Source organism: Bombina bombina, chromosome 4 (genome assembly GCF_027579735.1).
Source record: "Bombina bombina isolate aBomBom1 chromosome 4, aBomBom1.pri, whole genome shotgun sequence".
NCBI lineage: Eukaryota > Metazoa > Chordata > Amphibia > Anura > Bombinatoridae > Bombina > Bombina bombina.
Window position 1 is genome coordinate 712,840,268 of NC_069502.1, and position 72,089 is coordinate 712,912,356.

Here is a 72,089-nt window from a genome sequence, read left to right on the forward strand (position 1 = left end):
TTTTATTTGACTTTGATTAGCTAAACATTTATGCAGCACAGTAACATCTGTAAGTACTTTGACTAGTTGCTATACATATTTATGACTTGTTGCAGCTTTGCAAGATTAGATAATTATATACTATTACCCTGGTCATTACATAGATCTGATGGAATAGCAGGAAACTAAACCGGACAGTCAGACAAGTCATTTGAGATTTATGCATTACATCTACTATTTGACTTCAGCATGTGTTTTTACATATTATTCAACTGAAACTATTTGCTTATGTCTTTATTAAATGCATTGTGATCATAAGTTCCAATATTTAACCCTTTCAGTGTCTTTGGTTTAAGAAATGTTCCTACTGCTGGAGACCAAATAGATTATTATACTTCTGCTATGTATCCATTTAGGACTTCATTCTTGAGAATAGTTTTACATGTATACAGGAACAGTATATATATTTTGCAGGGCCAATTCAACTTGCACATTATGCCTTTTTATATTGTATATTTGTATTTTATTAAAATATTATAGACGAAATTGGAAAAAAATATATAGGTGCTCTTTTTTATTTTTGAGGAAATTTCTTGCTCCAGATTTTCAAACAAACAGTGGTAGACTGACACTTAAAAGATAAATATGAATGTCCCATGCATAGATAACAAACATATCTGCTCTTATCTCCATGACTAGCACAGACTAAATACCTGACAAATGGGTAGGAGAGTGCCTGCAGGTGAGTGTGTAAGTTTGGAGAGTGCTAGTTGGGTGTGCATAAAAATGGCATAATAGTATTAGAATGCCTGTAGTGTGTGTATGGTTGGGAAAAGTGCTTGTGAACGAGAAAGGGTGAAATAAAACTACAGGGTGTGTGTAACATGTAGAGATGAGACAAACCCAATACTAAGATTCAAGTGTACTTTAGTACCAGAACAAAGCGCAATTAAAATTATTCACAAAAGGTTTGTAAAAAGCAGGCATCTCTCAAAAGTCCAAAAGGAGAATCTCCCCGGGTGATTTGCCATTTGAACTCAAGATATCTACCTTTTGGATTTTGATAAGATGTCTGCTTTTTTTACACACTTTTGTGAGTAATTTTAATTGTGCTTTGTTTTGGTACTAAAATAAATCACACTTGAATTGTAGAGCCGGGTTTTTCCCCTTTTTTTCTTTAGATTATCTTTGGAATTGGAGTCACATATCTTATTCGGCAGCCACATTCTTTGAACTTTACTGATGGGTCTTAATACATTACTATTATTATTACTTTCATGACTTTTATATTTGCTTATCAAACTTTTACACATTTGTAACTTTGGTCCAAAACACCACTGTACATTTTTAGAATACATTTTAGATTAGAGTAAGGATGGTAGAATTCCTAGAGGTGTGCGTAATGGTGGAAGGGTGCCTTGGTGTGTATAATAGAGAGCCTCACCTGGAAATGCACAAGACTCACAATTTCACAGATCAGCCATACCAGAAAGGGGGAAACAACAGCAGAATTCTCCTTCTAATTGAACAGGGTTGCATTCCAGTGCAGTAAAAGTGCAAAAAGAGTGAAGTGTTGTAAAGAAAGCTTTGGGTTTCCTTGTTTGTTAGCTGGATTCACTTATGAAGGACATGTTGTGCAAGTCAACATCAGGGTTAAGCTTATTTGTCTCTAGGTTTGTAAGTAGATTGGAACCAAATGTCTAAGACATAGCCAAGTAACAAAGGTGGGGTCGGGATCCAGAAGTACAATCTGTAGATGAGTCTTGAAGCACAAAGTGCAGTTAGAAGAATAGTCTGAAATACAATTTTATTGGTCATCAGCCAGGTAATCAGTCTGAAACAAGTAACATAGCAGACGGACAGGTAAAAGGCAGAATCTAGAAGGAGACTGAGGTCATCGAAGGGTCAGAAGCATGAAAGCAATGATCATCATTAGCGAATTACCAAGTGTCAAATAGAACTTTCACAGGGCTTCCAGCAGGGTCACTTACAATTATAGGGTCACAGTAAGCATTGTCCTCAGTGTATAACTCACAGCCTGTGCTATGTTTAGTGCTACCAAAAATGCACATTGCACTTTCTTTAGCACACCCTTGTGAGACACCCGTTAATTTCCACAGTTCTCTCAAGCACCAAACTGTCCCTAGCGCACCTTAATCCTCATACTGCTTTCATTACTATTAGCACAGGCTGAAGCACAGACCTTCGCACCTGACAAGTGCAGTGGTGTTCCTTAGCATATCTATGTATACTTTTTACCAAAGAATACCAATAGAACAAAGTAATTCTGATAACATAAGTAAATCAATCTGAATGTTTTTAATCATTTATTATTTTGGACAAAATATAGAAACTCAACTATACATTTCATTATCTGTTACATTTTACAACAGTTATACTATGATTGCAGTAAAGTTCTAGATAAGTCTAGTAATACAACAAGTTGTTTATATGCAAAAAAAGGTAATATTTCTCTGTATTTTGCCTACGTTGCAATATATGCTTGGTGAAATAATGGATGATGTTAATTACTTCTGCTTGTTTAGTACACGTAGATCAATTCTATCGTTTACAATCTGCACAGGCACCAGATCTGAAGTGATGGCGCATGCAGATCTTCCTGTCTCAGGTAGATCACTTATAAATATATACATGTTAATGATCTGTGAATTATATATATATTGAAACCAGTATGTATTATTGCTGATACTTTGATTTTAATAGTGTTTATCCTAAGTTTTATTAGATAAACTGGGTGTTTATTCCTTACATATTATATGCATTTTTTTCAAAGTTAAATTTCAATAAACAGCAGTTCTAAAATGGCCCAATATAACATTAGATTTTAGAACACACTTTAAAAAAGTATTTTCAATAGTAGCTATCATTCTCCATTAATACAGTTATGCCAACCAGAGACATGACTCTAATGGGACATTTAAGAATCAATGTAGCATTGTCATAATGATAACATTATTACTTTTATCTACAAGAAGTAGTATTGAAATTAGTATGTAGTAAGTATCATGTTAGTAGGAGATTAGGGACGCAATTCTAAAAACTTTGCTGGTTCAGACATAAAAATAAACCTTGCCAATACTCGCAGGGGCTCCCCTTAGAGAATTCTATTAAAAAAAAGGCTGTCCCTGTGAGTTGCAAGATGTCTTTCATAGAAAGTAATGGAAAGTGAAGCTTTACTTGGGAGAGAAATGTTAGCAGGGTGCAGAGGGAGAACATTAAAAATGAAGGGCTAGATTACTAGTGGAGTGCTATATATCGCTTTCATGAAAGCAATATTAGCGCTCCACTGTGTAATACTAGCATACGCTAATGTGCGCTGGTATTACAAGTTTTCGAGCTTGCGTTCGCATTGCTGGGAAGCATAGAGGCTTCTATGGAAGCCTTGTTCTGATGCCGTCAAAAACGGCATCAGAACAATGCACAGCGAAGGGGGTAAGTAGCGCAGCGATGGCAGCAAACAAATATATATGTAAATGATTATATACATATATATTTATGTGTTAATATGTGTATATATACACATATTAACACATACATATATATATATATATATATATATATATATATATATATATATATATATATATATATATATATATATATATATATAATCATATACATATATATTTACTGGGAACACACAGTTCCCATTGACCGCAATGTAAAGGCACTTTTCAGTGCTGTTTTTTTTTTTATAACACCCCCCCAGCCTCTAACTTTATCCCCAAAATACTGCCTAGTAATACTGCTGCTATCTTTATTTTTTAATACAATACACTAGGCTGTATTCTGGGGGCATTTGGGGCACATTTATAAAAATTAACCAGAGAGCTGATTTTTATAAGCGCTTATAATGGCTGGTTAATTTTTGCGCCCCCCTCAAACAGGCAAATTTACCAGTTTGCATGTGAGCAATAATTTATCTTGTAATCTAGCCCTAAATCTGCAGCGAATACAAATCTGATTACTCTACTTTTATTGTATAGCATTTTACAATCCCCTCTACTTTCACATACATGTGTTTTTCTATTAGGGTAATAAGTGTTTTGCGTATTTTTACACAATCTTACCACCTTTTAGTTTGCAAGAACAGTAAGATCTGCAGGGGAAATACCCAGACCTGGAAGAGCAAACAGGCCTCAAGTGATTTCTTACAGTTCATCTGTTTGTTATTAAAAAATTTCTAAAATTTGTAGTAGGAAAAGATCTAAGAGCATTTTCATCTCCCAATACAACCAGTATATAAATTAATTGATTACTAATAATTACTTTTTTTCTACTTTTTAAATAGATTGTTGACTACTTTACAATTGATATGCGGTATTAACAGAAATACACTCAATATTTTATATTTATTTCTCAAATTTGTTCTCAATTCATAAAGGGCTAGTAAACACCAAAAATGTTAAAATAGATAATCCCTTTATTTACCATTCCCCAGTTTTGCATAACCAACACTGTTATAGAAATATATTTTTTACCTCTGTAATTACCTTGTCTCTAAGCTTCTGCAGACTGCCTCCTTATCTCAGATCTTTTGACAGACTTGCACTTCAGCCAATAAGTGCTGACTCTTAAATACCTCCATGTCCATGAGCAGAATGTTATCTATAGGAAACACATGAACTAATGTCCTCTAGCTGTGAAAAACTGTCAAATGCATTCAGATAAGAGGCAGCCTTCAAAGGCTTAGAAATTAGGATATGAGCCTACCTAGTTTTAGCTTTTAACTAAGAATACCAACAGAACAAAGCAAATTTGATGATCAAAGTAAATGAGAAAATTGTTTAAAATGGCATGAAAGTTTAATTTGGACTTTACTATCCCTTTAAGTAATGTTTAGGGATTTGTGACCAAATTAATTAAAGATAGAACTTAATTTGTATTTGTATTGCTTATAAGACCTATTGTCAGCATATTTAGCTTTTTGAAACTCTAAGGAAGATTTATGGAATATTGTGTTTTATTAGTATAGGGTATAGAAATAGGCCTAGATTACAAGTGGTTTGCTAATTTTTTATCTCTCATAAGCACTGACTGCACTTAACATAATAAAATTAGTGCTGTTTGGTTAGCACTCGTGTTCCAAATTGAATGTAAAAAATTAGCGTACGAGCAAAAGACTAACTTCAGGACTTGCATATTGCAACCCCGCTAACTCCTTCTCCCTATAGACTTCTATACAACGCAGTAAAGAACTTTTCATTTTCCACACGCACGCTAACATGAAACTGCACTATACCAGCTGCGCTAAAGCCACAGATACCTTAGGAATACTTTAAATTTCTATGTTTTTCATTTAGAATAAAATCTTCTTTTTATTTTTAAATATATATTTCTATATTATATTATATTAAAATAAAATAATATTATATTAAAATAAAATAATATATTAAAATTAAATTATATTATATTAAAATAAAATAAAATAATATTATATTATAATAAAATAAACTAAAATAATATATTATATTAAAATAAAATAAAATAATACTATATTAAAATAAAATTATATTATATTAAAATAAAATAAAATAATATTATATTATAATAAAATAAACTAAAATAATATATTATATTAAAATAAAATAATACTGTATATCTGTATATATTTTTGTAAAATACATATCTTTAGGAATATATACACGTATACTGTACACTGTCTATTCACCAATCAGTTGCTGTCTAGGCCATGGGATACACATTGTGGACATATATAAGATGCCAATATCAGAAGGCAGAAGCAGTACATATTAAAACTAAACTAGAATGACCTTTCAATTAATCACTGCCATTAAAGGGACAGTATACTGTAAAATAGTTTTTCCCTTAATGTGTTTACAATTGTTTTTTTACCAACTGCAGAGTAAAAAATGTATGAAAATTAGCTTTTTAATGTTTATTTGTGTATATTAAAGCTCTGATTTTGTGTTTTGAAACCACAGCCTAATAAAATAGGTTGAGCTTGTAGGTATAATCAGATCTCATTACTGTATCACATTGTGCACATATACCTGCTTCTTTATCTTATATCTGTCCTTAAAACAATCACCAATACTTTGAGAGAACAATGGAAAATCAACATTTTATTACCTTATCTCTGCTTTATCACACTGGGAGTGTAATTTCTTCTGCTGGCTGTGTTTACAAAGCTTCAAAGGAATTTGTGTAGGTATAGGGGCGTGGTACACTTAAGGGATGTGATTCAATTTTTTCAGATTTTTAAATAATATTAAATATTTTCCAATTATTGCTTTATGATATAGATATTACTAGGTCCATATAACCAATGTTTGCAGGTGTAAAGAAAACAAAATTAATAAAAATATAGTGGTGTGTGGAGAAGGTATTTGAACCATATAAAAGTGGTGCCTTTTGTGATACTGATTTTTCTTTTCAATGTGTAAGTAGAAAAAATAGTATAATTAACAGTACGTGTATAATTTTATTTTATTGTTTATAGCAGCATTTAGCCTTATAAAGAAACTCGGTGATTTAAAGGGGTAGTGTTTCTAGTCCATTAGAGTGCGCTAATTGTGTAAATCTTCTATATTTTAAAGATTTTTTGTGAAAACAAGTTTGGTGATAATAGTGTTAATTTCCTATAAAAAACTTTTTGTGTAAGTGTAGGTGTAGTGTTAGGTGACTGATTTGTTGATAGGATTATGTCAAGAAACAGTAGACAAAAATAATAAATGACTTTAACTGGTAAAATTAAATCAACACGAAATTTATTTAAAAAATTATTATTAAAAATTTCTTATATTTGGTAATTACCACTAGATGTCAAAATTTCTCTGGGACGTCTCCCAGATGCAATATGAATATTCAGATGACCATATAAAAAAGCTCAATATGTGTCAAAATTGCTATATAAAAAATTGTTAAACACAAAGTCAAAATTAAAAAAGGGTCCGTTTTAAAAAAAAACTTGAAATAGGGTTCCAAATATCTATTTGTATTATTTGATGAATTCAAAACAGGTTGTTATATCATTTCCTTCTTATACTTTACTCAACACCGCTCTTAGTGCTATGCATGCGGCAAGAAAAACAGAGAAGTAACTATGTATGTCCAAAAGCAAGGCCAAACTTTTAGCTGTTACAAACACTCTTGCTTGGAGCTTTTTCAATGTATAATCCAAGACAGTTAAGCTTTCATGTACCGCTCTTAGTGCTGTGCATGCGGTAACTCCAGCGCCTTATTATATCCTTCAAAAAGGTTAGGATTATTTTACATTCACCTTTCCAATGTGGTTATCAACTTTGTTTTACTCACAGTTCTTAGTGTTATGGCAGACCGCACTGTTCTGGCCGCTTACTGCTTCTCCATGTTGTTCTTTCACTCCGTTGTCCGTTCTCGGCGTCTGACGTCACACTCCTTCGTGGGAGGTCGCCTTGCAGTGGCAGTGGGATCGCTATTATGTATACTGTCACTTTGTATTGAGAATTACAACTGCACTTAGTGCTATGCACGCAGTTAATAGAAAAGGTCCTTTATAGTTCCCCAATTGGTGGTGGAATAGAAATATAAAAATAATAACCCGGGTTATTTTTAATGATCGATATGTCAAATGAGATATGAATGTAAGTTCATAGATAAAAGAAAGGTCACACAGCTCAACGCGTTTCGCTCTTACCAGAGCTTTATCAGGATCCTGATAAAGCTCTGGTAAGAGCGAAACGCGTCGAGCTGTGTGACCTTTCTTTTATCTATGAACTTACATTCATATCTCATTTGACATATCGATCATTAAAAATAACCCGGGTTATTATTTTTATATTTCTATTCCACCACCAATTGGGGAACTATAAAGGACCTTTTCTATTAACTGCGTGCATAGCACTAAGTGCAGTTGTAATTCTCAATACAAAGTGACAGTATACATAATAGCGATCCCACTGCCACGGCAAGACGACCTCCCACGAAGGAGTGTGACGTCAGACGCCGAGAACGGACAACGGAGTGAAAGAACAACATGGAGAAGCAGTAAGCGGCCAGAACAGTGCGGTCTGCCATAACACTAAGAACTGTGAGTAAAACAAAGTTGATAACCACATTGGAAAGGTGAATGTAAAATAATCCTAACCTTTTTGAAGGATATAATAAGGCGCTGGAGTTACCGCATGCACAGCACTAAGAGCGGTACATGAAAGCTTAACTGTCTTGGATTATACATTGAAAAATCTCCAAGCAAGAGTGTTTGTAACAGCTAAAAGTTTGGCCTTGCTTTTGGACATACATAGTTACTTCTCTGTTTTTCTTGCCGCATGCATAGCACTAAGAGCGGTGTTGAGTAAAGTATAAGAAGGAAATGATATAACAACCTGTTTTGAATTAATCAAATAATACAAATAGATATTTGGAACCCTATTTCAAGTTTTTTTTTAAAACGGACCCTTTTTTAATTTTGACTTTGTGTTTAACAATTTTTTATATAGAAATTTTGACACATATTGAGCTTTTTTATATGGTCATCTGAATATTCATATTGCATCTGGGAGACGTCCCAGAGAAATTTTGACATCTAGTGGTAATTACCAAATATAAGAAATTTTTAATAATAATTTTTTAAATAAATTTCGTGTTGATTTAATTTTACCAGTTAAAGTCATTTATTATTTTTGTCTACTGTTTCTTGACATAATCCTATCAACAAATCAGTCACCTAACACTACACCTACACTTACACAAAAAGTTTTTTATAGGAAATTAACACTATTATCACCAAACTTGTTTTCACAAAAAATCTTTAAAATATAGAAGATTTACACAATTAGCACACTCTAATGGACTAGAAACACTACCCCTTTAAATCACCGAGTTTCTTTATAAGGCTAAATGCTGCTATAAACAATAAAATAAAATTATACACGTACTGTTAATTATACTATTTTTTCTACTTACACATTGAAAAGAAAAATCAGTATCACAAAAGGCACCACTTTTATATGGTTCAAATACCTTCTCCACACACCACTATATTTTTATTAATTTTGTTTTCTTTACACCTGCAAACATTGGTTATATGGACCTAGTAATATCTATATCATAAAGCAATAATTGGAAAATATTTAATATTATTTAAAAATCCGAAAAAATTGAATCACATCCCTTAAGTGTACCACGCCCCTATACCTACACAAATTCCTTTGAATATTTTACATATATATAAGTTGGAAGGAGCTTATATAGATAGGGAGTTTGGGATTCTACAGTTCCAGCGCTCTATTCATTCTAAACTAAAAAAAGTGTTTACAAAGCTTATCTATAGCTGGTACGCGCGGCCACAAACTTTCAGAATAGGTGGGGATACCACATGCTAAATTAACGATTTCAAATGCCAATATAAGGGTAAAGGAGCTACTTGTAAACAATTAAATACACTCCAGCAGGTAAAGTGGATCATTGGGAACAAATTAAAGGGGAGAAAATTTTTGAGTAAACTGTCCCTTTAATTGTGAAAGGGGTCTCTTGAAACAGTTGATTAAGCACAATAATAACTGCTACCTTAATAACAGTAGCATACATTCCCGTCAAGATAGGGTAATTTACTAAAACAGTAATTATTAAATTTGTTTCTAGCTAGCTGTTGAGTTAGCTACTACTATAACTGTTTAATAATTTCTATTTTTCTGATAGATGGGTTAAAAGCTAAGGAGGACGCCTTTGAGAGCATAGCTAACTAACTCTAAGATGTGTGTGACTACATGAGTGGAATCATAAGCTAATCCTACATTTTTTGCTAACTATCTCTACATCTAATTGACTTTTAGAGACCAGACACGCTACACCAAGTCCACTAGCCCAATCTTTATTAAGTTTTAACCTTTGGGTGCTATAGATTAGAGGCTGCTAATTATTGAAATTTGGTAGTGACTTTTCCCACTTTTCACTAGCCCTCTATACCACTCATTTTTACTTGTGTGATTATCAGTGGGGGAATGCTGGCTTAATTAGGATCACCTGAAGTACTATTCAGAGGTTATTAGACCCTAAATTTAATATCCTTATCAGCATCTCCTATTAGTAACGTCTGTTTAAGCATATTTGTTAATAAAGTGTAATTTTATTTCATTTGCTATTTGATAAATTCAGTGTATAATTCTACACTTGACTTAAATGTCACAAACCCCCTTTTGGTTCTCTAACCTTACTATATAAACACAATCTTAAAAGGAAACAAATCTTGTTTATCAAGTAAAATTTAAAAATGACTGAAATTACAGATCCAACATTTCATCATTCTACCCAGTAGATATTGTCACTTTTATTTCTGACATAATATTAAATAGATACCTCCCCTTATAGATTTTTTTTTAATTGAAGTTTGTTAATAAATAACCAGACCTCTTTACCTGCAGCCTATGGGTTATATGCCCTCCTTAGATTAGACCTATTGCATATACTTGTTATACATTATATGCCAAAATCAGACACCAGGTCAGACCAAATCAGTTTAGTCTCCAGTTTAGTTTTTTTTGTAACATGAATTTTACTGAAGACAGATAAAGTGTCATACTTATTTGAGACAGTACAATGCCCTGCAGTATATCAAAACCTTATTGTTACAGTCCAATGCTTTCTAAATAGCAAAATAGCAAAATGTTTCTAATGGGGTTTTCTTTCCCAGAAAGAAAAAAGATGTTTTTTTGACCTATTGCAAAAATTGTTGGAACTAATTATGTTCTTATATATCTTGCTTTTTCTTTAAACTTGGAGCATTTAGTAAAGTGGCATTGCCGCAATGTATTTTTTCCAAACTTATGCACATAAAAATAAAGTGCAGCTGGGTATCATATTGCACAATCACCAGGTTCTCTGAGAATAATGACACAAATCAATAACACTGTCTGGAAAAAGCTTAGAATAAAATATTACAAGTGGGTACAAACATCACCCAGAAGGAGTTTTTGTCCCTGATTAAATATGGCTGCCTCAGCTATCTTCAATGCAATGACAGATGATGAGTGCGAGTTTTGGCTTCTGTTGCATATTCTGCTGTAGGTTACTCGGGTTGCACTAAGACACATGTTGATCTGCTGAGGAATGCAGCACTGTCTGTTACATTGTGCTGCCCTCTTAAGGCTTTTTTATGCTGAGTAAAGTGTGAAAACACAAATGGTTTGAATTTCAGATTCCTATGGGAAGCAGCCAGATATCATTAGCTTAAAAATATATTTTTAGATTAAATATAATTGCTGAATTACCTATACAAATGATTCAGGTAATAGTTTTCTAATATAATTGTGTTGTGTTATTTTTCTGACATATGAAGCAGGCTTATTCCTCAATGTCATTTTCCTATTGTCATCCAAACATTTGTTTTTAGTGTGGTATTATCAGTTTTTAAATAACTGTTCCAATAACATGATTACAATCTATAGTGTAAGGCATCCCTTCATTCTAAAATGTTTTATTTTTCTACCATTCAATATCTCTGCACAATTTTAAATTTTTTAATTATAAGGATTACATATTTCATAATAAAAATTAACAATAGAACTATATACTCACTGTACATTTTGTTTAAATGCTAGCAACACTATGCACATAAGATAGAATATAATCACAAAGTAAAACTATTTTTGTTATAATGTAAATGACTCATGCAAACGAAAGAAAAGCAATTCATCATTTAAAAACTATTTTATTTGCATGAAAAATGATTAAGTAGGCAGATATTAAAATGTATCCTTAAAGGGACAGTAAAATCAGTATGAAACTTTTGTGATTCAGATAAAGCATGCAATTTTAAACATCTTCCCAATTTACTTTAAAGGGACAGTCAACACCAAAATTGTTATTGTTTAAAAAGATAAAGCCTTTACTACCCATTCCCCAGCTTTGCACAACCAACATTGTTATATTAATATACTATAACATTTAAACCTATAAATGTCTGCCTGTTTCTAAGCCACTAAATACAGCCTCTTATGGCATGCTTTTTTATTAGCTCTTCACAACAGGAGAGTGCTAGTTCATGTGAGCCATATAGATAACATTGATAGATAACATTGTGCTCACACCCTTGGGTTTTGGCAGACACTGCACTAACTGGGTAAAATGGAAGTCAATAGATAATAAATAATATGTCATGTGATAAAGGGGGCTGTCAGAAGATCCTTAGATACAAGGTAATCACATAGGTAAAAAGTATATTAATATAACAGTGTTGGTTGTGCAAAACTGGGAGATGGGTAATAAAGGGATTAACTATATTTTGAAACAATACAACATTTTGAGTTGATTGTCCCTTTAGCTAATTTGCTTTGTCCGCTTGGTATAAAAAACATACTAAGGTAAGCTCAAGAGCAGCAATGTACTACTGGGAGCTAGCTACTACTTGGTAGCTGCTCATATAAAGAACATAAATGACAGAGAACTCAAAAAACTATGAGTTGACAATAATATGGAGAAAAAATAACGTGAGTTACTTCCCTTATTGCCATGGCACAGTCTCTCCCAAGAACCATCTACAAAGTGTTTTCAATAGATGAGGCACAGCTCCAAGTTTGGGGATCTGTGATTTGATGTAGCATCACGGAGTACTCCAAAGAAATGGTTCCTTGTAATTAGCACTGTGGAGAAACTTAGGAGAGTGTAGTATGTCAGAAAAGAAAAAAACGTATTTGCGCTAGTGTAGACACACAGCTACAGCATATATCCAACAAGTTTAACTAATGTACAATTAAGACTTAGGATAAAAAATTGAGACTAAGGATAAAAAATTGATGAAAGGTATTATTTAAAAAACATAGACAGGTAGCCCTCAGTTTACGCCGGGGTTAGGTTCCAGAAGGAATGGTTGTAAATCGAAACCGTTGTAAATTGAAACCCAGTTTATAATGTAAGTCAATGGGAAGTGAAGGAGTTAGGTTCCAGGCCCCTCTCAAAACTGACATAAGTAACACCTAATACATTATTTTTAAAGCTTTGAAATGAAGACTTTAAATGCTAAACAGCATTATAAACCTAATAAAATAATCACACAACATAGAATATATAATTAAACTAAGTTAAATAAACAAAAACATTTGCTAAACAGCATTATAAACCTAATAAAATAATCACACAACACAGACTTCACTTGCATTTTTCTGCAAACAGTTCTTTCTATGCATTCCAATCTGGACTGATTTATAGACAGGAAGATCTTGTTCCTTTGAAAGCTGCTCGATAGCTCAGGTCTGGTTAAACTGATTAATTTCAGTTTGCTTGGCTTTGCTGCAACACAAGCAGACAGCTCCACCTACTGGCTATTTTAATCAATGCACTGCTTCTCAATGCTTTTCAATAGCAGTCACATGACTGGAAAAAAAAAGTTGTTATTCTGAAACAGTGCAAATTGAACCATTGTAAACCAGGGGCCACCTATACTGCCTATGAAATTGAATACTATAAATAAAAGCACTATATAAGAATGTTACTAAAATTAATAATTAAAAATATATTGTATAATTTAATGTACTAATGAATTAGTATAACCAAATAAACAAATTCAACAAACAATAATTCATATTAAAAATGGGTATCCCAACCACATAACGTTAGACATAAAACATAAAATATACAACAAATAAGACAAAAAAATCAGACCTTATTGTTAAAATGTGAAAGGAAGAAGCAGAGAAAAGGAAAGTGGAAACCCAATATGTGCACTAATACAAAACAAACAAATAATAAAAACTAAAATGGGACTCGTACAAAAAAGTCACTAGAGAAATATCAACACAGCAGCAAATGAAATGTAATAAAAAACAGAATTTATGCTTACCTGATAAATTACTTTCTCCAACGGTGTGTCCGGTCCATGGCGTCATCCATTACTTGTGGGAAATATTCTCCCCCACAGGGAAAGGCAAGGAGAGCACACAGCAAGAGCTGTCCATATAGCTCCCCCTCTGGCTCCGCCCCCCAGTCATTCGACCGACGGTTAGGAGAAAAAGGAGAAACTATAGGGTGCCGTGGTGACTGTAGTGTATAAAGAAAAAATTTTCAACCTGATTAAAAAACCAGGGCGGGCCGTGGACCGGACACACCGTTGGAGAAAGTAATTTATCAGGTAAGCATAAATTCTGTTTTCTCCAACATTGGTGTGTCCGGTCCACGGCGTCATCCATTACTTGTGGGAACCAATACCAAAGCTTTAGGACACGGATGAAGGGAGGGAGCAAATCAGGTTACCTAAACGGAAGGCACCACGGCTTGCAAAACCTTTCTCCCAAAAATAGCCTCCGAAGAAGCAAAAGTATCAAATTTGTAGAATTTGGCAAAAGTGTGCAGAGAAGACCAAGTTGCTGCCTTACATATCTGGTCAACAGAAGCCTCGTTCTTGTAGGCCCATGTGGAAGCCACAGCCCTAGTAGAGTGAGCTGTGATACGGTCAGGAGGCTGCCGTCCGGCAGTCTCATAAGCCAAGCGGATAATGCTTTTCAGCCAGAAAGAGAGAGAGGTAGCAGTAGCTTTTTGACCTCTCCTCTTACCAGAGTAAACGACAAACAAAGATGAGGTTTGTCTAAAATCTTTTGTTGCTTCTAAATAGAACTTTAAAGCACGAACAACATCTAAATTGTGTAATAAACGTTCCTTCTTTGAAACTGGATTCGGACACAAAGAAGGAACAACTATTTCCTGGTTGATGTTCTTGTTGGAAACAACTTTTGGAAGAAAACCAGGCTTAGTACGCAAAACAACCTTATCTGAATGAAAAACCAGATATGGTGGATTACACTGCAAAGCAGATAATTCAGAAACTCTTCTAGCAGAAGAAATAGCAACCAAAAACAGAACTTTCCAAGATAATAACTTAATATCTATGGAATGTAAAGGTTCAAACGGAACCCCTTGAAGAACTGAAAGAACTAAATTTAGACTCCAAGGAGGAGTCATGGGTCTGTAAACAGGCTTGATTCTAACCAAAGCCTGAACAAAATCTTGTACATCTGGCAAAGCTGCCAGTCGTTTGTGCAACAAGACGGACAATGCAGAAATCTGTCCTTTTAGAGAACTAGCTGACAACCCTTTATCCAAACCTTCTTGGAGAAAGGAGAGAATCTTTGGAATTTTAATCTTACTCCAGGATTCACACCAACAGATATATCTTTTCCATATTTTATGGTAAATCTTTCTAGTCACAGGTTTTCTGGCTTGGACCAGAGTATCTATCACAGAATTTGAAAAGCCACGCTTGGATAAAATCAAGCGTTCAATTTCCAAGCAGTCAGCTGCAGAGAAACTAGATTTGGATGTTCGAATGGACCTTGTACTAGAAGATCCTGTCTCAAAGGTAGCTTCCATGGTGGAGCCGATGACATATTCACCAGAGCTATCAGAATCACTGAGGCCTTCTCCTGTTTGATCCTGGCTATGAGCCTGGGAAGGAGAGGAAACGGTGGAAACACATATGCTAGGTTGAACGACCAAGGCGCCACTAATGCATCCACTAGAGTCGCCTTGGGATCCCTGGATCTGGACCCGTAGCAAGGTATCTTGAAGTTCTGACGGGACACCATTAAATCCATGTCTGGAATGCCCCATAATTGGGTTAACTGAGCAAAGACCTCCGGATGGAGTTCCCACTCCCCCGGATGGAAAGTCTGACGACTCAAATAGTCTGCCTCCCAGTTGTCTACTCCTGGGATGTGAATAGTAGATAGATGGCAGGAGTGATTCTCTGCCCATTGGATTATCTTGGTTACTTCCTTCATCTTTGTTCCCCCCTGATGATTGATGTACGCAACAGTTGTTATGTTGTCCGACTGAAATCTTATGAACCTGGCTTCAGCTAGCTGAGGCCAAGCCAGGAGCGCATTGAATATAGCTCTTAGTTCCAAAATGTTTATCGGGAGAAGTGACTCTTCCCGCGACCATAGGCCCTGAGCTTTCAGGGAGTCCCAGACCGCGCCCCACCCCAAGAGGCTGGCGTCGGTCGTGACGATGACCCACTCCGGTCTGCGGAAACTCATTCCCTGAGACAGGGGATCCTGGGTCAACCACCAGAGAAGTGAGTCCCTGGTTACCTGATCTACTTGAATTTGGGGAGACAAGTCTGTATAGTCCCCATTCCACTGATTGAGCATGCATAGCTGTAATGGTCTTAGATGAATTCGAGCAAAAGGAACCACATCCATTGCTGCGACCATTAGTCCTATTACTTCCATGCATTGAGCTATGGAGGGTTGAGGAATAGAATGAAGAACTCGACAAGCTTTTAGAAGCTTTGCCTTTCTGACTTCTGTGAGAAAGATCTTCATTTCCACAGAATCTATTATTGTTCCCAGAAAAGGAACCCTTGTGGACGGTGACAGTGAACTTTTTTCTATGTTCACCTTCCACCCGTGAGATCTGAGAAAGGCCAACACAATGTCTGTATGAGCCCTCGCTTTGGAAAGGGACGACGCTTGGATTAGGATGTCGTCTAGATAAGGTGCTACAGCGATGCCCCTCGGCCTTAGGACCGCTAGAAGGGACCCTAGCACCTTTGTGAAAATTCTGGGAGCGGTGGCTAAACCGAATGGAAGAGCCACAAACTGGTAATGTTTGTCCAGAAAGGCGAACCTCAGGAACTGATGATGAGATTTGTGGATTGGGATATGCAGATACGCATCCTTTAGATCCACGGTAGTCAAAAATTGACCCTGCTGGATTGTCGGTAAGATTGTCCGAATGGTTTCCATCTTGAAGGATGGAACTCTGAGGAACTTGTTTAATATCTTTAAATCCAGAATTGGCCTGAAAGTTCCCTCTTTTTTGGGAACCACAAACAGGTTTGAGTAAAAACCTAGACCTTGTTCCCCGGAGGGGACTGGGTTTATCACTCCCATCTTTGATAGGTCTCTTACACAATGTAAGAATGCCTGTTTCTTTATCTGGTCTGAAGTTAAGCGAGACAGGTGGAACCTTCCCTTTGGAGGAAGTCCCTTGAATTCTAACAGGTATCCCTTGGAAACTATCTCTAGTGCCCAGGGATCCAGAACATCTCTTGCCCAAGCCTGAGCGAAGAGAGATAGTCTGCCCCCTACCAGATCCGGTCCCGGATCGGGGGCTACCCCTTCATGCTGTCTTGGTAGCAGCAGCAGGTTTCTTGGTTTGTTTACCCTTGTTCCAGCCTTGCATGGGCTTCCAAGCGGGTTTGGGCTGGGCCGCGTTACCTTCTTGTCTAGCGGCAGTGGAGTTATTAGCCGGTCCGTTCCTGAAATTGCGAAAGGAACGAAAATTAGACTTGTTCTTAGCCTTAAAAGGCCTATACTGTGGGAGGGCATGGCCCTTACCCCCAGTGATGTCTGAAATAATTTCCTTCAATTCCGGCCCAAAAAGGGTCTTACCCTTGAAAGGAATATTCAGTAACTTAGTCTTGGACGACACATCTGCCGACCAGGATTTTAGCCAAAGCGCCCTCCGCGCTACTATAGCAAAACCTGAGTTTTTCGCCGCCAATTTCGTTATTTGAAAGGCGGCATCCAATATAAAGGAATTAGCTAACTTTAATGCGTGAATTCTGTCCATGACTTCTTCATAGGAAGTCTCTTTCTGGAGCGATCTTTCTAGTTCTTCGAACCAAAAGGACGCCGCTGAAGTGACAGTAATAACACACGTAGCTGGTTGAAGGATGAACCCTTGCTGAACAAAAATCTTTTTAAGCAATCCTTCCAATTTTTTATCCATAGGATCTTTGAAAGCGCAGCTGTCCTCTATAGGAATAGTTGTGCGCTTCGCTAGTGTTGAAACAGCTCCCTCAACCTTCTGGACCATTTGCCATGCGTCCCTTCTAGGGTCTACTATGGGAAACATTTTCTTAAATATAGGAGGTGGGGCAAAGGGTACACCTGGCTTCTCCCACTCCTTTTCCACTATGTTCGCTACCCTCTTAGGTATTGGAAAAGCGTCGTCGTGCACTAGGACCTCTAAAAATTTGTCCAATTTGCACAACTTCTCTGGTACTACCATGGAATCACAGTCATCCAGAGTAGCTAGAATTATCCACTACTACTGATAATTGTTGCATAGAAATAAGCACTGGCGCGCTAGGTGTCGCCTGCGCGGGCAAAGCTGGTGTAGACACAGAAGGAGAGGATGTAGAGCTATCCCCACTACCTTCATTAGATAAATCATCTTGGGCAACATTATGAAAAATAACAGAGCTGTCCTGATTTTGTTTGGACGCTATGGCGCAATTATCACAAACACTCGAAGGGGGAACCACATTTGTCTCTATACACACAGAACATAGGTTATCTGATGGAACAGACATGTTAAACAGATTTAGGCAGGCAAACAATGCAATAAAAACGATTTTAAACAAAAACGTTACTGTCTCTTTAAATAATAAAATGACACATTTATTTCTGAATCTTCAAAAAACTATGAAGGCAATATCCGATTTGCAAACCAGAGCTAATTGTTGGATTTAACCGTTTTTATACACTACAATCCCTGCTACAGCCTTGTTGCAGCTTTTTACCTTCCTTAGGGGTCACCATTCACAGAAAAAAGCCTTTTCGAGTCACTTTCTGAACCACAGGACCCTCTCACATGAATCTGCATGCATTGCCTTGTAAATCAACTGTGCAGCTGAAGCACCAAAATGAGGCTTCCTCCCTCAGCACACTAGAGTGAAGGGGCCTTCCTGACTAGATTTAGGTGTCTAAAACAAGCCAGATCAATAAAAAACGTTCCCCAGTGTATGTGAGCTTATAAAATATTTCAAATGGTATCATATTGTAATAAAAACCAATCGATTTTGCCCCTAACAGTGTCTACCAGCATAAAAAACAAAAAGGGGAAGCCTGTTATCTTTTTTGCTGAGGTGAAAGAAAAATGGCTTAGCTTTTCCCCTGAGGGGAAATATGACTGTCATCTAGCATTAGCCTGTGTTGTTAGAAGGAGACCAGTCATACCTGAAGCAGATGAGTCTGCAAACTGTTACCCCCAACTGAAGTTCTCTTGTTTCAACAGTCCTGCGTGATAACAGTAATGGATTTTAGTTACTGTCTGCTAAAATCATAGCCCTCTTAAACAGAAATCTTCATCACTTTTCTGTTATAGAGTAAATAGTACAAGCCAGCACTATTTTAAAATAACAAACTCTTGATAGAAGAATAAAAAACTACAACTAACACCACAAACTCCTCGCCATCCCCGTGGTAGATGCTACTTGTTCAGAGCAGCAAGGAGAATGACTGGGGGGCGGAGCCAGAGGGGGAGCTATATGGACAGCTCTTGCTGTGTGCTCTCCTTGCCTTTCCCTGTGGGGGAGAATATTTCCCACAAGTAATGGATGACGCCGTGGACCGGACACACCAATGTTGGAGAAATAGCACTTAAAATATATAGAGCAAATGTAGGTTAACGCTGAAAGCAAATGCCCACAAATAACATAGAAAACTGCAATGCAATTGCAGAACACAGAACTTGAATGAGATTGTAGTATACAAAAGTCCTCCAAAAAATTTTTTTAAAAAATAGCGTCTTAATCTTTAAGGGAGCTTAGATGTTCTGGACATTTCAATCCTCTCTCGAAAGTAAAGTCGCTCCAGAATAAGCAGTTTGCAATATGAGTGCTGTTTGCACAATGCAATATGGATGCTGTGTATACATTGTCCTAGTATAAAACTCTGCTATCCGCTCTCACTGTAGTCCTCTCGCTGAAGTGCACGCCGTCTGTGGGATCGGAAAAATTCAACTGTTTCAGCCTTTTCCGGCTTCTGCTTTTTGGAGCCGGTAGTGGAGTTTCGTGTGTCTGAATGCTCAGACTACAGTGGCCTGCATCCACCAATACATCCACCAATACAGAAGCAACGCGTTTCAAAATAGTCTTTGTCAAGCTTCTCACTTTTCTGGCTCCTTTTAGTAAAACATTTTTTACGGATTTTACTTACCTTATTTGCTAGCATATTTCCACACAATTTTAATTCCAGCACTGTATCCACCCCATTCTTCTTTTAGGAGTGTAGTATGTCAACCACAGGATCAAGTTGTTCAATGATCAGTCATTGTAAAGACACGAAATACAGCATCTTTGTGGAAAATATTGCACAAGCAAGCCTTATTTGCTCCGAAATAAAAATTACGTTTATTTGTTCATTTCAGCGGCTCATTCTGCCTTTTTCGAGAGCGTAAAAATCATAAAAAGCTGTACACTTCCACTACTATGGCGGTTTAAATTCACAAAGTTTGGCGCCATTAACTCTCCGGTGTTTCAAAGAATGCTGGTTAGTAGATTTACAATTTGTATAAAATCTAATAGAACACAAGAAAATCACATATAAAAACATTTATAAAACATTAAAAAACATCCTAAAATAACACAAAATATAACTCAGCACACCAAACAATGGACATTGACTTTGTTCATTAATATCCTCTTTTTTTGGGGATTACAAATTCAATATTGGAATTTCTATGGTTTTCAATTCCATTTTTTCTATCAAGATAACAGCATACTTTTTGATTCCCCTAGGGACGCCTGGGGTGTAATCGTTTTATATGTGTGTGTATGACTGATGTATGTTTGGAATAGCAGGAATTTTGAGTTTAGATCTCTCATTGTTTAGGCATATTAATAAAGTTTAGCCTTTTTTCATTGTTCGGTATGCTGAGTTATATTTTGTATTATTTAATTGAGTATTGATAGCGATACTAGACTCTTGCACCCGTTTGCTTATGATCTATTAAATTATTTATTGATCATATCATCTTTAAAGTAGTGCCGTTACTATATATATATATCTTTGAATCCTAAAATAACAGTATCAGTAAATGCATCTTAATAAACTTTCTTTTTAAAGCTTTTTAAACTTTCACTAAGTTTATCCAAAAGCAACATTTACTTTTTGATTGGATAAATTAAAAAAGTAAATGTTGCTGAATCAATCAATCAATCAATCAATCAATCAAAAAAACAAATGCTGTATATTGAGTTTTCTTTTCTCACTGGTTAAGTGGAACAACTATTGTTGCTGGGTAAAAACTCCTACAGCTGCAATGGTGAAAGGAAATCGGGCTTCACGATTCTGACAAGTAGTTTTTTAATAAGAAAAGCATTTTTTAAGGGATGGAAAGGTTAAACATGAAATATTTCTGTTTGACATATAAGCATTTTTGCAATATACTTCCTTTAGCAAAAAGCTTCTAGTAAAAGTAATTACGATTTTTTAGAGGTGTATGTACATATCCTGTGAAAGCCCATGCACCAATATTAAAACATCATGCGTGATCAGCAAGCTGGCAGTGATGTGTATTGCTTCTGAAGACATAATTTGTGTCATACAAGCCACTACTGACCCTTTGAGAAGGTGTGGTGTTTGAATCTTGGTTGGTACACAGGCTTTCAAAAGATATGCGTGTATGAAGCAGAAATATAATCATAACTGTTACTAGTACATGCCTATGTACTGTATAGACTGGCTGATATGGGCCCCACCCCAGCACTTGGCCCCTGGTGCCATGACACCTGCTGCACCAATGATTGTTCCGCTCCTGGATGCGTTTCTTTAAAGGATTGTGATTGGCCACAAGTACAGAATAAGCATACGAAATGCAGAAGTTGTTATCTGCCAAAAACAAGAGCAAAATTGTAGTGAACTCTTAAAGGGACAGTCTAGTTAAAATTAAACTTTCATTATTCAGATAGGACTTTCCAACTTTCCAATTTATTTTTATCATCAAGTTTGCTTTTTTATCTTGGTATTCTTAGTTGAAACTAAACCTAGACAGACTCATATGTTAATTTATAAACCCTTATAACATGCTTTTTAAATTGCTTTTCTACACAAAGAGACTGAAAGTACACATGGGCCATATAGATAACACTGTGTTCAGGCACAGGGGGTTATTTAAGATTTAGCACAAAACAATGCTAAATGCAAGTCAATAGATAATAAACAGTCACAGTCATGAGATTAGGGGGCTGGAAGAAGGTTCTTAGTTACAAGGTAATCACAGAGGTAAAAAGTACATTAATATAACTGTGTTGGTTATGCAAAACTGGGGAATGGGTAATAAAGGGATTATCTATCTTTCTCTTGTTAAGTGTATCCAGTCCACGGATCATCCATTACTTATGGGATATTAACTCCTCCCCAACAGGAAGTGCAAGAGGATTCACCCAGCAGAGCTGCTATATTGCTCCTCCCCTAACTGCCATTACCAGTCATTCTCTTGCACCCAACGAATAGATAGGATGTGTGAGAGGACTGTGGTATTATACTTAGTTTCATACCTTCAATCAAAAGTTTGTTATTTTATAATAGCACCGGAGTGTGTTATTCCTACTCTGGTAGAATTTGAAGAAGAATCTACCTGAGTTTTTCTATGATTTTAGCCGGAGTAGTTAAGATCATATTGCTGTTTCTCGGCCATCTGAGGAGAGGTAAACTTCAGATCAGGGGACAGCGGGCAGATTAATCTGCAAAGAGGTATGTAGCAGCTTATTATTTTCTGACAATGGAATTGATGAGAAAATTCTGCCATACCGATATAATGTAAACTCAGCCTTAAATGCAGTAGCAGCAACTGGTATCAGGCTGTCATGTATGTATATTTTACACTTCAGTATTCTGGGGAATGGCACTTCACTGGAATTATACTGTATGCATAAAACTTTAGCCTAATTTGCAGGGACTAGCAACAGGCTTTTTAATAACACTCAATTTATTAATGTTAAACGTTTTTTGCTGGCATGTAAAATCGTTTAATTTTCTGAGGTACTGGGTGAAAAAATGTTTTGGGCACTATTTTTTTCCACTTGGCAGTCGTTTTATTTAATTTATGACAGTTTACTGATCTCTCTCACTGTTAGCTATCAGGGTTAGTTATCCTTTGCTAATGGGAGCAATCCTTTGCTAAAATTGTGTTTTTTACAAAGATTTGATGCTATAACTTTTCAGTTTATTAATTTTCAACTGTCATAACTTTTTTCTGTGCTTCTTATAGGCACAGTACGTTTTCATATTATAGTAAATTACTTGAAAAGTATTTCCAAGTTGCTAGTTTATTTGCTAGTGTGTTAAACATGTCTGATTCAGAGGAAGATATCTGTGCTATATGTGCTAAAGCCAAAGTGGAGCCCAATAGAAATTTATGTACTAACTGTATTGATGCTACTTTAAATAAAAGTCAATCTGTACAAATTGAACATATTTCACCAAACAACGAGGGGAGAGTTATGCCGACTAACTCGCCTCACGTGTCAGTACCTGCATCTCCTGCTCGGGAGGTGCGTGATATTGTAGCGCCGAGTACATCTGGGCGGCCATTACAAATCACATTACAGGATATGGCTACTGTTATGACTGAAGTTTTGGCTAAATTACCAGAACTAAGAGGTAAGCGTGATCACTCTGGGGTGAGAACAGAGTGCGCTGATAATATTAGGGCCATGTCAGACACTGCGTCACAATTTGCAGAACATGAGGACGGAGAGCTTCATTCTGCGGGTGATGGTTCTGATCCAAACAAACTGGATTCAGATATTTCAAATTTTAAATTTAAGCTGGAAAACCTCCGTGTATTACTAGGGGAGGTGTTAGCGGCTCTGAATGATTGTAACACAGTTGCAATACCAGAGAAAATGTGTAGGTTGGATAAATATTTTGCGGTACCGGCGAGTACTGACGTTTTTCCTATACCTAAGAGACTTACTGAAATTGTTACTAAGGAGTGGGATAGACCCGGTGTGCCGTTCTCACCCCCTCCAATATTTAGAAAGATGTTTCCAATAGACGCCACCACACGGGACTTATGGCAAACGGTCCCTAAGGTGGAGGGAGCAGTTTCTACTTTAGCTAAGCGTACCACTATCCCGGTGGAGGATAGCTGTGCCTTTTCAGATCCAATGGATAAAAAGTTAGAGGGTTACCTTAAGAAAATGTTTGTTCAACAAGGTTTTATATTGCAACCTCTTGCATGCATTGCGCCTGTCACGGCTGCAGCAGCATTTTGGTTTGAGTCTCTGGAAGAGACACTTGAATCAGCTCCATTAGATGAGATTACACACAAGCTTAAAGCCCTTAAGTTAGCTAACTCATTTATTTCAGATGCCGTAGTACATTTAACTAAACTTACGGCTAAGAATTCCGGATTCGCCATTCAGGCACGCAGAGCACTGTGGCTAAAATCCTGGTCAGCTGACGTTACTTCTAAATCTAAATTGCTTAATATACCTTTCAAAGGGCAGACCTTATTCGGGCCCGGGTTGAAAGAAATTATCGCTGACATTACAGGAGGTAAAGGCCATGCCCTGCCTCAAGACAGAGCCAAACCTAAGGCTAGACAGTCTAATTTTCGTTCCTTTCGTAATTTCAAAGCAGGAGCAGCATCAACTTCCTCTGCACCAAAACAGGAAGGAGCTGTTGCTCGCTACAGACAAGGCTGGAGACCTAGCCAGTCCTGGAACAAGGGCAAGCAGGCCAGGAAACCTGCTGCTGCCCCTAAGACAGCATGAATCGAGGGCCCCCGATCCGGGAACGGATCTAGTGGGGGCAGACTTTCTCTCTTCGCCCAGGCTTGGGCAAGAGATGTCCAGGATCCCTGGGCGTTAGAGATCATATCTCAGGGATACCTTCTAGACTTCAAATTCTCTCCCCCAAGAGGGAGATTTCATCTGTCAAGGTTGTCAACAAACCAAATAAAGAAAGAGGCGTTTCTACGCTGCGTACAAGATCTTTTATTAATGGGAGTGATCCATCCGGTTCCGCGGTCGGAACAAGGACAAGGGTTTTACTCAAATCTGTTTGTGGTTCCCAAAAAAGAGGGAACTTTCAGGCCAATCTTGGATTTAAAGATCCTAAACAAATTCCTAAGAGTTCCATCGTTCAAAATGGAAACTATTCGGACAATTTTACCCATGATCCAAAAGGGTCAGTACATGACCACAGTGGATTTAAAGGATGCTTACCTTCACATACCGATTCACAAAGATCTTTACCGGTATCTAAGGTTTGCCTTTCTAGACAGGCATTACCAGTTTGTAGCTCTTCCATTCGGATTGGCTACGGCTCCGAGAATCTTCACAAAGGTTCTGGGTGCTCTTCTGGCGGTACTAAGACCGCGAGGAATTGCGGTAGCTCCATACCTAGACGACATTCTGATACAAGCTTCAAGCTTTCAAACTGCCAAGTCTCATACAGAGTTAGTACTGGCATTTCTAAGGTCGCATGGATGGAAAGTGAACGAAAAGAAGAGTTCTCTCTTTCCACTCACAAGAGTTCCCTTCTTGGGGACTCTTATAGATTCTGTAGAAATGAAGATTTACCTGACAGAAGACAGGTTAACAAAGCTTCAAAATGCATGCCGTGTCCTTCATTCCATTCAACACCCGTCAGTAGCTCAATGCATGGAGGTGATCGGCTTAATGGTAGCAGCAATGGACATAGTACCCTTTGCACGCCTACATCTCAGACCGCTGCAATTGTGCATGCTAAGTCAGTGGAATGGGGATTACTCAGACTTGTCCCCTACTCTGAATCTGGATCAAGAGACCAGAAATTCTCTTCTATGGTGGCTTTCTCGGCCACATCTGTCCAGGGGGATGCCATTCAGCAGGCCGGACTGGACAATTGTAACAACAGACGCCAGCCTACTAGGTTGGGGCGCTGTCTGGAATTCTCTGAAGGCTCAGGGACAATGGAATCAGGAGGAGAGTCTCCTACCAATAAACATTCTGGAATTGAGAGCAGTTCTCAATGCCCTTCTGGCTTGGCCCCAGTTAACAACTCGGGGGTTCATCAGGTTTCATTCGGACAACATCACGACTGTAGCTTACATCAACCATCAGGGAGGGACAAGAAGCTCCCTAGCAATGATGGAAGTATCAAAGATAATTCGCTGGGCAGAGTCTCACTCTTGCCACCTGTCAGCAATCCACATCCCGGGAGTGGAGAACTGGGAGGCGGATTTCTTAAGTCGTCAGACTTTTCATCCGGGGGAGTGGGAACTTCATCCGGAGGTCTTTGCCCAAATACTTCGACGTTGGGGCAAACCAGAGATAGATCTCATGGCGTCTCGACAGAACGCCAAGCTTCCTCGTTACGGGTCCAGATCCAGGGATCCGGGAGCGGTTCTGATAGATGCTTTGACAGCACCTTGGACCTTCGGGATGGCTTATGTGTTTCCACCCTTCCCGATGCTTCCTCGATTGATTGCCAGAATCAAACAGGAGAGAGCATCAGTGATTCTAATAGCGCCTGCATGGCCACGCAGGACTTGGTATGCAGATCTAGTGGACATGTCATCCTGTCCACCTTGGTCGCTACCTCTGAAACAGGACCTTCTGATCCAGGGTCCCTTCAAACATCAAAATCTAATTTCTCTGAAGCTGACTGCTTGGAAATTGAACGCTTGATTTTATCAAAACGTGGTTTTTCTGAGTCAGTTATTGATACCTTAATACAGGCTAGGAAGCCTGTTACCAGAAAGATTTACCATAAGATATGGCGCAAATACTTATATTGGTGCGAATCCAAGAGTTACTCATGGAGTAAGGTTAGGATTCCGAGGATATTGTCTTTTCTACAAGAAGGTTTAGAAAAGGGTTTATCCGCTAGTTCCTTAAAGGGACAGATTTCAGCTCTGTCCATTCTTTTACACAAACGTCTGTCAGAAGTTCCGGACGTTCAAGCTTTTTGTCAGGCTTTAGCTAGGATCAAGCCTGTGTTTAAAACTGTTGCTCCACCATGGAGTTTGAACTTAGTTCTTAATGTTTTACAGGGGGTTCCGTTTGAACCCCTTCATTCCATTGATATCAAGTTGTTATCTTGGAAAGTTCTGTTTTTAATGGCGATTTCCTCGGCTCGAAGAGTCTCTGAGTTATCTGCCTTACATTGTGATTCTCCTTATCTGATTTTTCATTCAGACAAGGTAGTTCTGCGTACTAAACCTGGGTTCCTACCTAAGGTGGTCACTAACAGGAATATCAATCAAGAGATTGTGGTTCCATCTTTGTGTCCTAATCCTTCTTCGAAAAAGGAACGTCTGCTACACAATCTAGATGTAGTCCGTGCCCTGAAATTTTATCTACAGGCAACTAAGGATTTTCGACAAACGTCTTCCCTGTTTGTCGTTTATTCTGGTCAGAGGAGAGGTCAAAAAGCTTCGGCTACCTCTCTCTCCTTTTGGCTTCGTAGCATAATACGGTTAGCCTATGAGACTGCTGGACAGCAGCCTCCTGAAAGAATTACAGCACATTCTACTAGAGCTGTGGCTTCCACTTGGGCCTTTAAGAATGAGGCTTCTGTTGAACAGACTTGCAAGGCTGCAACTTGGTCTTCTCTTCATACTTTTTCCAAATTTTACAAATTTGACACTTTTGCTTCTTCGGAGGCTGTTTTTGGGAGAAAGGTTCTTCAGGCAGTGGTTCCTTCCGTATAAAGAGCCTGCCTGTCCCTCCCGTCATCCGTGTACTTTAGCTTTGGTATTGGTATCCCATAAGTAATGGATGATCCGTGGACTGGATACACTTAACAAGAGAAAACATAATTTATGCTTACCTGATAAATTTATTTCTCTTGTGGTGTATCCAGTCCACGGCCCGCCCTGTCACTTTAAGGCAGGTAATTTTTCCATTAAACTACAGTCACCACTGCACCCTATGGTTTTCCTTTCTCTGCATGTTTTCGGTCGAATGACTGGTAATGGCAGTTAGGGGAGGAGCTATATAGCAGCTCTGCTGGGTGAATCCTCTTGCACTTCCTGTTGGGGAGGAGTTAATATCCCATAAGTAATGGATGATCCGTGGACTGGATACACCACAAGAGAAATAAATTTATCAGGTAAGCATAAATTATGTTTTTAAAACAATAACAATTCTAAAGTAGACTGTCCCTTTAAATGTTTTAAATCACAGTTGGTAGCTGTAATGCTTGAACATGGCAAGAGATTGGTAAATTGTATAACGTCTGCAATGGCTATGTTCTTTTTCTACTGAACATCTGCAATGTTTCTGACTCCCATGCATGAATTTACCTATGTGTTTAACCCATTGTAATAATTAAACACAATGGGGTCGATCTCAATCCTTTATAAAAGTTTAATGTTTTTCTACAGGAAACCAATATTGTCTAAGGGATATTTTTTTAAATAAATAACTTTATACGTTTTTCTAAAGGATTGTTATCAACCCCATACTTATCTATGCCTTAGATTACACAGTAATCAAGTCTTTTACACAATGGGCATCTATAAACACGTTACCTTTGTTACCATTATTTTTTGTTCTTTCTTTCCCAGCAGCGAGTGTCAGTATTAATAATGACATCGATTCCCAGTTTTGTGATGACCCAACATTTTTTTCAAAAACAGTCAATACAATATACTCTATATAGAATATTAATTTATTATGTAATGTAAGCTTTTCTCCTCTTTTCCTTATACTAAACCCCCTTTTGTTGACTGAAGTTTATATATAAATGGGAAATATCCTTAAATATTTTTGTAGAATATTCACTTGGTTGGTTATTTTGTAATTTACTGTATTATGATGTCACTATAATTTTCTATGCCACAAATAAGTGTAAATGACTCCTATGTCAACATCCATAATCATTAATATGCAATTGTTAATTGTGTGTGAGTGTCTATATATATACATTTATTTATATATCACGTTGATTGGAGTAGCCGTGTTAGCCCAGAGATTTAGATATCAAAATAACAAGAGTATTGTATTGAGCAATGATACTTTTTATTGGATATAAATGTATAGTTAGTCCAATAAAAAAGTATCATTGCTCAATGCAATACTCTTGTTATCTTGATATTTATATATATATAATTGTGTACCCTCGGTGGCCCTACTTTAAAGGGACAGTAAAGTCAAAATTCTACATTCATGATTAAGGTAGAGCATGCAATTTTAAACAACTTTCCAATTTACATTTGCTTTGTTCTCTTTTTTTGGCCTTTGTTGAAGCATAAATCTAGGTAGGCTGATAGGAGCTTAGGTGTGTGCAGGAGCTAATGTGCTTGCATGTGTTTTTAGGATTCTATGGCAGCAGTATTTGCAACATTGTATAACACTGCAATAAACAATGTTGCAAAAACTGCTGCCAGATGGCTGTAGACATGCTCATGAGCTCACCTAGGTTTACTCTTTAACAGATGATACCTAAGCAAATTGATAATGGAAGTCAATTGAAAAGTTGTCTAACATTTCATACTCTATCCAGTCAATTTAAGTTACCTTTGTCCCTTTAAAGGGACAGTCAACACCATAATTGTTGTTGTTTAAAAAGAAAGATAATCCCTTTATTACTCACTCCCCAGTTTTGCATAACCAACACAGTTATATTAATACATGTTTTACTTCTGTAATTACCTTGTATCTAAGCTTCTGCTGACTGCCCCCTTATTTCAGTTCTTTTGACAGACTTGCATTTTAGCCAATCAGTGCTCACTCCTAGGTAACTTCACGTGCATGAGCTCAATGTTATCTATATGAAACACATTAACTAATGCCCTCTAGTGGTCAAAATGCATTCAGATTAGAGGCAGTCTTCAAGGTCTAAGACATTAGCATATGAACCTCCTAGTTTTAGCTTTCAACTAAGAATACCAAAAGAACAAAGCAAAATTGGTGCTAAAAGTAAATTGGGAAGTTTAAAATTGCATGCCTTATTTAAACCATACCATAAACATTTATTTTGGGACTTGTCTGTCCCTTTAAATATTGCCTTTTAATTACTTTTTTTCATAGTTGAACCTTCCCTAAAGACATCATGTATTATTGCCTGGTTCCTCTTTAGAATTGGATATTTACTGTTGTGGTGATGGCCTCTATAAGTGAGAAGAGTATTTTAAATGAAGTGTATCGGTGTAGAAGGTCTGGAAAGTGAATTACTAGGTGCAATGATTATGAAGTTAGATAGAGAAGATTGTTTTTTCTTGGGGTATACATACAAGAAAGAGGTTGAAGAGATTGTAATGAGCTGCAAAGAGGGTAAGATGCCAGGAAATGACAGCTTCCTGTGGAGTATTACTGCTGTATTACAACATGATTGGTAATGATGTTGTCAATACATGTAAAGAAGTATGTGTGATTAATGTATTACCTGTGTCTATAGAGATGAAGCAATGCTTCTGCTTTTTAAGCTAATTGCAAATAAAGTGATATGTGATTAGGAAGAGCAGGTGGGATATGTCTGGAGTATAGATTGCAGAATGTATGACTTGCTTGCTAGATGCAATTTAGTATTGAAGTGAAAGTGGGAATGGAATCCGCCAGATATACAGCTATCAACTTTGAGGTGATGTATAAGCATGACTTATATTTAGTATTATGGAAAGATTGAATTTCTCAAAATTCTTTTTGCAGTGGATCAGTTGTTTGTACAGTGGGCTTGTAAATCAGCTCAAGTGTTATGATTTTCTTTCTTAGAAAGAAAATCTCACTTATCAGGTGTGAACAAGGCTGTTCCTTGTCACCAGTTTTGTTTGTTTGTATGTCCACTTGAACCATTGTTGCAATGTCTGAAGGTTAAAGGGCCATAATACCCAAATGTTGAAACACTTGAAAGTGATGCAGCAGCATAGCTGTAAAAAGCTGACTAGAAAATATCACCTGAACATCTCTAGGTAAAAAAGAAAGATATTTTACCTCAAAAGTTTCTCAGTAGCCACATCCCATTGTAAAGGACTTCTAAGCAGCATATCAGTATGTCTGTCCCGGGACAGTTTAAGGGGCGAGCTAACGTGCATTCTCATCTTATTTCCCTATTCAATTTAAAGGAAGTTTGCTATGAAATCTCAGGAGAGTTAAGTGAGATCTCATGAGATCACAGTAAAAGAGTTCATGACCTCAGCACTACTGATGCTGATTGGCTGCCTATCATTTCTACTTTTTTAGTTTTTTTTACCTGGAGCTGGGCAGCTGCTGAGTATAACTCTTTACACAGAACTTACTCTGCTGAGCTGAGGAGATTGCAAGATAAAATATCTTCCTTTTTTACATAGAGATGCTCAGGTGATATTTCCCTGTCAGCTTTTTACAGTTATACTGCATCAGTTTGAAGTGATTTAGCATATGAGTATTATGATCCTTTAAAGTTGCAGGAAGTGATTAAAGGATTGAGAAAAGCATTGGATATGTGGAAAATGTGGGACCGCGCTAACTTTTGCGCATATTACAAGTTGAAAGTAAACACATTCACTCGAACGCAAACTAAATTTGTGCGTGTTAGGTTAGCACGAGTGAAGACCTAGCAAAAAGTGTAAGAGATAAAAAAAAGTGACCCAAACACAACATAAAAACTTTCAAATAAAGTGTTACACTCATATATACACTATCTGTTAAATAAATCACACATTTTTATAAGGGTTAAAAGGTATGTGGTATATGACAAGGTGTATACATACATTTATACTAATTTAAACACATATATACACATGTATACATGTGTATATATATATATATATATATATATATATATATATATATATAATAAATAAATCAAGAATTAGGGAGAGAATTATAATAGTCAGGCACCTTTATTATCACTTCCAGGTAAAACTGCCTGAAACAAAAGTACAAACCCGGATTGCGCTAGCAAGGCCAGGTCCTGGTGCAGACCCCCAAAATTTTATAATAGTTCAAATATATTTATATGAGTAAATATATGTTACACACAGCAGAGCTATACGAGATGCTATGTTGAAATTAGGGGATTGCAGCACTCAGAGAAACTTCTCTTATTCTAATACATAGAAGGAAAGCTGAAACATTGTATCCAAACAGAGGCTCACACATAGATAGTCCAATTAATATGTAACACATTTATTTATGCTTGTAATCCTGAACCTAAATATACCACTGCAGTGGAAAACCTAAAATAAAATCACTAGACTCATGATAACCGGGTACAATATAATGACATTTTCAATGTTGCACAAAACATATCAAAATATGAAAAAAGCATGGGAAATTAAGATGAAACAAAGCATCCCAAAGTAACAAAAGTTCCACAAATGTTATCTGTAATGATGTAGATATCTTTTTCATGCAATTGCAACATGTGAGCTCATACAAAAATGGTACCGTTATTAAAGAAACAGCTGACAGGTTCGAGGTGAAAGCGTCCTCCTATGTCAGCAAACGTTAACCATGAGTGCTTGATAGAAACAACAGGCTTATTCCAAAGACAGCAAAGAAGGATAAAGGAAAACACATACAACCTCTTCCAGGTGAGGATAGGTTTCAGGCAGCAAAGACCGGGTATCTTTAGGCACACACTTGAAGCATAAAATGAAGTGATCCGGGACTTGGCATCCGGCCTCTGTCTCACCCAAATTTCTCGTCTAGTTCCTTAACACCGTAATTGTGCAAGTTGAACTTTGAGATTCATTGCTGGGTAGATCCACTTTCATTCGCCTCTGCCACACTTCCTTCCGGAAAATTTAGTGTTATCAATCAACACCATACCAGGTACTTCTTACTGCCGCTTGATTTTCAAATGACTGTGTCGACGCGCGTTTCGCCCCACAATGCTTTGCATCAGGGCCTCGTTAGGACTGTCAGTCACAGGTGATACATTCATTCCTTTAAATCTGTTGCCAATGTTGCAGGAGTGGTTAAGGCGTGTTCACGCTAGCCAATGAGAATGGCCATAGGGCATCTCTATTACCTAGATTTCCATGCATATATTGTTTGAAACAAAATGTTACTATTTACATTATTTAAACAAAGATAACAGATTAAAATGAATTAATACAATAAATGTGTTTAACCCTATCAAAAGGACCAAAAGTGCTGAGCCTACATTAGATTTATTTTAAACACCCCTAATTTAATTATATTATATAACAAGTTACAGGTTGTTTAAAAAGTTTTTTTATATTATCGGATGCACATTTATATCTTCATGTGTTATTTAGCTTTATAAGGAATGACAGAGATGACACGAAAAGGACCATCTTAAAAAGAAATACTTTTTGAGATGTTGTGTGTGCGATTTAGGACTACCTAGGTTGATTAGTCGTTTGTTACTTTCTTTAACCAAGGAAAGACCTAAATTCAATTCTTTCATTTAAGCCAAGTGGGGACACTGTTTTTAACACATATGTCCATCTAGCTTCTTTATTAAGAAGACATTTATTATTGTCTCCTCCTCTGCCACTTGTCAGTCCCTGATCAATACCAACAAATTTTAAAGAGGTAGTACTGCTATTATGTGTATCCTTAAAATGTCTAGCAACACTTGTATCTCTTTCATAGAGTATGTCATCTCTATGCTCCTGTACCCTGTCCTTGAACATACGTTTTGTTTTTCCAACATAGAACAGGGGATAGGAGCATTGTAAGAGATACACAACTCCTACTGTGTTGCAATTAGAAAAACATCATATGTCAAAGTTTTTGCCCGTATTTGCCGAAAACGATTTACACTTCAGCATATAAGGGCAATATACACAGTGTCCGCATGGAAAACTACCTTTAACTTGTTGATATTTATTCAACCAGTTAGTTGCAGGCTCTGACCTCACAAATCTACTTTTAACTAACTTATCTTTTAAGTTAGGAGATTTATTTGCGGTCAGTAGGGGTCTTTTGCCCACTTTTCCAGCAATTCTTTCATCAAATGACAGCAAGTGCCAGTTACGAGACAAAATGTCTCTCAAATTTTGCCATTGGCAGTTAAATGTAGTAATAAATCTTATGTTGCTATCTGCTGTAGCTCTGACTTTATTTGAGTATAGAAGATCATTTCTATTTAGTTTCCTAACTTTTTTAAGGGTGAATTTAATTAGTTTATTTGAATATCCCCTTTCAATAAATTTTTCACACATAATTTGAGCATGATGCTCGAATTTTGTTTTCGAAGAACAATTTCTCTTCAATCTGAGCAGTTGTCCAAAAGGAATGCCTCTTTTAAGCGGTTCAGAGTGGCTACTAGAAGCTTCCAATAAACTGTTTGTTGCCGTATTTTTTCGATGGTTTTCAGTAGTTATCTTATTACTTTCTTTTTTAATGCAGATATCTAAGAAAGGTAATTCTTTCTCACTGCATGCATGTGTCAACAGAATGTTCCGATCATTCTTATTTAATGAGTTGATAAATGACCTGTCTATATGAATTTATCGACTCATCAAGCCCTTTGCCTGCCTTTTTTTTCTAACACCTGAAACCTCATATCTTTAAGGCTTTATAACTTTTGTGTGCAGTATTTTTATTAGATTTTGTTACTATGTGTAATTGTACTCTGCAATGTATGTTTGATGTGTTTTGTAACACTTTTATGTTTTGCAAAATAGTTAAATACAGCTCTGAAGTTGTGGTAATCATTTTAGCATAAACCGCTATAAACCCATTATCGCCCGCATGCAAACATTTGCACTCCACTCATAGGGGAAGATTATCATATGTTGAGCGGACGCTGTCGGCATTTATCATTGCACAAGTATTTCTAGTAAAATACTTGTGCAATGCCGCCCCCTGCTCACTGGCGGCCAATTGGCCGCTAGTAGGGGCTGTCAATCATCCATGATCGGATCGGGATGATTTCCATCTGCCACCCAGGGCTGCCACTAGAAATTTTGGGGCCCCTGACCTAACCATTGATCATCCCACCCCCCTTTGACATGTGCAATTTTTGACCAAGTGACTAAAATGTATATGCACTTTATTCTTAAATGTAGTCAAACTTGGAAATGTTGTAAAGGTAGTAACACACAAACACAGAAACACACAGACACACTCACACACTGAAACACACACTCACACATATGGATTCACATATAGACCCTCTAGCAGACACGCAAAGAAACACACAGACACACTCAGACACAGACACCCAAACAGACACTCAGCACTTGTTTACATTGACCTGACAAGTAATGAGGTAGACTACAGTTTTGTCAAAAAAGGAGCTTTACAAAACAAAATATGGAGTTCTGATTATCTTTTTGTCAAGGAAGATGACAACTAAATGATGACAACAGCATGCAGTGGCTGAAAGGAAGGACCCTGAACTGCCTAAACAATAATTGAAAGGGTAAATGGTGGATTAGTGGCTTCCAGAAAGGTCTCATTAGTCTCAAAGTCTGTAGAAAGAATAATCAGTAGTAAGGTCAAAATGTCCTAAAAAGGAACAGACAATGAACACACACACACACACACTCAAACACAAACTTGCACATACACCCAAGGAAACACTGACTTAGACTGCCTCAGAAAACACACCAAGACATACACACACACACACACACACACAGAGAGAGACACCCACAGAAAACACACAGACATACAGACATAGAGAGACAACCACATAAACACACAAAGACATACATACACACACTCCCTCACTGAGACATCCACAGAAAACACACAAATACATACACATACTCTCACAGAGACACTCACAGAAAATGCACAGGCACACACACACCCTCACAGAGACACCCACAGAAAACACACAGACATATGCACACACCCTCACAGAGACATCCACAGAAAACACACAAAGACATACACACCCACCTTCACAGAGGCATCCAGAGAAAATACACAAAGACATACAGACACACACCTTCACAGAGACACCCATAGAAAAAGCACAAAGACATACGCACACACCCTCACAGACATCCACAGAAACTGTACAAAGACATACACACTCACCCTCACAAAGATACCCACAAAAAAAAATACATACACACTCATAGAGACACACAAAAAAGCACAAAGACATAAACCCAGACACCCACAGAAACACTCACAGGAGGTAAAATTTCTGCACATTGCATCCCCTAAATCAACAGTGTGTGACATGCATGATAAAAAAAATTGCAGAAATTAAGAGATCATTTTTTAAAGAATCATATTTGTAAATGTGCAAACAAAAATAATTCTGTGAATTCAAAATTGTACATTAATGATCTGGGTAGATGGCTAGATGAAGAAAAGTACTTTTGAAAGGTTGACATATGTTTTTTTTTTCTCCCAACCAAGAGCACCACTTCAAATATGGTGTACAAATGTTCCCATCTGTCAGGTGTACTTATGGATTTTGAAAATTCTGTACTCTATACAGTCTTGGTGGAACCATAAGCTCTCATACCATTAGATATGGTTAAATGCAAGATTTAGGCTTGTTTGTATGTATTTCAAAATTAAGTCAGCTCTCGTGTAAACTGAACAGTTTTAAGTTAACCTGTCTCATTTCAAACACTGAGCAATTTCAGTCTGAGAGTATAACATTTTATGCAGATGTAAAAATCTTAGATAAAAGTCCTTGCATAAAGGGGCAGTAAACTGGAATGTAATTAAAATATATAAATTAATAAAAAAAAACTCATATCTGCCAAAAGGGCACCTACCATTTGTGTATTGAGCAGGAAACATTTCTGCATGGCTTTAAATATAGAATTTCTACTGCATTGTCAAATAATCATAAATACACTGCTGCATATTGCTAAAAAAAATTGTTTTTATGGACCTCTGGTCCCACCATAAACTACCACACTGAAGTTACAATCCAAAATTGAACAAAGAAATAAAAAACATTTACTAAGTAAGTCCTACCTCCTCTGCAATGCTGTCTGACTCAGGCACACACTGTACAAACTTAAGTGCCTCAACTGCTGTTTCCGGCGAGCATAAAGGCTCTTGTTAAATCTAATAATTGCCCTAATCTAATCTAACTCTGTATTAACATCATTCTCACCCTTCCAGTCCTCACCTCTTGTTTCTCACACTCCTACGGGAACAGGGCCCTCAATTCCTCCTGTATTTGTTAGTCAAGTTTTGTTTTGTCTCTTACAAGTTTTGTATCATTGTTTTATATAAATGATTATGTCCTCAATAAAAATTACAATTAAAAAATAAATAAATAATGCCAGTAAATTGTTTGTTACTTAGAGGTAGACAGTGTAGATGCTCTAAAGCGCAAGGTGCAATAAATTAGTTTTAGATATAAAAATGTTGTGGGATTTGAAAGAGTTGAGAGTGTATAATGTTAAAATAAGTAAACATTTATACATTTATATCTATCGGCTAGATTACGAGTTTTGCGTTATGAGCGGCTCGGTACTAACTTGCAAGTTATTTCCACCGCTCACCTCCCTATAGCGCTGCTATTACAGGTTTGCAAAAACCCGGCGTTAGCAGGCAATATGTCAGCGTTGAGCTCCATTGAGCTCCATACCGCACCCAAATACCAGTGCTGCTTTGAGCTGGTTTTACGTGCTTGTGCAACAGCCAATAGAATACAAGCTCAATCCTTTTGGCTGATTGGATCAGCCAATAGGATTGAACTTCAATCCTATTGGCTGATTGCATCAAAAAAGCTTTTAATGCATTATTCTGCTTACATACATATATATTTATGTGTAAATATGTGTATATACACATATAACACATAAAAAGAAATGTATAAAAGCATATACATATATATTTACAATTTGCTGCCATCGCTGTGCGACTTACTCCCTTTGCTGCACTACATTCTCACACGTGTCTCACGGCATGAGAATTAGGGGCATATTTATCGAGCTCCGAATGGAGCTTGATGCCCCGTGTTTCTGGCGAGCCTGCAGGCTCGCCAGAAACAGCAGTTATGAAGCAGCGGTCACAAAGACCGCTGCTCCATAACCTGTCCGCCTGCTCTGAGCAGGCGGACAGACATCGCCGGAAATCAACAACGATCGGGTTGATTGACAGTGCACCCCCTGCTGGTGGCCAATTGGCCGCGAGTTTGCAGGGGGCGGTGTTGCACCAGCAGCTCTTGTGAGCTGCTGGTGCAATGCTGAATACGGCGAGTGTATTGCTCGCCGTATTTAGGGAGGTCTGTCGGACCTGATCCACATTGTCAGATCAGGTCCGACAGACCTTGATAAATAGAGGCCATAGGCTCCCATTGGAGTCTATGGAAGTACGCTCTTGCTAACTTGTAATACCAGCGCACATTAGCATGCAATGGTATTACTCAGTGGAGTGCAAATATCGCTTTTGCAAAAGTGATATTTTGCGCTCCACTTGTAATATTTTGCACTACACTTTGAACAGTCAATAAGATGTAAGCAGCTCTCATCGTATTGGCTAATTTGAAATTTTCAGCCAATAGAAATGCAAGGCAAGTCAATATAAAAGGGGTACCTTTTATACATGCCCATACAAATATATTTATATATGCCCATACAAATGCCCCATTAGTTAGGTCTTTTTTATTTTGGGGAGTTGGGTGGGGGGTTGTACTGTTAGTGGGTACGTTGTATTTTTTTTTTCTAAAATAGCAGTTATCTTTACAGCAATGCCCTACAAAAGGCCCTTTTAGGGCTCTATTTATCATTCATTTTAGAATTACGACTTTCAATTCTCCTATGAACTCGCCGCATCTCGCCCTTGCAAAGGCGCACATGTGCGCCAATATTTATCATTAAACCAGTAGTATTTTATCGCTGATTTCCATTGTCGAGATGCGGCGGATTATTGATAAATCTCGCCACAATTTTTTAAAATGCGCCTTATTTATCATTAAAACAGCTTTCAATGTCGATTATTTCGAGCCAATAATGTTAATATCATTTTTTTTTATTTTATTTTTATCCTTTGTTTTTTAATAACTAATATAATACTTTTGTAAATTTTTTAATCCATTTGAATATTATACTTTTTTTTATAAATTTTAAATCCATTTTAATATAATATGCCTTACATTACATCAATTTTACTTCCTCAATATTTATTTGAATTGACAAATATTCAATATTGTGTTTGTAAAATATTGATTTTTAAAATATATATATATATATATATATATATATGAATGTATATTTTTTTAGTTCATAGCTGACATGATCCAAGCCCCCTTGGCATGACCCACATGACTATTTCAAAAGTGTTTCTAGGGACAGTAAACTATTGCCATTGTACCTTTATTAATATTAATACAATTTTACATTTCTTTTCTGGTGAAATGTCTTTTTTGTAAATAATCTTATTTTAAACTAAACATAGTTCATATGCTAATTTCATGGCTGCCTCTTATCACAGGATTTTGAAATATCTTTTCAAAAGAGTTTGAAATTACACGTTGGCCATATAGATAACACTCTGTTCAGGCACTGGGGTTACTACACAATGCTAATGCAAGAGAATAGATAATAATCAGTGATAGTCATGTCATCAGTGAGCTGGAAGAAGTCCAAGGTAACCACAGATTAAAAAAATAAGTGTATTAATATAACTGAGTTGTTAATTCTAAACATTAAACTCACAAATAAAGTGAATATCAATCTTTTGCAAACAATAAAAAAATAGATTGTAGACTGTCCCTTATTCAATCTCATACATTGTTATATTGATTTCAGTGTTATGTTTCTAATAATTGATCTGGACACCAATACACGGTTAAACATAAATATTTATTTTTTATCACAAAAATAAAAAGAAAATTTGGTCACATTATGAAAAATCAAATTGTATTGTTACATTTTTTCTATTTTAAGGCGCATTTCATGCAAACTTGAATAGTTTTCTTTAAGTCCTTTTTCAGCTTTCTTTAATATCTCCAATAACTGTTTCTTGTTAATCAATATGTTTTGATCTTCAGGTACTGTATAAAATAAAGAATAAGGTTATTCTTATGTATTTTTAAATCCATATATAAACACATGTCTGATATACTCACCCCAGTCATAATTAATGGTATCAGAGGAATCATTTGAACTATTTTCCTCAGGCACCTCTCTGTCCACCTCTTCTTCTTGAATCACTGTATAAAATGAAATTTTAGATTTTACTCCACTTGTATATATTAAAAATAATTCATTATCCTTTATTTTTTATTTCTCTCTCTATCTATCTATCTATCTATCTATCTATCTATCTATCTATCTATCTATATATATATATATATATATATATATATATATATATATATATATATATTCGGTAGTACAATATTCTGTTATTACTAGAATTTTTCTAATATATTATTACTTACTATCTTCTAAATCGTCTTCCTGCACAAGCACTTGTTCTATTTCATAATCTTGTACCACTTCTTCTCTCTCCTCATTATTTCCATCTCCATCTTGACAGTAATTCTTAACCTGAATTTCTGCATCATCTATGTATAACAAAACAAAGGTTTACATTTCAAATTAAATTATTTTTTTATTATAAATGCAATAAAAAGTTATAAAATTAAGTTAACCTTCCAAATTCGAATTCTGAAGTTCTTCTTCCTCATTTGACTCATTTTCAATAATAGGCCTTGCCCTACGTTGTTGCCTTCTTATGACTTAAACACAAAAAATGTTCATTTTATTGCCAACATTGTATGGATCTATATATATATAAATTATTACAATTTATAAATACCTGGAATATCATTTCCCTCCCTGTCCAAAAACACCCTTGGCAAGGGGTCAGATTCTCCACCAGAACTTGAGGAATTGTCATCAATTGGACAGAGATATCTCGGTGCTCTACGGTTTTTAACTATTTAAAAATGTAAACAAATTAGTTGCACTTTTCAGATTATATAATGTAAAATCATATTTAATCTACAATTTAATAGAAAAGCAAAATTATTAATTTGTACATATCTTTTTGAAATAGACCATATTTCCAATGTTAGAAATAGATTAGATAATCTTTATAAAATTTTATTTTATTTTATCTAATCGCCTTAATACTAGGATGTGCACAACATACTTTCAAACATTCTTTTCTTTTACAAACATCAAAACAAAGTTGGCTTATAATTCAGTATAAATAGATAAAAGAAAGAATCAGACATATTATAAAAACCGTGTCATTCTTCAAGGGAGACAGTGTCTACTGTTGAATCCAACGATTTACATCACTATCTCTTTTTAAACTTGTAAAGTAGCGAACCCAAACAATGTAAGTTAATTAACTTTAGAAACAACACTCAAGATAACTGTGAAAGTAAAATTCTATTAAAATGTGTTAGCCAATCACAATAGACAAATGTACAGCCATAAATCACCAGACTCTGAGCATATCTAGAATTTCTTTTCTCTAAGTGATTTCTAGAGATACAATAAAATTATATAACACAATTAAATTTGATAGTTTTATAAAATAAATGTGTTTTCCAATGCACATGTTATGAAATTGATAAAAATACAAATGTTATACATACATTTCTGAGTAACATACATTGTAAAATTTAAATCTGGATTATGTCAAAGTCTTACATTTGCGCAGGTAACACCGGATAAGTGTCCTCAATTTAGATTGTCTCCTGTACAAATCATTGTAGCGTTTTAGGCATTGCTTTCTCGTCCTCCTCTGTCCAGATATACGCCTCACTCTTCTTACCATCTCACAGAGAATATTATTTCTCCTATCCTGGTCCAAGGTGTAAATTCCCCTTCTTTTTTTTGGAAAATATTTTTCCATTGTATATGAAATTATCAATAGTTCACCTATAGAGAATTTCCTAGATCTTGCCATCTTGCTGTGCTGATTTCTATTTCTAGGGTGTAGCCAAGTAACGGAACTAATTTCTATATAAAAATGCGCAATTACAATTAATAAAATAATCCAATATTTTAAATCAATATTGATATAGATTGGTATTTGTATAAGTTTCAATATATGTTTCAATATGTATTATAAACTTTTATTAACTTTTAGTTACATCCTAAACTTTCTAATCTTTATTGTATCAATTGTCTCTAATAGTTTCTAAGCAAACCTTAACTTTTTACCGTATTGCAAGAAATGTATTTTTTTATGCTAGTATCCATCAAATATAACAATTGTTACTTTAACAGACAAAACTAACATGTTATAAGAATTTATATAAATATTATTCAAATTACAATATTTACACATAACCAAACACATGACTGTTATTCATTTTATTTTATTTTTATTTATAAATACTAATGCGACATAGGGATCTTTCCAGAAAAATAAAGTTCACGCCCTTTTCTCGCAACCTTTATGCACAAATTCTTTAAATTAGCTTGTAACTTTAATTTAAGTTTAGTTACATTGTGGATACCATTTTGCGCTCTTTAACTACTCATTTTTAAGATGGCATCATTGCAAGCAGGAAAGACAAAAAGTGGGAGAAGTGTGATGTTCACCCATCGTCAAAATTGTATTTTGGTGGAACAAGTGGTGGAACATTATGAGGATATAATTGGCTACCAGGCAAGAAATGTTAACCCACAGAGAAAGCGGGCAATATGGACCCAAATCAGCGCATCTGTGTCTTCAGAAGGTAGCTTTCCGAAGGATGTAAGGGCATGTCGTAAGAGGGTTAACGACATTAGAAAGAACATAAAAAAAAAGGTATGCCAAGCAAAACAATCGGCTAAAGCAACAGGTGGAGGACCAGGATACAGGGCGGAATTGACTGATTTCGAACAAATTCTCTATGCCAGGATGGGGGATGCAGTTGTGGTCGGCCTGGATGTTCCTGGAGATACAATGGACTTTAGAGGTAAAATGTTTTTTTTATTATTTTTTGTTTTTTTGGGTGGGGGGTGTTCTTACATTTGTAGGTATATTGTGAATTGATCATTTTTTATTTATATTTAAGAACAACATGAGGATGTCTGTGGGGAAGAGGAGGTAAATGCACAGGAGGACCAACCTTTTGTCCATGAAACCACGTCTCAGGAACCTCAAGCTTCAACTTCCCAAACAAATAGAGATTGAGAAGAAAGCGCATGTAAGCAATATAAAAAATAAATTATATGTGTATATCATATCGTTAGTTTGTCAGAGGCTTTTCAAGTTCTGTTGAGATAGAAAGATGGATAACACAGGAGGGAAGAGAGATAGAAAGGAGGGGATAGAGATAGAAGGTGAGAGAGATAGAGATCTCAAAAGAGAGGTGTGGGTGATGGAGAGAAAAAGAAAATGGTAGATAGAGAGAAAAAAGAGACTTTGCAGTGTTTGGAGATCGAGATCGCAAAACATAGGGTTAGAGGGGTGGGTGATGTATAGAGCTATGGGTGTGACTACTGCAATACCATAAATTGCCCTTTTGAACGGGCATAATGAAAAGCAATATTAAGCACAAATAAATAACCAAACAAAATATATATTCTTAACATAATTATATAAATATAATGAACCTTGTAACGGAATTTAATTTGTAATCAAGCAAACAATGTTTGTATGGGTATTGAAATTCTTCGATGTTTAAAATATTTTTAAATGAACGCATGTGTACATTGAAATCTCAAAAATTGAAAATATAGTTTGTTAACCCTTTTATTTCTCAACAGGTGTTAGAGCATTGCTTCAAACTATGCAAGATAGTTCAATAGCATTATATGATGGTATGTATGGAATTGGTAAATTTTAAAGGTTAGATATGGTTGTTTTTATTTTATTTATTTATTTTTTTTAATTTTTATTTTTTTGAAGAAGAAGAACAGGTCGAATTGACACTGCAACCACTAGTCGAGGACACCATCAATCAAGACGATGATGATGATGAGACACAAATACATGGTCACACACAGGAGGGACCAACACCACCTGATTTAAATACACCTGCTGCAAGTCCAATGGTCAACGAATCTGACATAGATGAAACAGCAGAAGAAGTCAGACAACCTCCAATCACAGAGCGAACAAATGACATACAGGCACTGACAGATATGGCATCCTTATTTAGACAGGAACAAAGTGCTTTTTTTAAGGAACTCATTGAATTACAGAAACAAAGGAACAATATTCTGAAACGTGATTCAGAAATAAAAAGTGAATATTATAAAAAAAAAATAGAAATTATGAATCGGAGATCTCAGAATTGATACACAGAATCCAAAAATTTAAGTGTATATATTTTCTGGTTTTTAGATTTTGTTGTGATTTACATTTATTTTCGCTTTGTTTGTTTTAAAGTTTGTATTATTAATATTTATATATAGTTTGTTTTGGTTATATTTTCATTAAAGATATTTATCCCTTAATAAAAGAAACTATTTTTGATAAATAAGCAAAAGTTTTATTTTTTCAAATGGGTTGAGTTAACTTCAATATCAAAGACTTGTGTACATTTCTTATAAAAGAATTCAAACTCAGGGTGATGACATGTATTCTAAAAAAAAAAGAAAAATAAATATTAGTCATTCATATACAGAAAATTTAATAAAATAATACACAATGCTAAAAAGTTTGCAATAATACTTACATGAAAAATATCTTTCAATAATTTCCAATCGATTTTGTACACCTGCCCTTGTAGTGTGTCTGCCTATAATTTCTTGAGGGATATAAGTGTCATCTGTGGGATCATTGGGACACTCCTCCTCTAAATTGCCTTGGGAAATTGCAATGTTGTGCAACATGCATGCAACTAGAATTATATCATTACATTTTTCAGGCGAATATTGAAGTGCTCCTCCAGACCTATCCAAAACTCTGAAACGCATTTTTAAAACCCCAAAAGTTCTTTCGATAGCACTTCTTGTGCTACGGTGGGATTCATTAAATTTAATTTCTCCTCTGGTATGTGGCATTGGGACAGGTGTCAACAGCCAAGTTCGGCACGGATAACCACTATCACCTATTTTTTAAAATGAAAAATTGATTAGAGATTATTAAACATTACAATTAATCATAATTCATATATATATTTATGACATGTATAAAGTGCAAATCAGAAAAAAACTTCCAAAAAATATAGAGAACTGATTGCATTATAATTACATTATATGGAAATAAGTTCATATTTACCTAATAGCCAACCGTGTGGCATGTTGCCCTGTTCAAAAGCAGAAAATAGTGCAGATTGTTTTAGGATGTGGAAATCATGACATGATCCCGGAAACCCAGATCGAACAGCCCAAATTCTAAGGTTTGCATCACACGCAGCCTGTATGTTTAGGGAATGAAAGCTTTTCCTGTTCCTATATTGCCCCTCCCTTAGGGATGGTGGTCTAAGAGCAATATGGGTGCAATCTATAGCACCAAGAACATTGGGCATACCGGCTACTTGGTAAAAGTTGGACTTCACTGTATGCCATTCATGCACATTCCTAGGAACATAAATAAATTTAGAAAGATGTTTTAGAATTGCTTTTAAAACAATTGTTAAATGGCAGCAAAATGAAGGCTGACTCATGCCCACAACATCACTGGATACAGCCTGAAAAGATCCGGTTGCCAAAAAATATAAAACTGCGAGTAATTTCAAAAGTCCAGGTATTGCCCTTGTTCTTCTGGTTTGGGGATCAATGTCATTTTTAATCAGAGAATATAGATTCAAAATGCTTTCTCGGTTTATCCTGAATTTGCGCTTAATTTCACGATCGGATAATGCCTCAAGTCCACAACGGGGCAAAAACAATCGAGGAACTCTTTGCCGTCTCCGGAACATATTTCCATCATTTTCACGATTTTCATGGGACTGAGCAAGAGAAATAGCGGCCAAAATAAAAAAAAACTCCATCTTCTATGAATAAAATATGGGAGTAAATTCAAAGTTCTCCTACTTGGTTATGGAGTATTTTCACGGTCGGATTTATAGGAGAATTATAGGTTCTCCTTTGGCACAAAATAATGATAAATATGATTTTCGGCGATTTGTTGGGAGTATTTCTAAAAATACGACTGAAATCCATTGTTTTTTGGCTGTATTTGGCGCACCTGTGCGCCTTGGCGAGAGCGAAAAACTGGTCGCATTTTTAGGTCGTATTACAGCTTATTTTGGGCGTAAAATATGTTGATAAATAGGAGAATAAATCCGACAGAGTAATTATAGGCGCAAAAGTAGGAGAATTATGATGATAAATAGAGCCCTGTTAAGGGCTATTGGTAGTTTATTGTTAGATTATGGGTTTTTTTTTTTATTTTGGGGTGGCTTTTTTGTTTTTAATTGGGTATAAGATTAGGAATAACTTTTTTTATTTTGGATAATTTAGTTTGTTATTTTCTGTAATCTTATTTTTTTTTATTTTTGATAATCTTAGCTTTTTAATTTTAATGTAATGTTAGGATTTTTTATTTTAATGTAAAGTTAGGATTATTTATTTTTGGTAATTTTTTAAGGTAGATAGTCTTTGTATTTTATGTAATTGTATTTTAATTGGGGTTAACTTAGGGGGTGTTAGGGGGCTTAGTTATTATATTAATACTTTGAGTTGTGAGGGGTTGGTGGATTAGGGGTTAAAAGTGTAATTAGTTAGATTGTGATGTTGGGGGTTAATGATTTAGGTGTTAATATTTTTATTAGTTAGATTGCGATGTGGGGGGTTGGCGGTTTAGGTGTTAATACTTTTATTAGTTATATTGCAATGTGGGGGGTTGGCGGATATAGGGGTTAATTACTTTTATTAGTATTTGCGATGTGGGGGGTTGGCGGATATAGGGGTAAATCCCTTTTATTAGTAGTTGCAATGTGGGGAATTGGTGGATATAGGGATTAATCACTTTTATTAGTAGTTGCAATGTGGGGGGATGGCGGATATAGGTGTTAGTCACTTTTTTCAGTAGTTTTGATGTGGGGGGATGGTGTGTATATGGGATTTGACATGTTGGTTTAATTTTTTTGAGGCAGGTTATATTTTTACGTGTATTTTACACATTTTTGGTCTTAACTTAGGCGCCGGCAGATGATATACTTAACTCACTTGTGACACAAGATATGTGTATTTCCACACATTTCAGAACGTCGCCGGTTTGTTGGATTTACGGCAGTGTATTGTATAATCTGCTGGCTCGGTTTATGTGATTCACCCGACGTGCAAGGTGGACTTACGGGCAACGAGGGTTTCAGCAGTTGTACTAAAACCTACGCCGCATATGTAATCTCACCCTTAGTGTTTAATGTCCCTTTAAAGCTTATCTAGCTGCTTTGGTATAAACTAGACAGAAGAGGGAAAGCGAAGCAACCTACAAGTGTAATACATTTGTGGAAACTTCTGAATCTGTGTTGGAAAGAACCTTCTGAACAATATTTAATTTCCATTGCAGAAAGAAAGTTATGCGTGTGTTCAGCAGTTAAATCTGCCAAAGGTGGTTACTTTGATGATTAAAAAATGTATCTCCAATTGTTTACTTGTTCTATACTTTAATTTAACAACACATTGAGACAATAAACTGTGTAAAGTTCAATAAAAACTGGAAAAATGGAGGTGTTTTAAAACTGTACCTTTTACAGCCAATACTTATTTTATCTTTTCCTGTAAATTAATTAACCGTTAGGTCACATAGCAGGCTTCTTGGAAATCCCTCCCCAATTAGCAGTTTGTTACCTTACCATTTCTGCTAATACCAAACAATGGAGATTTAGTTAACACACTAACATTGGCAAGACCTATCTTTTCCGGACTCAAGTCTGGATTGGTTCCTCTCTCCATTTAATGAAAGTAGTGGGTGGAGTTTGGCCATTGAAAACATTTGCAGCAAACAAGGTGTTAATCTCCTCTAATAACGTTCATAATCTGCTGGTACTTTAATCTATTGGAAGACTGCAAAAAAAACTATTAAATTTCAAGGTGTTTATTGTTCTAAAATAATAAATAAAATGTGAGCTTTATAAAGGTAATATGTATTTCTCGTTGCATTTTCTTTATTTATAATTAATTTTTAAACCTTTAATGTAAACCTTTCTGTTTAGTTTTGCACAAGATGCCAAGCAATTGGACACATTTCCTCTTTATTTCACTTCTCTTGCCATATGTGGTAGATTTTGATCTATGGTTGTTTTTCCAATCATCAGACACTTTTAGACATATGAATTAGAAATTACAGGTATACCCCGCTCATACAGCGGGTTAGGGACCGGAGCCCCGCTGTAAAGTGAAAACCGCCTTAAAGTGAAACAAGGCAGTTTTAGCTATCTTTTCACTTGCCAGTGTGTTTAAAAACTTAAAAGCATGTTTAAACTAACATATATTAGAGGTGCAATATTGCTATCTTTAGTTTAACACTAGCACAGCACAGTATTCAATAAATACTGTACCTGTAAAATAGTGACAATTACTGTAGTAAAATTTGCCAGACTATAACACTGAGACACAGATTGCACTGTAATGCTGTAAACAAAGTGAACTGCACATAACAAAATGGTGTCACTTTTCTCGCAATCTCACGAAGATTACAGCACTGTTTAAAATATTTGGAGGTTGAACTTCAGCTCCACAAAGCGCTGTATAAGCGAAGCGCTGTAAAGTGAGGTATACCTGTATATGATTAATATAATCATATAATTTCTAATTCATATGTCTAAAAGTGGGTAATATATCAACCAGAAAACATTTTTTTTTTCACAAGAATAGTCACAAAAAAAGTTCATGCATGAAAACACAAGGCTTTATTTTTACTCAAATCCAGTTACTTCTAGACCAAGTAAAGTTTAAAAGAGATATGGAAAGGGATTTAGTTTTAATAATTTCTTCCAATTCTTGCAGTATTTCACAGACATGTTAAAACATAATTATTTAAAAGAAGTATTGCCTGTATAAATATTTATTTCCTTTTGTGACAAGCAGTCAATTTCAATCAGAAGTCACATGATTAAACCAAATGATTAAATGACTATTAAATACAGAAGAATTGCATAATCAACAGGTGCATAAAAAAAACAATACAATAGCACTCTGAATGTAAAATTAGCTGTGTTTTTTTTTAACCTGAAAAATTAGAAAAGTTTACTTCAATCTGTTGGCCCATGTACCATGTGAAAGCCACACAGCCAATCACAGACTCATACACATGTACACGGTGCACATTCTCAGTAGTACCTGTTGTCTCAGAAAGTGTGCATATAAAAAGACTGTGCACAATTTGATAATGAAAGTCAGTTGGAAAGTGTCTAAAAACAGCATGTTCTATCTGAATCAAGAAAGTTTAATTTTGAATTTAGTGTCCCTTTAAATAATCAAATGATCTCAGGTCAAATGTACTTCTTTCTGGAAGGCCCTTGAGTGTATTGAAGGCTCTAATTAAACAAATTGAACACGCAGCAAAATGTATCATGCTGAGCAAAGTTAAATCCATTATAGTGAAAAAAATAAAAATCTAACGCAAAACCCCAAATCTGTTTAGATCATGATGGCCACAGAAACAAACCGTTTAGAAAGCCCTCTACACTAACTTTAAAATTACAATATAACATTTGATTCATATCTTGTTAAAATTTATATTGTTCAAGAAAATACCCTAGATAGCAAGCCCTGGACGGCACCTATGCAGGGGAAGGGCATTTGACCCCTGTATAGGTGAACAAAGGGGATAGGTTGGTGGGGATAAGGGGTGGAGACAGGTGGGGCTTAGGAGGAAGAGATAAAATCAGTGGGAGTGGCGAAAAAGAGCGCCAAAAGTTGGAGAGAGAGGGTAAGTGTGGAAGAAAGCTCCCGCCTTCCCTCTCCCATTTAAGGATTGGAGGTGATTGTCGCAGCTGGGGTGGCGGAGTGCTTGCTTGGTGGAATAGCATTTGTATGGGTACCTCTGATTTCAGGAGAGGAGTAGGTGGAAATGTTTATCTGGTGGAAAATGTGGATGCTATGGGGGCAAGCACTCGTTGGGGTATTTAATGTTTCAGTTATTTATGGTTATAATTTAATTGTTAAAAATAAAAGCTGCAGCCTTTGTAACCCAGATTTTGAGTTGTGTTTTTATTTAAGAAAGTACCTATTAGAGGGGTCATGTCGATTATATGTATATTCCACTCACACTTCATATAACAATTAGGAGTTTAGTAGTAGTTTCAAAGTACCATGACCATTCTCTAAGGTTCCACATGCACCCTGGTAATCTCCCCTTCCTCATAGATTGTAAACATGTCATCACTTTTAACCAATTTTCGATATTCAAAATCCATTTTTATGTTCATAACACTTTGGAAAATGTCTTTCTATTTATGCATATGGAAAAGACAGCACTAATTTGACAAAAAAAGTGTAAATTTTACTTATTATTTTAAAGTTTCTGGGCAGCAATCGCTAGCCAACAGCAAGCCACAGTTTACTGTGGATCAAAACACAATACTACAACAAATATTACATCAAATATTGAACCATGGATCTATAACAGCACATAATATTATATATATATAATTCTAAACAGCTTTTACTCTTATCCCCAACATCTAAAACCAATCCAGTTCAATCTTATACTCTCATAATTTCAACACTCCACATAGTATCCATAAATAGTCTAAGTAATGTGGGGAAAAAACACCCTATACTAAGGCAAGGAGAAAATATCCATAATCTAGAGGAAAGGAAATCCGGAGAGGTTGTAGTGATTCCTAGGATTCCTCGGATGAAAAGAAATATAGTGCAATGATGTAATGACCAACAAAAATAAACGTTAGTCAAGGTAGTACTCACGTAGTAAAGAGCTACTTTAGGTCTAAGACAATAACCCAAATCAGAAAACTTACAGTAAAAACTACTAAAATGGATTAAAACAATATAATCTGTCTAAATGTCACTCAGGGTGCACCTGCTAGCGGCTGATTGGCCGTGAATCTGCAGGGGGCGGCATTGCACCAGCAGTTCACAAGAACTGCTGGCGCAAAACATTTATCGATGTGCAGCGGACATGATACGCTACTTTGTATCATGTCCGCTTGCACAATGATAAATATGCCCCTTTGTCTCAGTCGATCTAGCATAGTTAACTCTTCTCTGTGACCATCGTCTGGTTTCACTCCAGTGCATACATTTTACCTTTATGATGGCTTTATCAGGTATTCATAAACAGCATGACATGCTCAATACCTCACAAATTAAAACATGTTCATTTAAATAAATCTTTTGAACTTATAGAGGACGAGTTTTTCATTATGCATTGAAACACATAACAGTAATTGTACTTGACTTCCGGTGGGCGGGCACGGCGAGAGGACGCAGGTTTGCTGAGCTCCGTGTGCCTAGGCTCGCAGACCTGTGTTTTTAGCCACCTAAAGTGCCAAAAAGCTGTAATCCTTGGCAGGACACTCAACGAACACCTGCCCGGACAAGACATAGTGAGGGGCGCCTTCGATCCGCTCCCCCGCCGGCAGCCGTACAAGCAAATAGCTGAAGCACGATCGCGGCAGCGATCAGAGAGGCCAGACCTCCCGCACCATCGAAAGGGAGTAGGTGAGAAGCCGAACAGGCTGGGGCTTTACAGAGGAGGGCTAAATTTCAGTCTCCTAGGAGTCAGTAACAGACGAGGTAACCTACCCCAATACCCAGAGAGCTGCGCAATAAACTGACGGCGGCCATCTTGGATATCGGCCCTACTATAACATTGTTAAGAAACAGCATACACAGGAAAAAAGAGTGAACTGCTTCATATTTGGGGGCTCAGCAGCCTTACTATCTCCCCCCTCCTCCCAGGCTTATTACACTATTTCTGCCACCCGCTTGACAAAGAGAGAGAGCAATCATTTTACAGGGGAACCTGCCTATCACTGGGTGGCTGCCAGCACAGAGCCCAAGAAGGCTGTCAGCGCTACACAGATAGAACCCACGTGGAGGGGAGATAAACTTGTAGCACAGCAGTGTCCGATTTGAGGGTGAGGCGGACAACTAGGGAGCAACACACCTTAACCTAAGACTGACTACCAGCAGCTCAATTGTTAATTCTACTTAGGGGACAACAATAGATATGGCACACTAAACCAGAGCCAATGTACCCCCCTCCCCATGCACGAACCTCCAGAAACAGAAGAGAAACTAATCCTCCTAGTCCTATGGAAAAAGTTTAATCCTCCTACTAAATTACAACTACAGTAGAACCTTTGCTGTGAACAGCCTGTATGCAAAAATACTATACCCCATACAATAAAAAGACTGACAACATGGCAGGTAGACAGAAGCAAACAGAGAGACGCCAGAGAACCCAAACTGAGAACCAAGACCAGACTCAGTCACTGCTAGAAACATCCACTACCTCGACGCAAGACACACATCCTATTGTATCTCAATTGTCAGCGCTCTTCTTGCCTAAAATAGAACAATTGCAAACAGGAATGGACAGCCTGTCCACAGACCTCAGAGCCTTCTCCACACGCCTAACCGCTGTGGAACAGAAAGCAGCAGAGGGAGAAGAAAGACACAGGGACACAACCTCCTCCATCACTACTCTCCAAAGACAAAACAAATTGCTGCAGGCCAAGGTAGAGGACTTGGAGAACCGTTCAAGACGGAACAATCTAAGAATAGTTGGAGTGCCAGAATCTGTCCCCTTGGGGGCCCTAATGAACTTTGTAGAGACTATTCTCCCAGGTATCCTCAAACTCCCATCTACAAGCATACCTTGCATAGCAGAAAGAGCACACAGAGTGGGAGCTCCCCAGCAGGAAGGTGCACCTAGACAGATAATGGTGCGCTACCTAAATTTCAAAGATAAAACGCTAATACTCAGAGCGTACAGACAAAAGACACCTATTGACTTTGAAGGGAGGAAAATCTTTATCTTCCAGGACTATTCCGCAGATGTCTCAAAGAAAAGGAGAGAATTCACGCCTTACTGCAGAGACCTTATAGCTCAAGGTGAATCCATAGCACTTCTCTATCCAGCCAGATTGTGACTTCAAACGCCACAAGGCCCAAAGATATTTGACTCTCCAAAACACCTTCAGCTGTTTCTGGATCAAATCAAGAGGCGTGCGGATCGGCCAAAGCAGGCCCAGCAAGAAGAAGAAGAAGACACATGAAGTAGGAGAAAACCAAGCAAGATTTAGAATCCTCAACTCAGGACTTTTTAACTTACCAGGACTAACTGGAGGGACATAATGCACAGAAATTGGTGCTACACGCTGCATATATATCCTTTTCAATAATGGGGAGGGGGGGAGGGCTTTTGGGATTTTGTGAGGTTTGACAGTTGGAAAGTTTACAAGTTTAGTTACTGTTTGAAAGTTAAACAAATCAGGAATTGCTGATATCTATTGCCAACTGTAGACAGAAGGAAAATAATATATATCTTTGTTTATACCTACTGTGCTAATTTATAATTTATAATTTATAACTCATTGTTTACCTCTGCAGAGAGCTGATCAGTAGTAACGCTGCTTTAAAACATCTTGATAACCATTTACGCTCACCCCTGGGCAGCTGGCGGTAAGTAAGAAAGACAGACTTACTCTATTTTTCTCCTGTCACACTCTCACATAACCACTGCACACACCCCTTCAAGTTTCCCCATGAAACTAGTTTCCTGGAACGTTGGGGGCATTACGTCCCCCATCAAAAGAAAAAACATTCTAAAATATTTGAGGAACCAACATGCAGACATAGCGATTTTGGAAGAAACCCACTTGACTGACGCAGAACATCAGAAACTAAGACAGGGATGGGTGGGAGAAATTATCCACACCACGTATGAAGGGAAAAGAGCCAGAGGAGTAGCTATCCTCTTTAGAAAAAATCTAGATTACACTATAGTTAAACAACTGACAGACCCCGAGGGTAGATATGTGTTAATAAAACTCAAACTCAATCATAAACACGTTATCATAGGGGGAGTCTACGGCCCACACACTGATAAAAAGGACTTCTGGAGAAATTTCAGCACTGTCACAACAAAGTTTGCTGACTCCCCGATGATTCTGGGGGGAGACTATAATATAGCCCCTCAAACCCCAGCAGACAGATTCAGAGATCCAAATTCAGCAACAAGACATAACACAACCTATAGAAACGCAAGGAGAGATTCCCTGATCTTGTCCAAACTCAAGCACTCTTTAGCACTGACAGACATATGGCGAGATCAGCACCCAGAAGAAAGAAACTACACTTGCACCACCCCAGCCAAAGACACCCTTTCCAGAATCGATCTATTCCTAACAACACATACCTTGGGACAACAGATCACTAACACTACCATAGATGTTGCGACCATATCAGACCATGCCCCCATTAGCCTTAAAATCAATCTCACGCCAACTAGAGAGGGACCCCGTAGGTGGTTTTTTCCCACTTACTTATATGGGGACATAAATTTCAAGAGATTTCTAGAGGGAGAATGGAAAACTTACATGACTCTAAACTCCACGCACCGACACGACACCCTAGTACTCTGGGAGGCGGGAAAAGCGGTGATGAGGGGTCTTATATCCTCTTACACAATCAGAAGGTCCAAACGCCTGAAACAAAAGAGCGAGAACCAACTGAGAAGGGTGATCAGCGCTAGAAATAAATACTTACGAAACCCAAACCCGACGACGAAACGACACTACACTGACGCAAAAACACTTAGAGACCTATCACTACACCATAACACTGTCAGGGAGATGACAGCAACTCAAGCAAACTTTTACAGACATGGAGATAAGACAGGGAAGCTCCTAGCTAGACTCACTAAATTTGCTAAACCTAATAAATATATAGGGGCCATCAAAGTAGGAAATGCTATTCACACTACCACACCGCAGATACAAGCTGCCTTCATGAACTACTACAAAACCTTATATAAAGAGGAGGCAATAGACAGAGCACAGAAAACTTCCTTCTGGGAAACCATACACAACCCTACCATCTCAGAAGAACATCTAACTCTCCTCAACGCACCCATCTCAGAGACAGAAATAGTGAAGGCCATAAATACCCTGCCCCTAGACAAAACCCCAGGTCCGGATGGACTACCAGGGGAATTCTACAAACTAGTGAAGGAGGAGGTGATGGGAACACTCACCACTCTCTACAACAAAATCATGAAAGGTGAGGAAGGGATCTCTACCCGCTTCACAGAAGCTAACATCTGTGTGATTCCCAAGGAAGGCAGAGACAATTTACTTACCCAATCCTACCGCCCAATATCCCTGTTAAACCAGGATTATAAACTGCTAACCAAAATCCTGGCGGATAGACTCGCAATAGCCCTACCCACACTGATACACCGAGACCAGACAGGGTTTGTGAAGGGTAGATCCTCAGTATTAAACATTCGCAAGCTCCAATTTATACTGACCCACTTCTGGAATCAGGCCGGAGAAGGTAGAGACACAGACATAGAAGCCTGCGCTCTGCTTATAGACGCGGAGAAGGCCTTTGACATGGTCCTTTGGGACCATCTTTTTAACACCTTAGATAAATTCGGTATCAAGGGCCCTTTTGCATCCACAATCGAATCCCTATACGCGAATCCCCACGCCTCAGTTTTGATTAATGGCATTCCCTCACCTCCATTCCAACTGGGCAGGGGAACAAGACAGGGTTGCCCACTGTCACCCCTCCTTTTTGACATTGCCATCGAACCCCTAGCCATCAAGATTAGGGCAGAGTCAGAGGGACTGTGGGTGGGTAAAGTCCAGTGCCATTTGTCTCTCTTTGCAGATGACATGATCCTATACCTACAAGATCCAAAAACAAACATCCCTCACGTCATGCAAATCATACACCAGTTTAGTCAGGTCTCAGGCTACAAAATAAACGCTGACAAGTCGGAGCTTGTCTGGCTGCTCCCAGGGGCACCCTGCGCTACTCTACCATACAACTTCAAACAAGTTACCCACTCCTTCAAATACCTGGGAGTCAAGCTATCCCACAACCCCGGAGAGTGGTACCATCTAAATTATCGCCCCCTGGTAAAAGACCTCCAAGAGACATTGCTCAGATGGAGTAATCTACCGGTAGCACTACCAGGTAGAATCGCCCTCGTCAAAATGATCATATTCCCGAAACTCCTGTACTTATTTCAGATGATACCTCACCACATCCATAAAGCAGACACACAAATATTAAACAAAGCGATGCTCTCTTTTATATGGGCAGGGAAAAAACATAAAATAAACTCTTCTAGACTGATGGCAGAGATCACTTCAGGGGGATTAGCTGTCCCCAACCTCGATGCTTACTGTGAGGCAGCCCAGGTTAAATATGTACTAGACTGGTTGACAGAAAAAGGACACTTCACACTGCCAGAACTTGAAAAGCAGGCTACGGCTCCATGGTCCCTGCAGGCGCTTCCACATATGACACCGACACGCACACTCAAGATGATTAAAAATTACCCACTAATATCCCAGCCCCTCTCTGCTTGGTGGAGACTCTGCAAGAGATCTCGATTTGACCCTACCTATACAAAATACCTCCCTTTGAGAGGTAACCCAGGATTCCCCGCAGGGATTGATTCCCCAGTGTTCTCCACATGGGAAATTAAGGGGTTGACTGCCGTGTCCCAATTGATAAATGGGTTGGACATGAAGGTCAAGCCTTTTCAGGAACTACAACCCCAATTTGACCTGCCCCGCACACACCATTTCGCATATCTACAAGCAAGACACTACATCCAAGACTTACTAAGACACACAGAACTTACTGACCAAAACTCAGACGTTAACAGACTGCTACATATGACAATGCAAGGTAATACGTCTATCTCCCCAACTTACAGACTGCACATGAAACCGACGAACGTAGCTACGATCACGCATATCAGTGACACATGGACACGCACTCTAGACACTGAAATTACACCAGACGTAATACAGCGCAGCATACAATACACAAGAGGAGCAACTCTATCAGCGACTACTAGAGAATCACACACCAGACTGTTACAAGCAGCATACATACCACCCAAGACATTCAAAAAATGGAGGCCAGAAACAGAAGGTCACTGTAAGAAATGCAAAGCAGCAGATGCAGACCTGCCCCACTTGCTGTGGCATTGCCCTATGATACGGAAATTTTGGGGCATGACAGCATATTGGATAAAATCCACGTTTCACACTGAACTGATAGTCTCCCCCAGACTGATAGTATTCTTAGAGATCCCAGCCTCTACACCTAACTCCCTTAAAAAAGTGATCACAAACATCATCCTACAAGCTAGGAAACTCATATTCAAAAATTGGTTGAGTCCAGGGACCCCTACACTATCACAACTCAAAACGAACATTCACAAACAGCTTACATATGAAGCAGCAGACACCCTAAGAGATGTACAGTTGAGAACCAGACCTTTTATGAAAAAATGGGAACCCTACATACACACTCTACATACTACGGTGCAAACACAGCTTTTATTCCCCCTTAGAAACACTGAAGTCCTATTAGAACAACACCTGAGAGGCAAATGGGGTTTTCTGTATGAAGAGAAACATGAAAGATGAGTTGGTGGACATCTGCTCACACATTATGAAGTCTGTCTTCTTGCTACTGCCCAGGGGAGAACAAGAGACCTGACAATGAGAGACGGTCAAGATCCCAACGGGATCAGCGTAGAGAGGGGATCGAACTCAGCTCTGATTATTACTGTTATGATTATTGTTATCTTTATCTGGTGATTGTTGAACGCTGTACTATTTGGAGGAGTGGGGTGGGAGATGAGGGAGGGATGGGAGGAGACTGAGAGAGGAAAAAGGAAAAGAGGGATTTACCATGGACTATTGCTGCAAAAAGATCAACTCTTGGGAAACAGTTTGTACATTTTCCTTTTTGCCTTAAAAGAAAAACTCGGGAAGTACTTGCAGAGAGACTGTATGTAAAAATATCACTCGCAACAATAGAGACCCAGTTTTGCAATGTAAACATCCAATTGTAACATGTTTTTGTTTTCCAATGATCTGTGACCCATGAGAGAGACATCTCTACATGGTAACCCTTGTTATGATAAATAAAAGTTTTAAAAAAAAAAACAGTAATTGTACTTGGGACTGGAGCTTTATGCTCTAATAGTTAAAGGGACACAAAACCCCATTTTTTTATTTTATTATTACTAGGATAGGATAAACATCTTTCCAATGTACTTCCATTATCAAAGGTGCTTCATTCTTTTTGTATCCTCTGTTGAAGAAACAGCAATGCACAACTAGAAGCTAGTTAAACATAATGAGTGAGCCAATGAGAAGAGTCAAATATGTGCAGCCACCAATAAGCAGCTAGCTATCAGTAAGTAGTGCATTGGCTTACTTCCCTGCTTTTCAACAAAGGATACCAAAAAATGAAGCAAATTAGATAATAGAAGTACTGTAAATAGGAATGGTGTTTAAAATTGCATGCTCTGTCTGAATCCCGAAATAAATATTTGGGGTTTCATGTCCCTTTAATAATGAAACAGGATCTGGGATTAAAGATGGATATTGCTATGTAATACTTGTTCATATTTATTACAAACAAATTATTCAACACAGCTCTAAGAAAATACAACTACTATAATGCTCCTAAAGTATTTCATGAACATGATATATACAGTGTAATTGTACTTTAAAACAGAGGTGGCCAACTGCTGCCCTCTACACTAGTTTTTCTGAAATACACTAGTTTTCATGACATACACAATTAACTTTTGAAGGAGTGAATAATTTCTGAGTTTGGATGGGAATTGGTTTGAGAGCAAAGATTCTTTCTTTTTTTTTTTCTTTTTTTTTGTGTGAATTAGTACTATGTTTAATCAAGGCATGTCTCATTTGTTTCTAATTAAAAAAAAAAAAAGACTTGCTCTGGTCACTTTACAAATATCCAAATATTTGACAATCACATAGCAAATATAACTTGGATTCAATCCCAGGGAAATGTTGGCTTTTAACCAAATGAAAACTCCCAATATGAATCATGGTCTTGTAATAATTACTCTTGAAACCTCATCAGATTGTTTACCTGGTAAATAAGTGGTGGCGAAGATCATAATTTCTATGTTTTCTTTGTACATTTTTTTATTTTACTTGTGGTAAATCAAAGTTGTCAAGAGCCTAATGTAATATATCATCCAATTATCATGCTTGGTATCATTTTAATAGAATATCACTCCATACTCATTTACCAGGGATTTTTATAGCAAAGAATTGTGCTTTCCTCACTTTCATCCATGCCTCTTTAAATACATGCTATTGGCCTTATAAGATGCTCCCTTGAATTGCACACTCATTTTTAGCTTGTTATGTATAATTACGCCTAAATTATTTTCACATATTTTACTTCCAAAATGCAGAACCATTTGCCAGTATTAAATCTCATTTGCCGTTTACCAGCCCATTCTTCCAATTGTGTTGATTTTAAGTCAGTGCAGAATGTAATTGCTTTGCAAGGGGATTTACAAAAATTGACACTTCATTTTCAATACCACCTCAACAATTCAGCTACAAATCATCCACATATAGCATTAAAGCACAGTGTATGGTTTCTAAAAACCTCCATCCCTTATTGTTCATAGTAAAACGTAAAGATAAATATATATGAAAAAGTCACATTGGACCCCATTAGTATATCTGAAACTTGTAAGTAGAACAGGTCCTCAAACCCAAATTAATTCAACTGAAGACAATGTTTACGAATTGTTATTAGATCATCAGATGAATGTCTAACATTTGGAAACATTGCATGGCATCTGTATACACAGTTCAAGCCCAAATCAAGTTGTATTATGGCATTAAGACGATTTATCATATGTTACAAATATATCCTGCTCACCAATGTCTGACAAATCTGTGCAAGATTATGAGTGGAGCACTAACTGTTATGCGCAAGTGTTAAGGGGTTTATCGCGGGTGTTTGTATGCGTCAGAAGTAGAGCGCATTACAGTATTAAGTTGAAAGTAACCTCATTAGCTTGAGCACAATTTAATTTAAACGCATTGGGTTATTGTGCCTGCACTAACTTGTGTGGTTATTACAAGTTGAAAGTAAACGCATTCGCTCGATCGCATACTAAACTTTAATGTAGACCTAGCGTAAAAAGTAAGAGTAAAAAAAAGAGCACCAAATGCAACATAAATATATTAAAATCAAGTGTTACACTCATATATACACTATCTGATAAAAAATATTCGTAACATTTTTTGTTAAGGGTTAAAAGGTATTTGGTATTTGACAAAGTGTTTGAATGGAAATGGCTATAAACTATATATAGATGTCTAAATATGTGTATGGGTGTATATATATATATATATATATATATATATATATACATATATATACACACATGTATACACATATATAGATATTTATACACTTTGGAGCCCTTTTCTAATAAACCAGGCATATCATAGAGTAAAAAAAAATGAACAAACATACACAAAAAAACACAAAAAAGGATAATTCCAACCCAGAATCAGAGAATCAAGCGATGTATTATAACATTTAATTATACCTCTAAAGAAATTGAAAGAATAATCCATAAACATTGCAATATTTGTCAAAGAGACCCAGTTTTAAATAAAGTTATACCAGATTAGCCATGAATGACATAGAAAAAGAATGTCAATTTAAAAAAATATGCTTGCTCAACTAAACTAAATATAAACTAAAATAGATACTACAGGACACTTTGTCCCTGAATTTTACAAATGTTGTAGAAAGGGGTGTGTATGCTGCAAACATACTAATAAGAATAAGAGACACAATAAGTTGATAAGTAATAAAAATAAAATCTGAAAATTTTGTGTATTTACTGTGTATTTACTTTATGCAGTTGTAATATGTTTTATAAAGGGAGCACATCAAAAACATTAACCCTGGGGGGCGGAGCAAGCCAGGCATCCAAGCGGCAGCATATTGAGAGAGCTTCGCTCATATAATAGCTAAAACTACCAACAAAACCGCTCAGTTATGCCTAATATACTACTGAATTATATTCAATAACTATGAGATTAATGCTGTAGAGTTTGGTGGAGGTGTGAGAACTTGTACGGGAAGATTAGATCATGCTATCTTTGATCACCACAGCTCACGGGCGTCTTTGAGGAGGAGCGGCCATTTTCTCAGACCATGAGGCCCACAGAGTGAGTACTGAATTGAGTACAACCAACGACTATTTGTATGAGAGTTCAGCGAGTGAAGCACTACTCTATCCTCATGATCATTGGAGAATACCACAGCTAAGTTCTTGATCGCCATTCTACTATACAACACGCTGACTTCCCATACACCAGAGACTCAGAACCTGATCCTTAGAGAAGACAACCCTGCTCAACGAACTGGAGGCATATTAACCCGGGACTCCACACTTCACAGCATAGCTTACTTTTAACTATCCCTAATGGCTCCCTTATTCACAATGGAGGCGCAGGTATCTAACACTATTTTGGCCTTAATCAACAAACTGGACTTGCATCATTATATGCTAACCCAAGAATTGAAGTCAGCATGTAACCCCACACAGATACTATCGGGAGATACTATAGAGTCACTTCAAGGCCATCTAACCGACCATGATCCCGCAAATGCATTGTGCGTGAGGACCTGTTCTACAGAAGCAAACATTACAGTTGTCTCTATGGGAAAAGATGAGAAGTGTGGAGGCCATATGTCCGAGGGCTCTAACTGGTCTTTGAAGGTCCCAATCAATAAGAGTCTACAAGCGGGACTTACCTCTCCATATACTGCGACTGCAATACACCGGAGCACGCTCGAGGCAGGAGATAGTCCCACGGTCAGATAGAGTGTGCCGTTTACTGCTGGCAGAACACATCTAATGAAGGCAGCATGCAAGTGCAGAAGATGTTCCCTGCATTGCTCGGCAGGCTGCCGAGACCTGAGGCACTGGAATTTCTGGAGCTCGCAGCGAAGAAAGGTACCGAGTGGGAAACATTAATGGCTTGCAACTTCTTAACCCGGTCTCATCCTGACTCCTCCACTAAACGCGGTATTGGGTAATAACCCCTAAGACTTACTTTCCTGCAGGGGTAACACGCATCTGGGACACTGTCATCACACCCACCATCCGGATGACGATTTTAAAAGTCCGATGCCAGACTTGTGCCTGCATATACCTTTACTGACTAGATTAGAAATACGTTAAGGGCACCTCCATGCAGGGCTCAGTTTTTGTTTCAGCATGTTTACTATGTTTTGTTTGTGTGTTTTATTCTCATGCCCCTTTATTTAGTTCAGTACTAAGAGACTCTTGGGCACTGTCCTATTTGCTAAATCATACCAGGCACTTAGCTTTGTTCCTCAGAGCACTCCGAACTTTGTCCTTTTCTCTTGTTAAGTGTATCCAGTCCACGGATCATCCATTACTTGTGGGATATTCTCCTTCCCCAACAGGAAGTTGCAAGAGGATCACCCACAGCAGAGCTGCTATATAGCTCCTCCCCTAACTGCCATACCCAGTCATTCTCTTGCAACTCTCAACAAAGATGGACGTAGTAAGAGGAGAATGGTGTATTATAGTTAGTTTCTTAACTTCAATCAAAAGTTTGTTATTTTTAAATGGTACCGGAGTGTACTGTTTTATCAAAGGCAGCATTAGAAGAAGAATCTGCCTGTGATTTCTATGATCTTAGCAGAAGTAACTAAGATCCATTGCCGTTCTCACATATTCTGAGGAGTGAGGTAACTTCAGAGAGGGAATGGCGTGCAGGTTTTCCTGCAATAAGGTATGTGCAGTAAACATATTTCTAGGGATGGAACTTGCTAGAAAGATGCTGCTGATACCGGATTAATGTAAGTTAAGCCTAAATGCAGTGATTTAATAGCGACTGGTATCAGGCTTATTAACAGAGATACATACTCTTATAAAAGTGTAATATAAAACGTTTGCTGGCATGTTTAATCGTTTTTATATATGCTTTAGTGATAAAACTTATTGGGGCCTAGTTTTTTCCACATGGCTGGCTTTATTTTTGCTAGAAAGTTTCCAGAGGCTTTCCACTGTTATAGTATAAAAGTTACAGTTGGTGCGGTTAAAATTACAAACTGTGACATTCAGCTTCACTCAGCAGTCCCCTGCATGCTATAGGACATCTCTGATGGGCTCAAAAGGCTTCAAAAGTAAGAGCTGTGGCAGTTGTTATGACTGTTTAAAAAACATATTTTTCGTTTTGTTAATCTGTTTTTTGTATTAAGGGGTTAATCATCCATTTGCAAGTGGGTGCAATGCTCTGCTTACTTGTTACATACACTGTAAAAACTTTGTTAGTGTAACTGCCTTTTTTCATTGTTATTTCAAATTTTGCCAAAATTTGTTTCTCTTAAAGGCACAGTAACATTTTTTATATTGCTTGTTAACTTTGTTTAAAGTGTTTTCCAAGCTTGCTAGTCTCATTGCTAGTCTGTACAAAAATGTCTGACACAGAGGAAACTACTTGTTCATTATGTTTAAAAGCCATGGTGGAGCCCCATAGGAGATTGTGTACTAAATGTATTGATTTCACCTTAAACAGTAAAGATCAGTCTTTATCTATAAAAGAATTGTCACCAGAGGGGTCTGTCGAGGGGGAAGTTATGCCGACTAACTCTCCCCACGTGTCGGACCCTTCGCCCCCCGCTCGAGGGACGCACGCTAATATGGCGGCAAGTACATCAGGGATGCCCATAGCGATTACTTTGCAGGACATGGCTGCAATCATGAATAATACCCTGTCACAGGTATTAGCCAGATTGCCTGAATTGAGAGGCAAGCGCGATAGCTCTGGGGTTAGACGAGATACAGAGCGCGTAAGAGCCATGTCTGATACTGCGTCACAATATGCAGAACCTGAGGACGGAGAGCTTCAGTCTGTGGGTGACGTCTCTGAATCGGGGAGACCTGATTCAGAGATTTCTAATTTTAAATTTAAGCTTGAGAACCTCCGTGTGTTACTTGGGGAGGTATTAGCTGCTCTGAATGACTGTGACACAATTGCAGTGCCAGAGAAATTGTGTAGGCTGGATAAATAATATGCAGTGCCGGTGAGTACTGATGTTTTTCCAATACCTAAAAGGCTTACAGAAATTATTAGTAAGGAGTGGGATAGACCCGGTGTGCCCTTTTCCCCACCTCCTATATTTAGAAAAATGTTTCCAATAGATGCCACTACACGGGACTTATGGCAGACAGTCCCTAAGGTGGAGGGAGCAGTTTCTACTTTAGCAAAGCGTACCACTATCCCGGTTGAGGACAGTTGTGATTTTTCAGATCCAATGGATAAAAAATTAGAGGGTTACCTTAAGAAAATGTTTATTCAACAAGGTTTTATTTTACAGCCCCTTGCATGCATTGCGCCTGTCACTGCTGCGGCGGCATTCTGGTTTGAGGCCCTGGAAGAGGCTATCCATACAGCTCCATTGACTGAAATTATTTACAAGCTTAGAACACTTAAGCTAGCTAACTCATTTGTTTCTGATGCCATTGTTCATTTGACTAAACTAACGGCTAAGAATTCTGGATTCGCCATCCAGGTGTGTAGGGCGCTATGACTTAAATCCTGGTCAGCTGATGTGACTTTAAAGTCTAAATTCCTTAACATTCCTTTCAAGGGGCAGACCTTATTCGGGCCTGGTTTGTAAGAAATTATTGCTGACATTACTGGAGGTAAGGGTCATACCCTTCCTCAGGACAGGGCTAAATCAAGGGCCAAACAGTCTAATTTTCGTGCCTTTCGAAATTTCAAGGCAGGTGCAGGATCAGCTCCCTCTACTTCAAAACAAGAGGGAACTTTTCCTCAATCTAAGCAGGCCTGGAAACCTACCCAGTCCTAGAACAAGGGCAAGCAGGCCAGAAAGCCTGCTGTTGCCTCCAAGACAGCATGAAGGAGCGGCCCCCTATCCAACAACGGATCTAGTAGGGGGCAGACTCTCTCTCTTCGCCCAGGCATGGGCAAGAGATGTTCAGGATCCCTGGGCGTTGGAGATCATATCTCAGGGATATCTTCTGGACTTCAAAGCTTCTCCCCCACAAGGGAGATTTCACCTTTCAAGATTATCTGCAAACCAGATAAAGAAAGAGGCATTCCTAAGCTGCGTGCAAGACCTCCTTGTAATGGGAGTGATCCATCCAGTTATGCAGACGGAACAAGGACAGGGGTTTTATTCAAATCTGTTTGTGGTTCCCAAAAAAGAGGGAACCTTCAGACCAATTTTGGATCTAAAGATCCTAAACAAATTCCTCAGAGTTCCATCATTCAAGATGGAAACTATTCGAACCATTTTACCCATGATCCAAGAGGGTCAGTACATGACCACAGTGGACTTAAAGGATGCCTACCTTCACATTCCGATCCACAAGAATCATCATCGGTTCCTGAGGTTTGCCTTTCTAGACAGGCATTACCAGTTTGTAGCTCTTCCATTCGGGTTGGCTACAGCCCCAAGAATTTTTACAAAGGTTCTGGGCTCACTTCTGGCGGTTCTAAGACCGCGAGGCATAGCGGTGGCTCCTTACCTAGACGACATCCTGATACAGGCGTCAAGCTTTCAAATTGCCAAGTCTCATACAGAGATAGTTCTGGCATTTCTGAGGTCGCATGGGTGGAAAGTGAACGAAGAAAAGAGTTCTCTATCTCCTCTCACAAGGGTTTCCTTCCTAGGGACTCTGATAGATTCTATAGAAATGAAAATTTACCTGACGGAGTCCAGGTTATCAAAACTTCTAAATGCTTGCCGTGTTCTTCACTCCATTCCGCGCCCCACGGTGGCTCAGTGCATGGAAGTAATCGGCTTAATGGTAGCGGCGATGGACATAGTGCCATTTGCGGGCCTGCATCTCAGGCCGCTGCAATTATGCATGCTCAGTCAATGGAATGGGGATTACACAGATTTGTCCCCTCTACTAAATCTGGATCAGGAAACCAGAGATTCTCTTCTCTGGCGGTTATCTCGGGTCCATCTGTCCAAAGGTATGACCTTTCGCAGGCCAGATTGGACCATTGTAACAACAGACGCCAGCCTTCTAGGTTGGGGTGCAGTCTGGAACTCCTTGAAGGCTCAGGGTTCATGGACTCAGGAGGAGAAACTCCTCCCAATAAATATTCTGGAGTTAAGAGCAATATTCAATGCTCTTCTAGCTTGGCCTCAGTTAGCAACACTGAGGTTCATCAGATTTCAGTCGGACAACATCACGACTGTGGCTTACATCATCCAACAAGGGGGGACCAGGAGTTCCCTAGCGATGTCAGAAGTCTCCAAGATAATTCGCTGGGCAGAGACTCACTCTTGCCACCTACCAGCGATCCATATCCCAGGGGTAGAGAACTGGGAGGCGGATTTTCTAAGTCGTCAGACTTTTCATCCGGGGGAGTGGGAACTCCATCCGGAGGGGCTTTCTCAATTGGTTCTCCGTTGGGGCAAACCAGAACTGGATCTCATGGCGTCTCGCCAGAATGCCAAGCTTCCTTGTTACGGATCCAGGTCCAGGGACCCAGAAGCGGCACTGATAGATGCTCTAGCAGCGCCTTGGTTCTTCAACCTGGCCTATGTGTTTCCACCGTTTCCTCTGCTCCCTCGTCTGATTGCCAAAATCAAACAGGAGAGAGCATCGGTGATATTGATAGCGCCTGCGTGGCCACACAGGACCTGGTATGCAGACCTAGTGGACATGTCATCCTTTCCACCATGGACTCTGCCTCTGAGACAAGACCTTCTAATACAAGGTCCTTTCAATCATCCGAATCTACTTTCTCTGAGACTGACTGCATGGAGATTGAACGCTTGATCCTATCAAAGCGTGGCTTCTCTGAGTCAGTAATTGATACCTTAATACAGGCATGAAAGCCTGTCACCAGGAAAATTTACCACAAGATTTGGCGTAAATATCTTCATTGGTGTGAATCCAAGAATTACTCATGGAGTAGGGTTAGGATTCCTAGGATATTGTCCTTCCTCCAAGAGGGTTTGGACAAAGGACTATCATCTAGTTCTTTAAAGGGACAGATTTCTGCTCTGTCTATTCTTTTACACAAGCGTCTGGCAGAAGTTCCAGACGTTCAGGCATTTTGTCAGGCTTTAGTTAGAATTAAGCCTGTGTTTAAACCTGTTGCTCCCTCATGGAGCTTAAACTTGGTTCTTAAAGTTCTTCAAGGGGTTCCGTTTGAACCCCTTCATTCTATTGATATTAAACTTCTATCATGGAAAGTTCTTTTTCTGATGGCTATTTCCTCAGCTCGAAGAGTCTCGGAGTTATCTGCCTTACATTGTGATTCTCCTTATCTGATCTTTCATTCAGATAAAGTAGTTCTGCGTACAAAACCTGGGTTTTTACCTAAGGTGGTTTCTAACATGAATATCAATCAAGAGATTGTTGTTCCATCATTATGCCCTAATCCTTCTTCAAAGAAGGAACGTCTTTTGCATAATCTAGACGTAGTCCGTGCATTGAAGTTTTTACTTGCAGGCTACTAAAGATTTTCGCCAAACATCTCACCTGTTTGTTATTTACTCTGGACAGAGGAGATGTCAAAAGGCCTCGTGAACCTCTCTTTCTTTTTGGCTTCGGAGTATAATCCGTTTAGCATATGAGACTGCTGGACAGCAGCCCCCTGAAAGAATTACAGCTCATTCTACTAGAGCTGTGGATTCTACCTGGGCCTTTAAAAATGAGGCCTCTGTTGAACAGATTTGCAAGGCTGCGACTTGGTCTTCCCTTCATACCTTTTCAAAATTTTACAAATTTGATACTTTTGCTTCTTCGGAGGCTGTTTTTGGGAGAAAGGTTCTACAGGCAGTGGTTCCTTCCGTTTAAGTGGACTGGATACACTACAAGAGAAATAAATTTATCAGGTAAGCATAAATTATGTTTTTACTCTCCGAAATGTTAGTACAACTGACACAACATATTGTAAATTAGGTAACATGTGCTTTTGCTTGCATTACGGATAGGATCCATCCAGATAGTAACTATGCTTTATATGCTGGTTAAGATATTTTTGCTATCTCTGTTATCTATGCTCTCTGGGTTGCACCTACTTTCAGAGATTCTTGTATGACAACAAGTAAACTTTAGCTCTGGACCACAGTTGATCTATTGTCTAGGTAGCCTCCTATTATAACCCCACATAGGATCCCTGTCCTTGACTCTGGTTACATTTTGTTCAGTTCACACAATAATATTAGTCTACTTAGTAGAGTTATTAATTATTATTTTTTTGTCTCAGGATATAATTATATACATTGTTAGACCCTGGTAATCTACCTATATTTATTCCTGGCAAACATGGTACGATATAGCCCAAGATACATAGCTATTCTAAGAGGGATCTTCTATCAAATACATTCAGTATAACCAATAGGAGATAAAGATCTCTATATTTGACCCGCCACCTGCCTATAAGGAACATATCCCTTTCATCCTACCACCTACAGCTCCATATTAATTTCTAAACCTTGCTCCCCCCCCCCCCTCCATTTCTCCCCCAATTCTTTGAACGGCTTTTGACCGTTGACTTATCCCCTCCCCCATATATTCAATCTGGTCCAAAAGTGGCCAGAACAATAAGCCAATTCCCCACGTTCCAAATATATTAGTCTAGATAGAGCTAAAAGAGTTCCCATTAAGATAACGTGGGGAACAATTTCTCCTTTTATATTATATAAAAATGAAGTGTCTATAGTTTTAGTCTTATTTTCATCATGTCACTCAAGAGTGCATCAAATGAGACTCCTTTTAAAGATATCCGTAGCAAAATCTAGATTTCTCAGCCCCCACTCATGCACTCAAAATGGTGGACATAGCCTCACACCTTACAGATATAAATCCTCCATTAATTATAATGTACACTTCACAACACTAGAGCACAGTTAACCATTATTATTATACTATGATCTTTGTGACTACTTTGTATATGTTAACCTTATGTCCTCCAGTTCATGGACTAACTTGCTTTGTTGTATTTCTTCACAACTTCAATAAAAATTATTTAAAAAAAACACATTAACCCTTTCCTGCCGGGGTTAAAGTATCTACATCGGAACAACTGTTCCTATGTAGACAAATTGAAATCACGCGATCGTGCACATGATCACGAGATTTAATTATTGGATCGGGTCTGGGGGGCATCCCTATAACCCTAGGAATGCCCTCCAGACCGTGATCAAATCCAGGAAGTGCAGTAGGCTTCAGGACAGCCGTTGGCTATGACGTTCTATTCTGTCATAACGGCTCTAAAGCCCAGTGTAATTATGACGGAATAGAACAGCATAACGGAGTTAAAAGGTTAAAGGTGAAGACCCTAAATATGGGATAAAATCCTACTTTAATGCTATTCATAACAACAATCCTAAAGTGTTTACTATTGAGGGTATAGAACACATTCTTTAGAAAAAGGTACGGACTGACTCCTGGAAAAAGAGAAACATACTGGACTGAAGATCTAAATACCCTAGAACCTAATAGCCTTAATAAATATATAGATCTTGCAGCGTATTTATAAATAATAAATACAAAATAAATTCAAGTCCCCCCCTCTCTCTTTTTTAATCCAATGTAAATGGATGGGTATATATGATCATATAAACAAATAATAAAAACACTTGTTTTTATATTCATAAAAATAATTTTTCTCTTCATCAAAATTGATATTTTTTCCTTTTTATATATTTTTTATTTAGGGGCATATTTATCAAAGTGCGAGTGGACATGACACACTGTTGGCATTTATCATTGCACAAGCACTGCTTGTGCAATACCGCCCCCTGCAGATTCGCAGCCAATTGGCCACTAGCAGGGGGTGTCAATCTGTCCGCTGCCTCAGAGCAGGCAGACAAGTTATGGAGCAGTGGTCTTTAGACTGCTGCTTTATAACTTTTGTTTCCGGCGAGCCTGAAGGCTCGTTCGGAAACAGGGGCATCAAGCTCCATTCAGAGCTTGATAATTCGGCCCCTTAGTATCAAATATAATAATGAATGATATAGCTACAAATAATTAGGTATTTTGTGTAGCAACAGTTTAAATTAGTCCAGAGCGAGTGGATACAAATAGGAAGAGTGGATGGCAACAGATTCTATTCACTGAACTCCTTTTTTACGAAACGCGTAAGGAATTTTTAATTGTGTGAGTGACTTCACATCCGGCTGTCCTATGAAGCATCCAGACGGAAGGCCGCCACCATTCTTTCTCCCTACTTCCGAGACAGTTATTTTTATACACTAATTTAATCTTTGACTGTGTTGTGGAGCTTTTTTTTTTTTTCGAGGACTACTCTGGGATACTTTGTAGAACTTTTATGTACATATGTTTTTAGAAGATACATTTTGGGTTAATAAAACCACTTTGTTTACTTCTGCATTATCAAGTGCCTTTATACCAAACAGTTTATAACACCTTTTCAGTTTTACTAAAGACAGGGATTAAATTCCCTCCATGCTAATTGTCACGGATCCTGGGCTGCAAGGGCTAAACCCCTACCCCCTACAACCTCATCCCTGTTGTTTCTCAGTGATTTTGGGCTCCTCAGAGCAACCACAATCTCTGGAAGATTTTTGTTTGCTTTTTGTTGGCTTGTTTTTGTGTTCTAAACTTGTTAAGAGAAGACCTGGTCTATGCCCAGGAAAACACTCTTAGGCTGGGCGGGCTCCTGGAACTCCCGGTCGGCCACAGGACAGCAGGACACCTGCTAACTTTACCCCTGGCCGCTCCAGCAGCCCTTTGCCCCAGAGCTCTGCTCTTTTGGGGATTGTTAACCCCTAGGGAGGACAAGAGCTGGTGGAATTATCGGAGGGGAGCTCCTTTGGGAACCGGGGGTTTTGGACACCCCTAACCCCATAACTTAAACGGACTGTAACTCCGGTCCCCAGTAACAAATCACACTGATTTTTCGACTGTGACATTTGGGGACCGAGAGCTTTAAAATGACACCCTGGAAGTGCCGCTCCACCGGGATCACCCCGAAACCACCACCCCTAGGTACTGGGATTCTTTGGGACTGTGGCTGCTATGGAGGTGCCGGTCGGTCTAGAGGGGGGGGGAATGGCTGGAAAATTGTGGGATTGTCCAGGGTCTTATCAAGATGAGCTGTGTGTATAAAAGGAGTGTATGTTTTACAATAAAGAGAGTTCCTGTTTCACCTGAATGCTAGTATGTCTAGTTATTTGGGAGGGCTCCTGCTAAAATCACTTTCCTGGGCTACATAGCAGCCTGTTCCAGGCAGAGGAAGGACCCTCTGGCAGAGCTACCTAGTCTGGGTAGCCGGAGTCTGCCACAGGATGGGACTCTGAGTACTGGTGCTGTCGGGCATCAGGGGTGGCTACAGGCTGTGGTCACTTACCAGGAAGCAGGCCCCTTTTGGCGGAGCTACCCAGTCGGGGTAGCCGGGGTATCCATCACTCTAATTATATCCCTCAAATCTATAAAGTGTAAAAAGCTGACTAACTCAATTATTATTTTCTGTGTGACACAATTTTCACTTAAATCAAACTACACTATCAGTGTTTTCTTATGTTTTCTTTTTATTTATTTTTTTGAAAAAAAATATTCTAGTAAAGCTAGAAGGAATATATGCACGTATGCTGCACATACCCAGTGCAGCTGCATTCACACACCATACCTGACTGTGTATAGTGTCTGCAATAACTCAGTTTGAATTATATTTGAACATGGGGGAACACAGCATATGTGCATATATGCCCTTGAAACAGTGTATTGGAAAAATGCTTCTATTCAAAACTGAAATACATTTTTCATATTTCAACTTTGATTAGTCCCTTTAAGAAACATAAGTGTGAAAATGACTTCAGCTATGTACAGTATCTATGCAAGTAAAATATTCTGACATTTGTCAGTATAACTATAGGAAACACATAGGAAACTGATGCTTGGTTTGATTTGTGAGTAAAAAAAAGAACAGAAGAAACTGCCTCTGGGTAAAACTGTCCCACCCCTTTCATTTATTGACAGGCTCATTCATTCTTTTGTTTTTCTTTCTAAGAATTTTTTTTTACAGCAGCATGTATAAAAATGACAGCCTCTTTTATAATGTGCAATAGCCTATATACCTTCATGTTTCTTTATGTTTCCAAGACTCTTTCCTAAACAGGGGAGAAAAAACATGACATTTTCTTTCAAGTCCTCTACTGTTACAGTTTCTAAAGCATCAAAGACCCTCCTAGCCATTTTCATTTACCTTGTGACTCTGACCCTTTGTCAGGCGGAGACTTTTCAGAGTAAACTGATCCGGAAAGTCCCCAAGGATGTTCTTCTCATTTATTCATTCAGCCCTTTGAATTACACAGACTGCATTTGGCAGTTGTTCAGGAGACAAGGATTCTAAAAGCACACAATCCTTTTTCTTTTAAGGGCTTTTTTTTTCAGTATAAAGACCATGGGTTTTCAAGAAGCTTTAATGGGCATCAGTCATTTAACATGTTACATTTCATTCATGGCAGCAATGGATGCGATGATTAGTAATTAAAGCACAGAACAGAAAGGAAGCAGACAATGCAAGGAATAATTATGGAAGACTTCTGTGATAGGGGAATTTCAGAGATCATTTGCCCATAAATTCTACCCATTGCCTTTAAGCAATTTCATGTTTGACACACCCAACTTTGGTGTTTTGGAACAATCGGATCCATTAGAGTACATA